The sequence below is a fragment of the Caloenas nicobarica genome, chromosome 5, assembly GCF_036013445.1.
Source record: "Caloenas nicobarica isolate bCalNic1 chromosome 5, bCalNic1.hap1, whole genome shotgun sequence".
Classification (NCBI taxonomy): domain Eukaryota; kingdom Metazoa; phylum Chordata; class Aves; order Columbiformes; family Columbidae; genus Caloenas; species Caloenas nicobarica.
Genome location: NC_088249.1, coordinates 43163929 through 43236017, shown reverse-complemented (window position 1 = coordinate 43236017; position 72089 = coordinate 43163929). Strand labels below are relative to the sequence as shown.

The 72089-nt window shown below is 43.8% G+C and overlaps 1 protein-coding gene and 4 pseudogenes across 1 annotated transcript; all 5 read left to right on the top strand.

The window, feature by feature from the left end:
• The first annotated feature begins 12897 nt into the window (after nucleotides 1-12897).
• LOC135989814 (inositol 1,4,5-trisphosphate receptor-interacting protein-like 1) lies at nucleotides 12898-48495 on the top strand. The gene is made up of 2 exons (XM_065636877.1): nucleotides 12898-13041; nucleotides 47536-48495. Exons 1-2 carry the CDS (start codon nucleotides 12898-12900, stop codon nucleotides 48493-48495), a joined length of 1104 nt encoding a protein of 367 aa, XP_065492949.1.
• An 8702-nt stretch (nucleotides 48496-57197) lies between these two features.
• LOC135988842 (inositol 1,4,5-trisphosphate receptor-interacting protein-like 1) lies at nucleotides 57198-58439 on the top strand (annotated as a pseudogene).
• Nucleotides 58440-60954: 2515 nt separating this feature from the next.
• On the top strand, nucleotides 60955-62196 carry LOC135988845 (inositol 1,4,5-trisphosphate receptor-interacting protein-like 1; annotated as a pseudogene).
• Nucleotides 62197-64711: 2515 nt separating this feature from the next.
• LOC135988844 (inositol 1,4,5-trisphosphate receptor-interacting protein-like 1) lies at nucleotides 64712-65953 on the top strand (annotated as a pseudogene).
• Nucleotides 65954-68468: 2515 nt separating this feature from the next.
• LOC135988843 (inositol 1,4,5-trisphosphate receptor-interacting protein-like 1) lies at nucleotides 68469-69710 on the top strand (annotated as a pseudogene).
• Nucleotides 69711-72089: the final 2379 nt, after the last annotated feature.

The window sequence follows — 72089 nt, the reverse complement described above, 5'->3', positions numbered from 1 at the left end:
ATCAGCTAGTGACTTCACTGCATTTTGTGACATAACAAAATTACACAGTGTCATGTAAAGATGGAGATAAAGAAAAGTGGAGTGCTGCTGCTGCTGATGTGGTGACCAGCAGGAGAAAAATGGATCATGTATGACTCCTCTGGTCTTTATAATATGCAGCCTTTTCCCCACTGAATGGATTTTGAAATCTAAAAGCTAGTTGCAAACTGTTTAATTTTTTGAACATAATGGGTGTTACAGAGATAAATGGATTCGAATAGTTCAGCAAACTTTACAAGAAAGCAGATGAGAAAACAGACTATTAGAAGAAAAGACACCTCCGTTTAAAAAGACAAGCAACTCTGTCTAAAAATAATCTTAAAGCAAAGACTTTTGAAACCTGTCCCTTATGCATAGGACTCCATAATTAAAACTCTGAATTTTTCATTTCAGGTTTGGAGGATTCTGATAACAAGGAAGCGGTAAAGGCGTTGTTAATAAAACAACGTTTTCTCCTTGGCTGAAAGTAGTTTTGTGTGACATGGCACACCCAAATCCTTTTCATTAATTCTTGATATCATCAAACTGCGGATAGTTGAAAAAGCTGAGGGAGACATATTGCTGTAATGGTAACTTTGAGCAGACTGTGGGAGCTAAAGTACTTGAGACAATTATTTACATGAAACTTCAAGCCTTATTTTGTAGTCTCGGGGCATCCTAAGCATTGGGTTGTATTAATTTGTTAGGAATTAACTCCCATATTGCTGTTGACTAGCAGTTTTGTTATAGCTAAGATTGTGGAAGATATCCATTCTGCTCAGTGCTTTACTGTAAGCGTACTGGTGTTGAGCTAAGAGATACTAATGGATCAGAGAGTTTCGAGTGCTTCGCTGCCTGGCAATACATCTGGTAATAATCCAGAATTTCACCTGCATCTATCAGTCAGTGCATGTTTGACCCAGTGGGACAGATTTCTTGTCAGATCCATCATTCAGATGTTGGATCATCACCACATAAATCACCTGGCTAAATCAGATCAAGCCAGAATCAAATTTATTGTGCACATTAAAGACAGATATCGTCTCATAAAATACATAACATGTCAAAGCTGACATAATGTTCACTGAGAAAAGAGTATAGCCCATCCATTTACTAAATGGAATAAACAAAAGAGAGAAAAGAGAATTAAATAGGCATCCCTGCTATCTTTCACATAGCAAAGGTGACTTGAATGTTAGACAGTAGGTATAGAAGAGCTCCACTGCTCTGCCCTCGTGATCCTTTGCTGCCATACAAACCTCTTCTGACAGCTGACACCATCATCAAGTTACAGCGGTCTCAGCATCCTCCAGTCACAGCTCTTGAGCTATGAGTTCAGCTCCAGCTACTGAGCATTTCACAGGTGCAGCCTAACTGCCCAACTAACATTACTGGCATGACTGAGCGCATGACGTAGGCACTTACAGCACAGTGTGTGCACCTACACTTACATTTGCCTAGTCATCACCTCACTCTGGAGACATTTAAGCTCTCCATAACTAAAATCACTGCAAATGAAATTTGCCTCATTTGAAAGACTCTAGCAAATCTAGAGTTTTGTCCAAGAATTGAATGGCAGGCAATAGCAAGGCTTTTGTTGGTTTTGTGTTTTGGTTTTGTGATTTTGTTTGTTCGTTTGTTTGGTTGGTTTTTTTCTCATGTGTGTATAGTTTGAAGTAAATGAACTTCTGGAAAAAGGCTGGACATTGATCTCTCTTCTAAAGCGGTGTCTTAGTAATTAGACTATATTCACATTCTTTCTTCTAGCGCACATGAAGCTATCTCTCTCTGGGCCCTAGCTTTCATTTCTTCAGGGCAATGCAGTTGTAACTAAAGGGACAGAAGAAACCTTTGAGGAGTTTACTCCTCAGCTTTAGCAGCTACCTGCTAGGGTTGCTGTCTGCTTTGGCTCCTTATTGCAAGGGAGCTCCTATTTGCCAAACATGGTTGAGGGAGTGAAGGCTCTAATGCACTGGTTTAGGTTCATTCATAGAGTCCAGTCATGTCAGTGTGGGACACTGTAGCACTCAGCCATTAGAAGCCTATGCTTTTATTTTATTTTGCTGTAAATAATTATTAGCAATTTCTATATCTGACATTACTTCACATTGCCATGTTTGCTAAACGAATGCATTATCCCTACTTCATTTGTTTACCCACAACTAGCCTTTTGTCTCCACTTCACTGGGAGGCACTCTTTTACTGTGTCTTGCCTTTTCTTTCTTCAACATGTCTTTCTCAGTTGCTGTTTCTTCACTTTTCCATGCACTTCCCCTTCTTCATTATTTTGCTTTCCCTTTCTTTTTACCATTGGTATTTCTGCTTCCCTACAACTGATTGCTGTCTGGTCCTAGGAGATAATGATCATCTCTAAGTCTTAGTGTCATGACTGCCCCTTGAAAAAGCTTTCCATGATTGGTTCTTATTTGGTATATAAAATCAATTCAGATTAACAGAGTCCAGATTTTAACTGGTGTCTTTGCCTATCAAAAGAATGTTAATAAATACTAATGAACAGCTTCAACTCTTCAGCTAAGCAGAGATTTTCTGATATATATCTGAGAATCTGGTACATAACTATGTAGATTTCTTTTTACAATATATTTCAAAACGTGTAGTAGGAGTTGACGGAGTCATTTGATACTTTCTATTTATTAATGTGTTCCTTTTCTCCCAGTCATGGCTGCTCATTAGATGCTCCTGATTTCACTAGAATTTTTTAGTTTTCAAATATGTGTGTCCAGCAATCTGCAGAGTCTCTGCTCCTGACAAATGTCAGGGTCCTTGTTTTGTCTGCTAATGGTGTACAATGGATCACTTAAGTCACCTGGAGTGTTGTTTCTTTCCTTTCTAAAGAAGGCAGCCTTATTAGAAAGCTGGAACTTTATAGGCAGGAAAAGAGAGAGGATTAAAATAAGTGACAGATATAACGAATGCCCAAGTTTCTGAATCCCTTGCCCTTCTGCAAACAGACATCCACCAAATAATTATATTGATAATAAACTTTTGCCATCATATTTTGGAGCATAAGGGAACTGTAGCTGTGCTCTGACGTGTTACAGGGAGAAGCAGACACAGCATGGTTTTGTTCTCCACTTTGATTCCAAGCAGATGTATTCTAGAGTCTAGTACGTACAAATTGCACGGCTGGTGCTGGAGCAACAAGAAATCACGGGACGGTTGTCAGGGTATAAGAAACAGCTGCTGCAAAGGCTATAGTTGGAGTGCTGGAAACTCAGGTTTCTGCAGGGAAAACATTTGAGAACACGACATACTGGAACGTATCCAGGAAGGGCCGTAGAGAATAAAATTGTAGAAGGATTTTGGGGAGGATAAGTTTGATTTGTTAAAAGTTGGTTATTATGGCTGCTGAACCACTAGTGTGGAATTCTGCGTTAAAGAAAAAAATGAGATTGGATCTTTGCCAGCCTGTTCTGTGTGGGCGTTACTTGAGAGGAGGGAGAAGTAGGTGCCATGCCTGATCATACAGTAGTGGAATGATAATATTTATTGATTAATAAAATGTCCAGGTAGAATTCATGTGTCTGGAGTGGGAAGAAAATGGTGAATAATTCTTTCCTGTTGAATGATATTTTTGGTTTAGGAATCCAAAGACTCCTTTAAGGACTCTGATCTGATTTCTGGGAGCTAGTGCTTCCTATACTATACAAGTCTCTAGGATTTTGTGTAGGAAGACACAACTGGTAAAGAAAGTTAGGAGGTTCAAAATGCTTTCCTTCTACTGTCCCAGTAAGGTCAACGTAAGTGGATGTCAAATAGCTCAGATGATTACTTATCCTGTGGAGCCATTATAGGCTGTAGCCAGGATTAGACTTTCAGCTGAGACACTGCTTCTGAGAATCAGAAAATGAGAGATTATTTAGGTGAAAAGATAATGGCTGAAAAAGCATTATGAAACCTCAGAGTGGGAGAAAAAAAGCCAGGGCTAGAGAGACAGAATCGAATAGATTAAAGGAGAATTGTTAAGATAAAAATGACATCGTAAAAAATATGTCTGTATGTTACTAAAAACATGTGGGACTATTAAAATGGAATGCCTCTCAGAAATCTAATTTATCCTTCTACTCTCTGGTTTTCAGATAACAGTGTTCTCCTCTATTTCATTTCGAGAACAGAATGCTGTGTAAATAGGCTTTTAACAACCATTTAAATTTAAACTTTCTAATTTAAAAGAAAAAAATATTTCCTTTATGATGCTTTAAAGCATTTAATGATTGAACTTCAAGTAAGGATTGGAACCTAAAGTGAGTATGCCTCCAAATGTGAGTCTTGTTATAAATTATGTATACAAGCTGATTTGAACAGCCAACATTTCCAAGTCTCTTTGGCACTGTGAATGGAAAATGAGGTTGTGATCATCCTATTAGGTGATTTAAGAAGGGGATTTTTAAAGTTATTTATGTGATGGTTTTTAAAAAATAAATAAAATAAAATAATAAAAGTAAAACAAGCTTCCTTACAAACAGAGTATGAGTACAATGATTATTTACTGTAGCTAGCATTGATAAAACAGAAAAACCAACATAGCTGAAACAATGAATAAAATATTCTGCTTATCAAAATGCATGGCAGTGGTCAGTTTCTTCTGCTGTTGTGACTATCCAAAAGAGAAAATCCCTTAATGCTCCAACTTATCTTTCCCTATTGGTAACACCACAGTCCCAAATTCATGTCAGTACTATAGTTTCCAGATCCTGAGAAGCTCAGGGCAGACCTGACTCCAGCCCTCTGGGAATTACAGTTTTGACTCTCCTCTGCCCAATATTTCTGAAGTGACCTCTACCTTATTTAGCAGTGGAGTAGGAAAGACCTTGCATTGGCAGAATACCCAGTCACTTTGTGTTGCACTTGGAAAGGTCATCTCCTTTTCCTTCATTCTCTTCTGATTTGCACTAGTGGCTAAGGAGATCAGAACTATCCCAGATTGATTGTTTTTCATTTTGGGTGAATACTTTACAAGGTTGTCCTGATCCTGCAGGAGAGGATAAAGAACAAAGAAAAAATACATTATCTTGGTGAACATTGAAGAAGCGGCACTTTGCTTTTATTTTCCATGCGGAGTGCTTCTGTATGTCAAAGAATTCATACAGATGGCTGTGAATGTCTGTTCTTGCAGAATCAGTTGTTCATGAATATTTTTTATATGGCCACATTGACAATTACTGTTTACTTGTATTTATGCTCACTACTGAGAGTCAACACTTAATTGCAGTGATATCTAGGAGTGAATTACATGAGAGGCCAAAATTTAGGAAATAAAAAGCATTCATTGTTTTGTGTAATACTTATTGAGTATTAGCATGAAGATTCATGGAAAAAATCACTTTAGCCTTGGATATGGTTTGTGGAGGACAATACAAAAGATTCCACAACAAAATAGGATTTTGTGAGCCATGAGGAATCTTTATAAGCCATAAAGGAGACAGCGAAGAGGCAATTTCATTGAAGTATGTAGACTTAATGGTATCTGTAATGTCAGTGTGAATTATTAGAGCAATTCTGGCCCTGATGGCAATGTGGAAGTTAGAGGGGGGAACATGAAAATAGGAATGTTATATGAATTAAAAAATAAAGAGCTGGTAAGCTTATCACTCACAGTGTAAAAGATGAAATGCTACTCTGTGGATATACTACTCCAGTACAAAAACATCTGTTGGAGTCCTTCAAAAAACATAATTAGACAATTAAAAGCAGGAAAGAAATGGTGCTTTGGGATCAGACAAGCTGCTTTCGGAATAGGAATTTGATTCCTTCCACAAGCAGTGGAGGATTTACCTGTCTAAGATAAATCCAGTCAAATTTTCCTCCTCTGGGAGTCCTGGGAACAGGAACCGTATTTGGGTTCTTTACTGACAGGCTAGTACATTAAGGTCAATACCACTGGTATTGAGGTCCATACTAATTTTTAATTTATCTTTATAATTATATTTAGAAATGAGGCAAAAGATGCAAAGTGAAGTGACTTGCTCAGGATCCCATTGAAATCGATGGCAATGCTGAGATTAAATACTGTATTAGGGAATTAGCAGTTGTCTAACTTTGGATATGGGTTTGAATCTGAAGTTATTATTACTATGTGGAATTAAAAAATAGCCTTCCAGCATTTGTTCTTGGTTTTATGATCCTTAAAAAAGGACCTGAAATAGGAGGGTGAAGAAAAGTAGTCTGGCAATCTGTGTAACCAGCATTGTTAAGATATGCATACTGCAGATTTTTCCTTCTTCAGACTTGGGAGAAATTTCACAATGACGGTGAGCAGCTAAGACTTTTTTCATCACTTTCAGAAGAATAAGCTTTGAGAAGTTCTTGTACTGTCATTATATGAGTCTTGGTTCTAGATCACAGGCAATATCCAGTTTACTTAGAGCTGCATAGTCAGTTTGTCCCATCTTTATTATGCATGAACCAACATGCTAGGAAACGTTCATTATGTGATACAAATATGCTATAAAAATGCATCAAGAAGAATGACATTGTTTTACTTCCTAACTTACTGGAGGCTCCAGCCTTGAGATCAAGCTCTTTTTAGGGAAGGAACTATTTGGCCACATCTATATTTTACGCCTTTAACATTATCCAAAGTTTTGTTCAATCAAGAAAAAAAGAAGGCCCACAAAGTGATTCCTCAAGCTTTAAATAAAGTATTAGAATGAGCAGAGAATTGCCAGGTTGATCAAAGTGATGGGAAGACAACCACGTCAGGCAACCTAATTTGAAAGCAACAGTTGGCAGGAATGTTCCACTTGGGGTTGGAGAACTGGGACAGCAAAGGATTGTGCACTCTTTTGAAGTCTGGGTGGCATGGCAGCAAAAAAATCTGTCAAAAATTTGTATGTGGCTTATTGGTTTTATTATTTTTTTCCCTTGTGAGTCAGTAAGACACTTTTGCTGCACATTGTGTCTGGTTTTGGCCTTGCATGCCCAAAATCTGACTCAACGTAATGGCAGATGTCGTGGAATCTAAGACTTTCTGTGGAAGGCATGTTCTGTAATACCTGTGTGAGCAGGCATTACAGGAGCAGCTTCCTGATACATGCATTTTTAGAATGAAAAGAATCGCACATTTGAAATTGTCAAGGAGAACTTTGATCTGGTAAAAAGATTACTTAAGCTTACAGAAGAACTATTTACTTAGCTGTATTAGGAAGAAATCCATTGTAATATTCATGATTTAAGGTCTGTACTAAACCCGTAAGTAATTATGGTCTTGTCCAGCAGAGGATAGTAGTATGCCTATACTTTGGACACTTAGGTATGTGGAAGTGAGTGGTAATATGGAGTTAGAGGCCAAAAACAAAGGGATATCTGGTAGGAGGATGGCATAGGGAGAAGCATAGGTTTTGAGCTGATGTGTGCATGTAGGAGAAGATGTATGATGGAGAGGTGTTTCCTTCCACATGTGTAAGTTTGCAGACAGTTGTAACCTGCTGTGGCTGCTATATACATTATTTTAGGAGTTCTCTGATATGTTTCATAACAGGAAAATAGAGCAGAAATTAAGAAAAGAGAATTTGAGGACTAGACAAACTATGTGAACACTATTAATTACTGGAAATTTTCAACATAATTTCTAAGGTGAAAAAGACTCCAGACTTAAAGCACATCTTTTAATAAAAATATTACTTAGCTTGAAAGAGTTGTTGTTGATTTGGGGTTTTTGTTGCTTCTTCCTTACACCCTGAGGGAAATAAATTAAACTCCCCATATTTTTTTGGCAAAACTATTTAGTTTCATTCTTCAATTTGATTGTTGGCTTTTGAAAAGAATGGGTTTGAAAACCAATATTTCTTATGTTTTTATAAAAATACCAGCTAGTTAAAAATAAATTTCCCTGCAGAAAAAAACACACACGCACACACAAAACCCCAAACCACCACCAACAACCAACCAATCAACAAAAAAACCACCCCCACCCCCCCGCCCACACCATAACAACAACAAAAACCAAACACCAAAACAAAACCAAAACAACCATTTTTCAAAGATCTTTGATAATTTCACAGACTATACTTTTGGAGAACATAGAAAATAATACAAACCTAGAAATTTAAAATCTAAGTTATCTAAAGTCAATGGAGATTGACTTGTCTGAATTTTGGGGAGATTGTTTTTGCTGTTTTCCACACCAGCCTTCCGAAAATGAAGCTTCATTATGTTATCAGCTTGGATACCAAAAATGTATAGAACTTGATAAGCAGTCGACAGTTTAACAATTTTAAGGTAAATGTTGATTTTCTTTTATACTTCAGCTTTTTCAATGCCGTTTGATAGCTGGTGGACAGAACATGGTCTCAAATGTATATACATCTTGGTAGGTCTTATATATGCCTATGGAATGTAATTTTTTAGAGTCAGAGAACATAACACCTTGACACTGATAGCAATTACTTTATTTTTAACCTCTGAGTATAGACATAGGATTTTTTGTGGCTGTTTCATATACTTAATACTGTAATTTTTAGTAGTGCTGCAGGAAATTCAGCGGGTGTTTATGCCACATTGCAGTGTTTGATTTTTATTTTTTTAAACAGCCTATATTGCACACTGCACTGTAGTACAGAGATATCCATTTCTGTCTTTAATGAGCTGGTCTAGATATTGGAAACAAACTCTGCAGCACATCAGAACTTAGTAAATTAACTCATGCATAATTTTGTCTTATGTATTTAGACTGTAGTCCAGTACAAATGCAGTAAAAAGAATTAAGATTGAAAGTAATAGATTACAGAAGGCAAAAGCTCTATGGAATGACAATGAATCTCTAAAGTCTATAAGTGTTTGTGGATGTGAAGGAAAGTGATATTAATAACAACAGTACTTGCCAGGATGGTCATGGCAGTGTTGCTGTTAATGGTTTGCAGGAATAATAATTACCTTTGATTACAGTTACAAGCACAATACTGTTTGTGGATGCATTAGAATAGATGGCGCAACAATACCATTTGAGAATGGATATAACCTGAGAAACAAGGAAGCTTTGAAGGAGATTTCAAATTCGAGGTGTGCTGGTTGCACTGGTGCTAGTTTGGGAGAGCTGGACTGACGGCTAGACTAGCATGGTGATGGCAGTGGGAATTTCATGGAGGGTGTTGGCAATGACAGGCATTGCAACAATGCTGGTTGTGGGACTAGTGAGTGCAGGATACCATGCACAGAGATGCCATGACTATTTTTCCATATACTTTTGCTGCACTGTCCTCCACCTGCCCCCTGTATCACTAGAAGAGATTATACATTTCTCATTAATCACCTCTGATGTGCACTTGGCTTCTTATATGTGAGAACAGGTTTCTTAGAGGATACACCGACTCCTGCTTGCCAGAGATTTCAAAGTATATTCACCAAATATCTTTCAGATAAGAGAGAAATTTGACAGCCTGAAACTGTAATCATTTTTCTTTGCCACTTGAGGCCTGTACTCTCAATAGTGGGGGAATATTTAAAGCATTTTAATGATCAGTGTGATCTTTCTTTGATCAGCTTCTGAATTTCTCATCACCGTACTTCTGCTAAAGAATACCATTAAAACAAATGCTTTTCTCACATAGTGTGAGATATACATCTCTGCAGGATATTTGACTTATTTATAAAACCATTTTGGTTGGAAGAGACCCTTAGGATTATCGACTCCAACCATTAACCTAACTCTGGCACTAAACTGTGTCCCTAAGAACCTCATTGATATGTGTTTTAAATATCTCCAGGGATGGTGACTCTGCCACTTCCCTGGGCAGCCTATTCCAGTGCTTCACAATCCTTTCCACGAGGAGATTTTTTCCTAATATCTAATCTGAACCTTCCCTGGTGCAACTTGAGGCCATTTCCTCTTGTCCTATCACTTGCTACTTGGGAGAAGAGACCAACACCCTCCATGCTACAACCTCCTTTCAGGTAGTTGTAGGTAGTTATAAGGTCTCCCCTCAGCCTCCTTTTCTCAGGTTAAACAGCCCCAGTTCCCTCAGCTGCTCCTCATCAGACTTGTGCTCCAGACTCTTCACCCTTCTCTGAATTCTCTCCAGCACCTCAATGTTTTTCCTGTAGTGAGGGGCCCAAAACTGAACACAGAATTCCAGGCGGGGCTTCACCAGCACTGGGTACAGGGGAACGATCACTTCCCCAGTCCTGCTGGCCACCCTGTTTCTGATACAAGCCAGGATGCTGTTGGCCTTCTTGGCCATCCGGGCACACTGCTGGCTCACGTTCAGAGGGTTTTCGACCAACACCCCCAGATGCTTTTCTTCTAGGCAGCTTTCCAGCCACTCTTCCCTGAGTCTGTAGCGCCGCCTGGGGTTGTTGTCACCCAAGTGCAGGACCCAGCACTTGGCCTTGTTGAACCTCATAAAATTGGCCTCAGCCCAATGATCCAGCCAGTCCAGATCTCTCTGTATGGCCTTCCTACCCTCAAGCAGATCAACACTCCCACCCAATTTGGTGTCATCTGCAAACTTACTGAGAGTGCACTCAATCCCCTCATCCAGATCATCGATAAAGAGATTAAACAGAACTGGCTCCAATACTGAGCCCTGGGGAACACGACCTGTGACCAGACACCAGATTTGACTCAGTTCACCACAACTCTTTGGGCCCAGCCTTCTAGCCAGTTCTTTACGCAGCAAAGAATACAATCGTCCAAGCCATGAGCAGCCAGCTTCTCCAGGATAATGCTGTCTTATTGCCTTCCTGTGTATTCTAGAATACCAAAATAACCACTCCTGAAAACATGAACAGCCTTGCCGAATACTTATTTTATTAGACAAATGTATCTCAATGTTTATTGTCAAAGGTTTTTATTGTGTGATTTGAAACTAAGTAGGTTAACTGAAATAAAGTCAACAAGTACGTTCCACACTAAAAGACCAATTGTTTGACAATATTGAACTGAAAATATTTTAAAGTTATCTTTCTGCCAATGTGTTTTAAGTAAGCTTGGTTAAAGTTAAAGAAAAAAAGATCAATGCAGTAACTGGAACTGAAACCACCTTATGAAGTCTCTACAGCATTAGTAAGGGAAGAATAAAAAAAACTTCCGTGGCCTATCACAAGCAGTATTGGACACATGCAGTATTTTTTATTATCATAAATTCACAATTCTAAGAATGTTGGTCTTCATTTTCTAAAAGTATGTTTCTAGCCTTATAAAGAAATATTTGAAAATCTGGATCTCAAAAAAAACCCAAAAACAAAACAAAAAACCCCAAATCAAACAAAAAAAGCCAATCAAAACCCCCAAAGTAAATCTATATTTTCATTTATTATGTATTGCAGAACTGTAAAGTTTCAAAACTTCTAAGGCCTCATTCATGATGTTCAATGATAATGACAATAAAAATTATAGTAGTGACTGAGTTATTATTTCTTAGGCAACACTGAGACAATAAACAAGCACATAGAAGCATTTTATTGTGAATGCTCTTTCCATGGAGTTTAAAAATAAAAGTTCCAGTTTTAGCTGCCCAGGAATCCATATAAATAAGTAGATTCTCAGGGCAGAAGGGAATGGGCTATTAGGTTTTTTAGCTATATCTTCAGGATATACAAGCTGTAGAACTTTTCCAAAAGTGGGAATTAAGCCAATTTTTTAGAAAAGCATTGAATCTGACTTTAAACATACCATACAATTGCAAATCCCCCTCCCCTGATAAATTACTCCAGCTTTTATTTACTCTCATTGCTAAAAAAAATGGTATCTATCTAATTTCAGGAATTTATTACTCCAGTTCCCTCATCTTGGATATTATACATTCATCATCAAGCTTAAAAAGCACTGCTCTGCTCAACTATTTAACAGTCCTCGATGCATAAGTGACAAGTTTAAAGCAAAGGCATAAAAACATGCAAAGGTTGTAAGCTGCAGTTAGAAGTCAAAGAAGTTGTCAGATGGAAAGATAACTAGGCAAATGTAGTTTGTTTCACACGTTGCGGGGGTATGGCAATAGCACCCTCTCTAGGCAATATGTTCTCACTGATAGCTCTTAGCTAAACAAACATTAAATTTTTGTGTATGCTATTAAAGGACTCAACCTAATGACCATGGAGCCAGCCATCTTATCATAGCTAGAAAGAAGGTTTTACTTCAAGAATACAGTACAAGAAAAGAAAACATTCCTTGGGTTGAGCATAACACAGAACTTCCCAGAGAACCCTTGCTTTTGGCTAGTTTTCAGGTCCCATCCTCAGCCTTTTATTACTGTGGCTCTTGGCAGCACAGTAAGGATGGAGGATGAAGCTCAGCAGCTATGAGTTAACAGCCATAAGCAATTTTCATTGATTTGTCCTTCTCTTTGAGGGCTTCAACTAGATGCTTCCCCAGGGCATATTACAAATTGTTTGCCCTTTACTTTGGGACCATTGGATTAATGGTATTATATAATTGCCATTTTTTCATCATTAATACAATAAAGGTGTGATGAATTTCACAGTCAAACAGTCCTTGGCTCTCACTATGAGGGTAAAAAAAAATCTTCCCATTTGAAAATGAAATTATCCTCTTTTCTTTCACCAGTCCTGTCAAATGGTTTTGTTTCTGTGCTTTTGCAGCCTAGTTATGAGCCTCAGAGCTAATAACATTTGGGGAAAGAGAGGAAATACAGCAACCCAGTAACATGGCAAGCATTTTTGTGACTGATCCTTGAATGTAACAAGTCCTGTACTGCCCAACCAGCAGACTATGCTCACTTAGTTCAGATCAGAAGGATCCATGCTTTCATATCTAAGACTACATTTATATCACTACTGGCACCAGAGAGCCTAGGTTTGGGTATTGCCTTGTTACCATCCACACACTTAAACTGTTGGCAGGTTAGTATTAACAGTTTGGTGTAGCTGTCTCACTAGTGCTTTCCCAAATCAAGTGTGGACATGGTACCAGAGCTAAAACAGACGAGGGAACATTCCCCGTCCCCCGTCAGCAGCTGGATGATGCAACCTGGTTTTGGAGCACAGGAGAACCTAGCTGTGCGCAGGTGGGCTGAGTCAAGCAATGTTTACAAGTTCGGGGCCAGAGTATGGACCTATAGTATTCTTTATGATAGTGCCTTGGCCTGTAGGTTGGTCCTGGTAGCAGTAAAGTGGGAGAGAATATCAGTCTTATGGTCTTCCTCTGTCTGTGCACATTGGGAAGAGGAGGACAGGACTATGCGGGGTGCAAGACACTGGAGTGCCACCTTTAGTAACTGTGAAGAAGACACCTCTAGAGGGGCAATTTTCAAACTTGTACAAAATAAGGCTTCCTGACCTCATCCAAAAGTGTGAAATGGTACAGTGTGATAAGACAGCAGCAATACCTTCAGCTTCTCCAAATGCATTGCCATTACACTCGGCAGGACGTCTAGTCATTGTGAGGTTGGAAGCAGAACTAGCAGAAGAATAGATATCTATAGGTAGTTCCAATTTACAGAGCAAAATATTCTGTGTGTGTGTTATTGAATCTATTGTAGATGCTTTCTATTTACATGCTTTTTATGGTGATGAAGAGCTTCTAGTAATATGTACAAACACTTGGACTACAGAAAAATCAGGAGAGCTGACTTCAAATTGCGCAGAAGTCTCATCTATCCTTGGGACAGGCAGAGGTGATGTAATATCTTGTCTCCCTCATACTTGTCATGGTTTTAAGGACAGACGGCAAAGTGGAGGTATTTGTGCAAGGTATATGCAGCTAGCTCCATCCAAACAGCAAGTCAGTGAACCTTGGGTAAATTCTAAAGAAAAGCTTGAACCCAGAATATATCACTGAGAATTACCAAGTGGATACTCTTAGAGGCAGCCCAGAGAGTGCTGCAGCGTGTACTGTGTAGCATTAGTGTGTCTGACCAAACTCAAGGCCACTCCTGCCCAGAAATGAAGACCCAACAAATATCTTGTTACTCCCCACTCCTACAACATGGTTGTGAATGGTAGTGGCCAGTTGGTTTTAGAGTAGGAAGAGAGATATAGTAGAAGTTATTCTCCAATTTATTATTGTCTTTTTCTAATGCAGAATAATAGGTCTTGCCGCTGTGCAAGAAGATTTCCTGACCCTTTATTCGACGTTGCGGAATTACAGGAAATAGACGTTGCCCACTATGCAGAGGTGGCAGGATAATTTGTCAATTAGGAATAATCAGTTCTAGAATGACTTTTATGTCTGTGCTATTTCTGAAACCTCTTTAATTAGACCTGAGTTCATCCATATATCAGCTGAGGCAAAATATATTAACTATCCCATGTGTAGATTTTGGAATGAGATGAAACATAGTTTGTATTGGACTGCAAGCAGTGGGGAATCCTGAAATCTACAGTCAAAACATGTCTGGGAAGGTTTTTCTTTTATTTTTAATCTTGTATTTGAAAATTAATTTGGTGCTACACTGCCAGCCTTGGATACAGAAGCTCTCTGTTTATCTCCTGAATGTGTATTACTTAGCTTGACAGTTTCAGCCCTTGCCAATATGCCTCGGTCTCGATGAGAGGAGGGTATCACATCTGGTCATGAGGAGGATGAAGGACATGTTTAAGGCTGCTTAGTCCGTGTCCTCTGGGTTATTTTGTCCAGGTTTGTGAGGTTATCTCCTAGTGAAAGGTCACATAACATGGCCAAAGAACAGGAACGCCTTACATAGTGTCAACATTATAAATGGGGTTTATCCCTGCCAGTATTTAAATACCTTAACTGTGGCCAGCCTACTTTATGTTTCTAAATGGAAAAAAAAATCAAAGCTTTGCTGTCTTCCTTTCCCAAAGCAAGACTGAGTGGGTATTTCTTTAAGTAGAAGTACTGAATCTGCTGCTTTTCCTGACCTAGAGAAAGGATTGAGAAGGGAAATACTTTTCCTTGCATTAAAAAAAAAAAAAAAGTTAAAAATTAACACCTCATGTTTCTTAAAGGTTTATAATTTTTTGCATGTTTTCTATGAATTATCATTTTTTGTTAAATATGTTAAAATTATGTGGCAACTAAAATGAAAACGGATTCAAAGACAGGAATATAGGAATTGAAAGACTTCCTCAGCCAGGAATTTTCTGGGCTAGTTACTTTATTCCTGATTGTTCTGTCATTATAAAGGAGTCTTCCGTCTTTGTCTTAGAGCTGGTTTGTCATGCTTAGTTCCCTGAGCATCTCATTATAAACACTTTTGCCATATTTATCCACATGATGCAAGAAATCCTAAAATGTAAAATAATTTGTAGAAGGATTTTCAGAAGCAGCCTTCTGAGTGAATAGTGCGGTGAAAATGGGACATTTAAAAGAAGATTCAAATGTATCCCAACAAGACATTAGAAATTCTAAAGGTAAATAATCAGTTTACATGTACTGCCACAGTTGTATTCTCGTGGAGGGCATTACCATAAAATTAAAATTAATTCAGGAATTTTCTAAAGTTTTGAAAGCTTCCCCGTTACCTACAAAGATGGAATATCAGTGGAACACCAAGAATGTGGCAGGCTCTGGATGGCAGTTTTAATTTGAATGGTGAGTAGTTCTTAATCTCTATTTACTGGTTCACTGGTGCCAAAGGGAAGAAAGTCAGTCTGCCAAGTTCTGTCCCTTGATTTCTCTAACTCACTGTACAGCCTTCACCAGATTGATTTCTTTTTCTTTGCCACCTATGTAATGGAGATAGTCATTAGCTAGCTTTTGTTTGATTTGCTGAGATTATGATATTTGTGGCAATGAATCTTCATAAACCATACTAAGTTCATTGAGATGAGGTACTATAAAAGGGCATCATGTATTCACAAATCTGATAAATTTATCCATGTGTAAACTGCCTGAATGTACTTCAAAGACTGCAGGATGTTCTCACTCAACTTTGCCCTTTAGTTTGGAAAGGTACAGAGACTGGAGGGGAGTAACTACTGATTTCACCAGCATTACATCCAGTAAAAACTCTTGGGAGAAAAGGGAGACTAAGGCACATGTCTTGCCTATTTCTGCCAGGATATCAGGGGGCATTGCTGTACTTCTGTAGGCTACCGTTCAGACAGATAAGGCTTTAAAATATTTAACTATTAAAATCAATATTTAATATCAGTCTCACACACTCTCTCTTCCTCCAGTTTCTTTTCCTACCCCACTTTGTTTCTTCTTTTATTTTTTTTAAATTTTTTTTTCTCCTCAAGTAAACTGAGGTTTTTTTCATTTAGTGCTTGAAGTACTGCTTCGGGATGATTTTGTGGTCTTTCCTGGCAAAGGATCTGTGACAGTGACACACATTCTGGGAAGACTTTCATGTCACTGATGAAATTCTTGTGAAATTATGTAAGATTATGTGAAAACTGGGATAAGGATGTCAGAGCTCTGCAGTACAACTGAAGCAAGAGGAAAGAGAGCCTTATACATAGAAATGCAATTACACAGCACTGCAGCAAAACCTAAGAAATGCTGATGGGGAGAAACATGTTTAATTGGGCAAGGGAATATGGAATAGCAGATGCTTTTCCATAACTCATACCTACAATCCCATGTGTTTCAGTCTGCCAGCTTATCTTTTTCCAACTCAGCTCTTGTTCAAGAAATCAAAAGTAGTTTTGTCTTAAAATGTTCTGCAGACATTAGATCCTGTCTATAGTGACAGCTGCATGGATTATTAAAACATAATACTTCTCCTACTTGTGGCAGTGGTCTAGAGAAGCAGTGGTAAAGGGAAGTTTCTCCATCTTTTCTCTGATGTAATCCAGTGATATTTTTATTATTATTAATTTTTTTTGCTCACTCTGACCTGCTTGTTCATAATTTGACTGAGACTAAGAATTCAGAAACCATGGCCTGTTTTGTAACCTATGTTGCAACTACACTGATAAACCATTATATCCTTTTTGATTACTCTTTATATCCTTTTTTATTACTTCTGTCTTTTCTTGGAGTAAGAGATTGTGTACAAAATTGATGGGTTTAAATAGCCAGATATAAGAACATGGCTCATCAGTTAATCCAAAACCATTATTGTATGATTCATGTCTCAGAAGGATGTCCTAGCAACCTGTTTAACACTACAAGGTTTGTTTCTTTTATTCACCGTTCACCTCTATGTTTTGCATTTATTAAAGGGGTGGATATATTTCTATGCACTCTGTTTACATATATCAACCTATTGTGTACTTCCACTATTAATGTAGTTTTTCATCTATCTCAGATTCCCACTGTTTTCAGTGTGAGCTTTTCAAAAACATTTACATGAGTTACTCTGTCTTACTATTCTACCGTATTCTACTTAGGAATTCTATTTCCTTATCTGAGAATCCAAATCTACAGTATCTTTTAGAAAAGGAATAAGGATGTGGAGACAAAGTGGGTAATTTTGCATGTAACATTTAATTTACTGACAGCTGAATGTCTTTTACAAAAGATATGAGAACACAACTGCTGAACTTCCTTTTGTGTACCAGGTTATAATGTTCAGCAAAGGGGGTGGTACAAGGGGATGCAACTGTACTTAAACCTGTTATAAAATTACTCTGAACTGGTCGTTTGTGTCCTCTTTAAAAGACCATAAATTCTACTGTGAGGTAGAATTTAGACCATAATGCTATTTTTGATGTTCAGGAGGCATAATTTATGGTATATTACAAATAAGTATTGCCTGGGAAGTTTGCTAAAATTCTGAGAATACTTAACAGGAAATTATGTTTTTAAAGAATGATGAAACATAATGATATATTATGAAAAACATCCTTTTTTTCACTGTCACAAGGAAGACACAGTAAACCACAACCAGATCTGGATACTGATGTTTGTTTAAGAACCAGTGAGTTCAGAGCTTTTACACTACTTGATTAACTCACTTGCTCACTTCCAACCCAGTATTACTTTCCCAAGGGCTTCACTTCCCTGTTCCTAGCAGGGACATCACTGCCAATCCAGGAAGATTGGGCAAAAAGTTGTGTCAGCCTGTGCTGTGCAGCTTCTCATAGTTACCTGTCAGGTGTTACTGGCCAAGGTCCTTCAGCATCTCCCAGCACTTGTCTCAATGCGCTCCCTGATCTGCCAGGGTCTTTCCCACTTCTAGGAACTTTCCTCCAGCCAGACTTTCTCTCCAGGCCCACTTCTTCTTTGAAAGCACCAATCTAAATAGTTTATGTGCAGAAGCACAACATGTGATCAGCCTCCTGAGGGGTGGTCCTCTCGTGTCTCGCTGTTAACTTGAGGATTCAGGATGTGCCATTTCTTTAGTCCAGCTGTTAACGAAATTTACAGCCAGCCTGTAACAGTTGCAGCAAGTGGCATGCTTCTGCTTGAGAGTTCGAAAGTTCATTTTCAGACATTCACCCACACACACACACCCCTAATTGTCTGCTGCCAGTTACTGCTGACGATTCAAGTATTTTTTTGCCTACAACGTTCATCTGCTCATGAAACGTTCCAATGGTGCCACTGTAGTATGTAGTTGTGCATTGTCTGAAATCCTGCAAGTACCATCCAACCAGCAGTTAAAGAGCAGTATGCACCAGCCACAGAGGAGCTTTAGATGCATGCAGGTTAAAACTGTTTCCAGGTAGAGAGGAACTGTATTGTTAAATTTCCTGGATAAGTCCAGGCAGAATATGTTCTACATCTGATCTTTAGGAAGTCATCACTGTGATATAATGTCAGTAGTGACAGCAGCAGACAGACAGATCCTTCCTGGTACAATGCAAATACACCTCAGAGAGACCATGCATAAGGTCAGATCTCACTTTCTTTAAATCTTTCAGATGAGATGACTGAAGTGTAAAGTCAGAGAGGAGGACTGAGCTCGGATAAATGGGAAGATGGATTATGAACATGAAGTTGAATAATAAAATTATTATTTGGGATGAAAAGATAAGTGTCAAAGAGTAAAATGTACCAGCTCTTCACTTGTATAGATACCATTTTCAACAAAGCACGTGATGATTAGTATGTGAAGAGAGAATTGAGATTGCAAAGTGACTTTTCACAGCACAAAATAAACGCTAGTAGTAGACAGTTTTTCTGAGATAGATAGGCTAATGAAATAAGGATGGTGGGCAGTCAAGAAGAAATTACATACTCCCCCAGGAAAGTCTTCTAGGAAAAGAACAAACTCAAAATAGCTGTGACTCCATATGATTCTCCTTTGTTGAAACTTCCACTATCAAGTGCCCTTGAGAACAGCTGGTGGGATTACCCTTTTTACAACATTGCTAAATGGTGCAGCACAAGAGCCCTGAGGATGCCCTCAAATTAAACTATTCCTGCCTTGAAAGTGCAACTTAAGGCAAAATACCCCTCTTCCCCCTAAATAAATAAAGAAAAGGTCTGGTTTTTCATGGTTTTACTTTTTTTTCTTAGATGAGCAAAGCTAGACTTCATTAGTATTGGGGGAGGGATTTTCCCTAAAATTCTGGGGTGTTTTCCCCTTTAGTGTTTTTACTTCCTTTTCTGTCACTCTGATCTCTCTTATCACTGTAGTCTACTTCATTCTCATAATTTCTAATGATCTCTGTCTTCTGTTTCTATAGTTAACTTCCTACTCCTTTTTTTACAGTTGATGTTCCAGTCCTTATTTTTGCTCTCCTGAATGCAACCTTTCTAGATTCCCTCATCTTTCTCTATCTGTCTCATGGTTTTCCAGTTCTTCATCCTCATTACTTCCTTCTCGCTAGCCCCTGGCTTTGACATCACATCTTTTGTCAAAAATACTCCATATTTTTGATAGATCACCACTTACTTCTTTCTTAATCCTATCCTGTCATTTTATTGCTGACTGAGATTGGCTTTCAGCTCACTTACCATCATCATAAAGTGATTTGCCCGAGGGCTTGAGCTCATAGAAAGTGCCATCCTAGGCAGAAAAATGGCTGTGTTGAAATTGCACTGTCTTGCCCAGCAAAGCTGCTTCCTTCCTCTATCAGTTTCATATGTTGATGTTAGCAGTAAGCGTGTGTTCCTGCACGTTATCCTTGCAGAGCCATCACCAGTGATGGTAAGTAGAACCTTCTATAGTGAACTGTTCTGGAAGCACTGGGTTTGGGCTGGTCAGACAGACCTTGGCATATATTCTGATGGGAGAGGGTGATTCTTGTGTTGCTGAAGGACTGTTTTGGCCAGTTATGCCCTTTATTGCTAGTAGTAATGCAGGCAAGGAAGCAAGGACCTTGTCCTGACTCTGATTCACATTGGCTTGGCAAAAGAGGCAAGTTAAGGAAGATAATCTTTTAGTTGCAAACTGAGTACATCTGGAGTCAAACCAGCATGATAAACACAGAAGCCTACCACTTCTCAGCACAGAACTGCAATTTAATTACTACTCTACCCTTTCGACTTAGGGTGGCTGTCTATCTGCAGTGTTGCTTTTGTGCCAGCTAGACCTGGAAAAGCACAGGTTGTCCTTTAGGCCATTACACAGCGGCTGTGATACAGGGCCTGGGACCTGCGGAGAGTGTGTATCTTTCGAAAAGGGTGCACTGGTAAGATATCGTGAGAAGCACAGGAGCATTAAGAGATTCCTGTGGCTCTTCCATTAAAGCCTCCAGGCCATGAAGGAATGTACAGGGAGTTCATGATCAAGATGATTAGTAAAATGATAGAACAGTAGAAAAGAAGCTGAAAAAACTCCAATAGTTTCTAAGAGGAACATAGCTTGTGCTATCTGGGATGCATTTTCTGAATTAACCCAAAAGAGAGGAAAAATCTTTTAACATCTCAGAACTGCAAACGGATCCCTGCAACACTGCATCCTGTTTGTGGCCATCTCTAATGGAACGATACCCTTTTCCATAGTAACACAAAGAGATGCTTTTTTTCAAGGGCTGAAGTTCCAGGCCCTAGACTCTGAAAAAGGTCCTGCAGTCAAAACACAGCAGATCTGATTCTGGACACTTCAGCCTGGTTGCTCATAGTGGCACAACTCAACAGTGACGTGCACATGCACCATGCGTAGCACTGTGCATGGAGGCATAATGTCCACAGTCTCCAACAGCCTTATAATGGGCCTGTGGAAATACCTTCCAAAGGCAGTATAGAAGAAACTGAAAGATCAAACAGAACAAGCAAGCACCTGTCTGGGGTATTGCTGATGTCTATACTGGCAGGTACTGACATTAGACTTTAATTAGCTTCTCTGCTATATATGTAACATGTGAAACTTTCTGAATTTTTAGATCGTCAGGAAAAAAAAACTTATTGGGACTAAATTTTACCTTCCAGTTACAAATATGCTGCAATTCATTTTCCTTTAGAAATACACAAAACTGGGAAGGTTGTACTAGTATTATACTGAAGTAGCTGCAGCTCTCCAAGTATCCTGAAACACCATAAGAAGGAAACAGTGCCAAGTGAATAACTCATAATATTTTAACATATTGTATCTAATACCCGTCCTGCTTTGGATTAGGCTGAGTTGGATCTGCTGTGATTTTGGAGGTTAGCTAAGGATAGCTGATATTCATCTGTTTTGCCTGATTAACATCTTTCTCAGCTGCAAACCTTCAGGTATGAAATTACCTCCAAAATGGGCTTCATGAATGTCTGTTACTGGCTGATTTTAGAATATACAGCAAGTTGGTTCAGGAACAGAGAAATTTTATTCATAATATTTAGAGCTTTTCCATTGCAGGTTTATCTGCTCTTGGTTGTTCTATCCATTCCTTATTTGGAGTACATTAACTGACAGCAACTGGCTGTGCTTGTTTGCAAGATTTGCTTTTTTTTCAAATGTTGTATCTTGTTATCTTTGTTTTTCACATAATGATTTTAGTTTTTATTACTTTGTGCTTAGACACCTCTAAATAAGTCTTTTTAGGAATAGGCTAAATAAATAATCTCCCTACCCCCTATTTCATTTCTGTTGGCAGAAATAACCTTAGCATAGGGTGTTCCAAGGATTATTGATTACCAGAGCTGTGCCTCAGGCCACCAGCTCCTTCAAGCTAATTATTAATGCCCTGTATGTCAGCAATTATTGGAAAAGTGGTGAATGCATTTGCTGTGCTCTCTGAACACTTTTCCAAAACAGTAAGGTGCTGGCAATGGTGGCTAACTAAATTACAAAGTGGAGGGAGAGAGTTCTTGGTGAAAAATCACCCCTCTGGGCCAGGTGAGGAGAGAGGTGGCTTAGGCTTTCACCTGCAAGATTGAGCCACAGTGAAGTGTGGAGTAACAAGTTGTTCCATGTTCCACAGAGCTAATGAAAGTCGATTTCCTGCAGATCTGTGTGCTGCATTCCTTAAACACACCATCACCACACATTCAATTCCTTTTGTGTTCCCTGAACACTCCTACATCCCCTGCCTCCTCACCTGAGAGAGTGGCAGCATGTGCTGTGGGTGCCTTTAATCTATACATACACTGTTAGACTGCTGCCTCGGGATGGAAAAAGCTTTAATTCCGCTTTCCATTACAGGACCCGGTCTGGGTCTTTCTCCAGTGATAAGTTACACTCTGACAAATCTGGCTGAAATTAGCGAATAGGGAAAAAATACAGTATGAGCAAACGAACATCTGAATGGTCAGTGGAACAGACAGCACAAACATGTAAAGTACACTTTCTTAGGAAGGCAGACCAAATAAAAGAATTAAGTTATGTTACATAATTGCCAGAGATATCTATCTATAATCCTATCAAAGCTATAAATAAAAACAATTATGTTCCTATTTTGTAAATAGTGGAAGTCTGCAAATAAACAGCCTGGCGGTGTGAATGAGGGAAAAAGCAATCTCTGAAGGCACTTGTGACAGCTCTGCAGAACTTTAGTGTGGCTGTTATATGGGAGAAGAACCAGCTCTAGAGTAGTATCCATTTTGTGCCTGTTCCACACACAGCCTGCAATTTTACTGTTGGTATTCTCCAGACATTAAAGTCTGAGCATCAGTAATAGGCTCTCCAGGTCAGAGGTTATAATTCTCTGCCAGCTGCTGCTGAAGAGATAAGAGTATGAACTAAGGAGAATGGAAGCGTGGCTGCAAGACCCCCCAGCCTGGTTTCCCTGGAGGAGCTCTTGTCTGAATGGTGTGTTTCTACTGCACAAGTTCTTTGAAAATGAAGATGGCATAAATTATTTAGGCATGGCAGCACTGCCCACAGCCACCACGTGACTTGCATGCAAAATCTAGGTTGAGGCTCGTAATGCTCTTCTGAGCAGAAGTTGTCTTTGAGGTGTCCACAACCACGAAGATAACCGACTTGGAAATACATCTAAGGTTTCAGGTTTTTTTAAATTATTATTATCATGGTAATAAGTGCTGAGGGATCTTCACTATTTCTTAAGAGTTACATCAGAGTGTACTGAAATCCATAGTGTCCTTGGCCCCTACTTTAGCCATTTCATCAATCCAGCCTGTACGGCTTTTTTCAGTCAAGTATTTTCTCTGTCAAGTGGTGGCAGGATCTAGCACTAACTGGCCAGAGTTCTATGGAAGTTAAACCATTCTTATCAGTTTCTATTTATGCACTGTGATACAATAAATATCTGTGTTTGAAGCCCTGCAGTGTGAACCTGCTTCAGCAAACCTGAGGTTGAATTTGTGGTATGGGTATGTGGGCAGATACCTACTGAAGAAACCATAGAAATATTAAAATGGGTGATCTAGCTTATCACTTTGGGAGCATCAGTCACTTGTTCTTTATGACCCTGTTTTACTTGATGTGGGATACAAGTTCATACAGAGTGTGTAAAGAGAACAGATAACGTTCCATATGTAGCTCTGGGAAAACAGATGCTATTCTCTTTGGTAATCTGTGATGGTTTTTAACACATGAAAATGAATTCTTATTTCAGTAACTTCAAGACAAGCCAGAAGGTCCAAGCTCCTCCTCAGTGCTTTCCAGCTTCTGTAGATAGCTTATTTATTAATGTAACCTACACTTCCTCCTATACCTGGCCTTACACAAATGTATGAAGCTGGCAAGGCAGAGGAGCTGTCTCTCGCTCTTTGTACTCGTTGGTGCAATGACCAGTAAGAGCTGCAGTCCCTGCCGCCACTACTCAGCCTGGATGCGAATGGAGAGGAGACAGTGAAAAGCTGGCTATAGTTTCTGTATTTTCTATCAAAGACAAATTGAGAAGACAACAAATGCAGAAATAACTGTACTGCACCTGTGCAGGCAAGATTTAGACTTTCTGGAAAGGGCAGACTTGCTGTTTATGCACTATGTAGCTAGAGTTCTTGCTCCTTCTTTGACTCAGCTGTTGGTTTTTCATCAGTCATGGATGGGCAATGATGTTTTGTTCCATAACCAGCATGTTGTTGCACAGAGTTCAGACAGGGTGTCTCAGGTACAGTGGATCTGGTTCACTGGTGTCCTCTTGGCCCTAACACCACTTAGACATTTAGGAGAAGACTGTAGCGCAGGCACGTAGCTCGCTGATTTGATGCACTACTTGTCTGCACAAACACAATTAACTATTTTAGAGCTAGTTATTTTCTGTGAACTTCCTTCCCTCTCACTAATTAATAGAAATGCAAATGAAAGACTAAATTACAAGCAAGAGAGAGTCTGTTCTTAGTCTATTAAAATAAAAAAGTCTGAGCAGAGCACATTCATTCCAGAAGCAGCTTGAAAGTGTAAAGCATAAGTGAAGACAGAAACAGAAGCATCAGCTGCCTTGAATCATCGCATTCTCAGGTGTAAAAGAAAAACAGTATTCTTGCTTCAGGGACTTTTTCACAGGCTGAGGAAAGTCTGAACAATTTGGTTTTGGAGAAACCTACCATTATACTCATGATGCATATTGAACAGGCACTGTGAATCTCTCTTCTTCAACACTGTGTCACATGGTCTTTCGGAAGTAGTTGACAGTGATTTACAGAAAAATTTGCCCTCTTCTGGAATGGAACAGATGTGCCTATACACTTGACAATTGGTGTGCCTCTATCTTATCTTCCATGGACCTGGTGTTACCAGTTTCTCTGTAGGACTAAGTCACATCTGCTAATGTGGGTACTTGTCATATTTGTTAAAGCTGGAAGGAAAAAGACCTTGCATACCCAAACCTAGCATCAAGAAGAATACAATGAAACTCATTTCAACACCCTTACTTCTGTTTTCCAGAGCCTCTTTGGAAATATTTTCCCTTTATTGTTCTCCACTCTCATTTGCATACTGTTTATCTCATGGCCTGGCACCTGCAACCCCAGTAGTGCTGTTAGAGCAGGTCCTCTCATGGGAAGGAACTACTACTGGCATGACATTCACCCTTGCTTCCCCTCCTTTCCTTACTTCTTGTTTTATAGACTTCAGGTCATGTTAAACATGCATAGCAAAGTAGGTAACTGTAACTCAATAAATATTATCATATGAAGGATCTAAGGACAAAAATTAATACAAGGAGTGGTATCTCAATCCCAGTGAATTTTAAAGGAATTTTGTCTCTACGGATATGCTTTTTCTGTTTTGAAGTCATTAGACTTCAGTGGGTTCCACATCATTTTCATTCAAATTCATGAATTCAGCAGAGGTTATTTATAACTCAGCTTCAGTTTTATGCAAAAACATAGGCCCAGGTTTGCTAAAAATTTGCACTCAGCAGATAAGGAGTCTCTCTGACCACTCCAGGTAGCTTTCATCTTAAAATAACTTTAGATTTAAGCCAAATAATGTCAGATATCTTGATGTAATTTGAAGCACATTAAAATAGCAAATGAGATTAATTTCAGTTTATTATCCTTTTTCTACTTGATGAGCTGATCATCTGCATGCCTTTAACAGTTCCTATCTCATACTTAACCAAGCTTACTCCAAACATAAGACACTTTATCATCTTTAAAACATCTGGAGTTGTTCTCTTGTCAGCTAAAAAGCAAGCTTTCAAAACCTAACTTAGTTTGTACTGAATGTATTGGTGAACTTTATTATTAGAAAAGGTTTTGAAATTGGTGGAAGGGGTACTGGACTACAAGGGAGGCAGGTTGAGGAAAAAAACAAGTGACAACCAAATTACTTCCGAGTTTGCTTTGTGCTACTCTATGAGCTCTAAGCAAAGGTATTTCAAGGACTGGTTTAGGTTTTCTTTAATCAAGATAATGAAACTTCACTTCTGGAATGGGATAGAAATAGCATCCATCCAACTTCTAGGGAAATAAGTCAGATTTTTGAAGCAAGAAAGCAGCATTATGTATAAATAGTTTGTCTTACAGCCATAAAATTTGCTGTTTAGTTTCTGAATTAAACCTCTGAAGCTTCTGGTTTGAGACAGTGAATCTCTCTTGGAAAAACAATAAACTTCAGGTACTGGAAATAAGCACAACATGAATGGAACCACATCAGTACAGAGTTACCATTAAAACAAAATGCTGCCTTCTTTCCAACCTGTCTTTTTCTAGTTTCATTGCCAATGACTGGATTTTAACCATGAAGTATTTCTCTGCTTGATTAAATAATTTGATGATGAGTTCTAATTTTTGCCCAAATTTCTTGTCCATCTGCTCTGAGTCACCTTTATAACCCTCTTCTTTTTTTTTTTTTAGCTAAGTATTTGAGCTCCGTAAGTCATTCATCATAAACATGTTTTCCTGTCTTCAAATCATTCTTTTGAAGAGAAGTGAGGAATGCTTCCTCTGCTTCTTCCAAAACCCTGACCATTGTGTCAGTCCTGGGGTTTTCTAAATAATTCCTGGCCTAGAAATTAATAATTGCCTAGAGGAGAAAATTATCTATAAATAGCCAGTGGCGAATAGTCTGAGTTCAGTATGTCACTAGTCACTTCCCCACCACACATTGCGTATCGTGAGGCTTCACGTAGATTGTATAAGGCATCATCACACATTATGAAAGGGTATAAACAAGAAAAAGCAGGACTCCTTCCACAATACTCCTTGCACTTCTGGACAGAGTCCGTTTTTTTTTCATACTTTTTAGCAAGTTCACTAGGTAGTTGTCAGAAAACAAGTAGTATTCCAAAGAATTTTCAGTGCTCAGAGTGTTTATATGAACAACTAAATTTAAGAAATACAATATACAATTCAAGTGTTGAATAATCACCGACAATGATACATCAGTTATAATTCCATTCTAAGATGTTTGTTACTGTAATGAAAGACAATAACACAAAAACTTTTAAGGTCAAAAAAGCTTGTTCCAACTGGATTCTATAAATGTGACAAATATTAAGATGTACTATACAATATAAAACTTATAGAAATTGAAAAACTCTTTATTTAAATACTAAATCCAGAAAATAATTTTAGCATAATTTTTCAAATCTAAATATTGAAATGGAGCATTTGAAGAAGCAGGTGGAAGAACTGTTGCCCTGAGATACGCATCAAGGAATGAACACAGAATTGTTGGAAGGACTCCGTAAATGCCTACGAATAAAACCTTTAGCAGCTTTGTAGTGGGGAAAAGGAGACTGAGAATCTGAGAATGTAGTTTTTTACTTTTAACTTCTTTGAATATATACCCTTGGAGTAGTTGGGGGTTCAGGTTGTGCTTTAGCTCAGGAAAACAAGGCATTGATTCATTAGTGGCCTGTGTAGTACTGACTCATCCTTGCATCGGCTTTTGCAGCATAAATTGTTGTCACTTCGGTTTTTTTCTTTGTGTTCCAGGTATTTTCTGACCACCCAAATATTCAGACTGAGTGACATTCCTAACTGGGCAGGATTCCCTGTGTTGTACTCGCTAGTTTGTCTACTACTTCCTGTGTAGGCAAAGATGACTACAAGGTTTTTCATACTGCATCTAATAAATTTCAATACTCTCAGTACTCCTAAGAGTTCTCTTTTAACTCACTCACTGTCTTATAGGAGTCTGTCAAAACACAGCATGTGATGTGGTGTTTGTGCTGAAATAAGCTAGTAGGGAAGTATTCTAATTGGTGCTCTGCAGGCACTAGTGATGAAGGATAATCATAATGAAATAGTTGGACTAATGTGATGAACACAATAGGAGAATTACTACTGGCTCTACTAAATGTAAATGAACTCTGGAATCTATATTTACTGACCTGTTTTTAATAAAAATAATGTGATTTGAGATACTTAATTTTATAAGTATTTCCCAGAGAGCAGTTTTCTTCTTAGAGTTATTTGAAGCATCGTTCAATAATCAGAGTTTTCTATTAATCTTTTTACACGAGAAGTTATATTGATAGTAACACTAGTTGCATTTTATGCTATTTCCATATCATAACCTCAAACAGAATTGCCTTCAAGTTTCCTTCTAAGGATCGACTACAAATAATGTGCACAGGCTTTTGCTCTGCCTGAGCTTGATGTGGCTGAGCTGCCAATCACACAAGCACTTGACACAAGCACCATAAAGCCACAATGAAGCACAAGACAATATAACACACAGCAATGAAAGAAATTGTGGATCATGTATATATCTGATTTATATTCTTCATCATCCTCTTCAGGGACCCTCCTGGACATAAACAAATTTTATTTATTTTGTCAGCATCCTCTGTCCTTTAAGGGCATAATACCAGAACCCTACTTGTTCAAATACAATGAAAAAATGCAATTAGAAGTTACACCTAAATTTTCATCAGTTCAGGTACCCATTTCTGATAAGATATTAATACAAGCTCATCAGATATTAAGTATATATCAAAATTGGCATTATGTGTGTGTCTTTCACATTCACAAGCATATTGGCTAAAATCAATAAATAAGTGAGCTCTTCAGATCAAAATCTAACTATATAATCTTCTAGCAACAGAAACCAAGTGTTGCTCTTAAGAAAAGAAAGGCAACTGAATAATACTCCTTTCCTCCAAACATGATTTTCATATGCTGACCTTAATCATGAAATCTGCCCAGAAAAACCCTACAAGTCCAAGATAGGTGTAGAGGAATGTGGGGCAATTTGTAGCTGTACTGACTGCTGTACAGGAAACCTGGTTGGAAATATTTTAACAGAAAAAAATTAACTGAAGAACACATTTGTCAAAATGCATTCTGGAAATTAATTATACTAAAATGATTGAAATACAGGCTTCCCAATTATCCAGATGAAGTGTTTTGATTTTTTCAAACTAAAACCATGTTTTGTAATTTAGCCAAAAACATCCTGGATATCAATTTTTGGTATTGATAGGTAACGGACTTTTGTCCCCTTTTTGTATATATGTGTACATTTCCAATGTGAAGGAATGGACTCTCTGGACTTCAGATTTTGGCATGAAATGTATTTCTAGCCAGACTATAGTACTGAGTATTATTCAATATTTATACATGGAATAGTGTGCTTTGAAGTAAGTTTGAACACACAAAAAGCTATTATATCCTCTTAGTATGTTTTTGTTTGAGTCAGCTCTCACTGGCTTGTGAGTATTCTTTGGAACCAGTGCTTCCATATGGTACACGTCTCTTCTGGAAACATGACAGGCTTTTGGACTGTGTCACCAATAGCAAAGAACGAAAAGACAAAAGGAAGAGAGCTGCATTCCATGATGTCTAATTTGGAATTTTCTGATGTTCTAGACAGAGAACTTAAAATATCACTTCCAATAAAAGCCAAATACCTCTGCTCTCCTATATGACTAACCAAAATAAAGGTGCTCTGGAAGCACAGCAACTGTTTTCCCAAAACTTCATAATTGTCACCATTATTCTGCTGACATGTCACAGCTTCAGAGCACTGATTGTGTATCAAATTTTCCTTGTGGTCAAAGAGTCTGAAAGCAGAGACTGCAGCTTCTGTTGCAAGTCTCTGTACCCTACAGGTAGCTCAGTGGTGGCTTTATTAACCATGAAAAACAAGGAATCATATTAGTGTAATTTTTTTCTTACAGTTGCCTGTTAGGAAACTAGCACTTATCTATACAAGCTAGGTTCAGATTCATGCCATTTATTCTTAACGTTCTTTACATGTTTTTGTTTGCTTGTTTGTTTTCTCCAGAGTTTTAAATTATTACTTTAAATTAATAAGATCTTGGTGATATCCATGTTGTCTCCAAGTGAAATTTGTACTCTATCTCCATTTCTTATGCTTCTCTTTTTCTCCATGCTCAGTTATTAATGCTTTTTGACCAAATAAGTTTAATCAGATTTTTGTCACGGTTATCCCATTTAACATTAGAATAAATGCCAGTCAGTTAAAGTCAATTACTACTGTCTACCAGAGGTTAGATCAGTTTTTGCCTCTCATTGTTGAAGCACAGTCTGAGAAGGCATCTTTCTTTGGATATCATGAAAGAAATATCTCATTGAATATTTTCATTAAAAGCTAATTCAATCTACTATTAAAAATCCACATGGCGGACAATTACAGATATCTTCACAATCCTATGTGCCTTAGACTTAAGATCACTCATAAGTGTTGAAGAAATTATAACTAATTTATCATAGAGTAATTATATAGATGGAGTGTTCATTGGCACCCCAATTTAAGACTCTTAAAACAATTTAATACCTGCATTTCTGTATGATTATGGTCATTATTATGTCATTCATTGACATACAGGACAAATAAAATAGAGCAGAATTTAACATTGTCTTCAGTATCTGTTTTTGTTTAAAAATCGAAGTATAGCTAATCTTTTCAAGATGTACTTGTCTCTTAAAATGGAATTAGAGGTAATAAAAAAGACGTATGAACTTCTGTGTTAACTAAGCTTAATCACTGAAGTTTTACCATCACTAATTATTAAAGGGCAGACTTTTGAGGGTCTGTATTGCTCAGGAAATGGATAATGGCATGCAGAACCTTTCCATCTGAAATTGTTGGGTTTTATCTAGTCTAGGTTCTTGCTTACCAAAATTTTTTCCCTTTTGATAGTTAGTTAATTATTTTTTAAAAAATCCAGTGTAAGGCCCTTCTAGTCCAGTCTAGATGGCCATGTGTAGTTCTAAAGGAAAGCCCTTTTCCAGTATCTACTCTTCAAACAATACATGTACTTTCATTTGCTGCAAGAAGAAAAAAAAGAATTATAAGTGATCAATAGTCATTTTCTAGTTGGTTTTGATACTTGTTTGGAAATGGGTTTTGAAATAGCTAGATAACTTTCCTCTGGATTCCAGCAACAAGTGATGAAAATGGCTCTCCCTTGCTTCGGTGTCTGTAACCATACTAATATGACCAAAATGGGCAAGGGGCTGGCTGAGATTAACCTGTTTAAATGGCGTAGCAGAAACCAAACCAGAGCCAGATACTGTTGAGGAAGGCATTCTGAAGAGTTTGCAGCTAAAATGCGGTCCCCTTTGAGTATTTACGGTTGCTTAGTTACACCTTTCCTTATGAACTTAATCAGCTGTTGCAAAGTGCTCAGCTGTCGATGGAAGTGGTGTGCAGTGTGAGGGAGAGAGATGCCTACTGAAGACATTAAAGCATGGTTCCTTCTGCTTCCCTCTAAGTGAAGCTTCCACAGAGGAAAACTATGGAATATCTCCTAGCACACTGAATGATGTTTGTGCACACTTTTCCAGCGAGACAACATCAGTACTGGGATCTAAAGACTCCTGTTGTTCAGGGAAAGGTTCTGTGTTACAAAGCTGAGAAAAATTTTAGTATGCTGGAACATGAACCAGCAGAAATGTGTTCTCTCACTGATTCTATAAGTATTTATTCAGTCTTAATGTATTTTTTAATAATAGTAATCCTGGTACAACAATGATAAAATTCTCATTTGTATCTGGTGTGGCAGAGGAAAAATTTTGGTGATAGTTTATAAGCCCCATATTTTATGAACTTATAACTGAAATATAAGCATAACACCAACCTAAAATTCATGAAGATTATACATACTATCCTCTAGGACTTAGTGGCCAAGGGAACTTCTTATTTTTGGAATTACCCTGGAGTAAAACATAAGGTAGCACTGTCAAAGAGGCAGTGACCTCTGTCTCTATGCCTTCCCTGCCTCTCCCCCAATGCCCTCAAATTTTCTACTTAGCAAAAGTATTGATAGAATAGATCTGTGAAAGGTTTTGTCTCTCTTTCTGTGAAATGGAAATTGTGAGGTTTTTCCTACTTGACTAAAGATACTCTGGCCAACAATTTCCATGTTTGCAGTCACAACTGAATACCAGTTCCAATAGAAATCGGAAACAGTTCCCTGGTGTTGCAATGCTGTAGTTCAAGTGTGTCAAACTCTTTTTCACCGGGGGCCACATCAGCCTCGCGGTTGCCTTCAAAGGGCCGAATGTAATTCTAGGTCTGTATAAATGCCTAGGAATAGCCATTTCAGATTGAGCCGGAGTTCAGTCTTTATTCTTGGCTCTAGTAGTAGCCAAATCCCAGTGTTTCAGTCAATCCCCACTGAAAATATTCTTGCCTAATTTATGGCACTATACATGGAAGAAAGATTACTTGGGATGAATTTTGATCTCATCAGCATCTGTGGTGATTGGCTTATGCTTAGTGAATATCAACACACCAAGCAGTGAATAAACTGCACATATTCCTAGTTTGTAATTCTCCTCCATTATCTTCCATAGATTTAATTCTTCTAGAATAAGCAAATATATAGATAATATATTACATTAGATAGGAAGTGTATATGATTTAACAAGTGCGCTCCCTTCCCAGCCTCACCTGCACTGTGTTTATAGTTTTTCTGAACTGCCAGTGCTCTGAGGCTTTAATATCTGTGTTGTGGAACACAATTTCTGGTGCTTAACGAATAGAGATGTAACATTGTCTCAGGCCGATATTTAAATATATGATCCTGAGTAATACAGAGTGCTACAGGCCAAAATTAAACTGCATGATGATTTGCTGTTGCTAGTTTTAAGCAGACTCCCTTTTACTTTTTATGAAACACACATAGTTCTCCTGTTATGGGACAGAATGTCAAAAAGAGGTAACACTTCGTAAACCGGTTATTAATTTAGACACATTAACTAACAAGCCTGGATTTTTCCTGAGCATTATGTTTGACATACCCCTAGAAAAAGGCCACATGCCGTGAACTGTTTAGGTAGAGGGGAGGGAAATAATTAAAACACAGCCCACAAATAAATAAATAAATAACAGAAAAATCAAAGCAAACATTCTAATACTTCCAAAATTGTTCTTTCAAATTTTCATGTTGATTAATAAGGGAAATAACGGCTATTAAAAAAAAAAAAAAAAGGTACCTATATGCTAGCTGAAATCATTGCTTTTAGGTTCTTATTTGCCCTGTTTGCCCTCTACAGCTGGAATGAATGAATCATCCAGAAAACTTGTGTAAATCCCAGTATATTTTGTAGTTATACTGCTTTAGTTCACCTTAAGATATAGAAAAGCTGAGTTCAACCATCCTCTTTCTGATTTACAGTAGATATGTCAGCTGTATCCCTGAGTTATTCTGTTTTTCATCTTGTTCAGTCTTTCTGATGAATTAGTTTTGCTTTGGAATAAATTGGGGCAAATTCAAAACTACGAGTCTTTTTTATAACTTAAGTTTGTTTCATGTGTCATATGGTGCTGTCCATCTCTAGATGTCATATTGGTATATTTCCATTACATGGAAGTTGATTTATTCACAGTTTATTGCTTAATTATAGTGTATTCAAGCCCTGTAAATAGTCAAAGTATTCCCAACTTTAGCTTCCGTAGGTGCTTCCCTAGCAGGCTGAGATGCAGCCTTCTCTAAAACAAAATATAAAGATTGTCTTGCATTATTCTGCTGCTACACTTTGGAAATAGCAGGTTCAAAGAACTCTGAAAGACATTGCTGACAATGCTGGCTAACAACAGCTTACATTCCATCAAGAATTCTGCTTCCAATTTGTTTGTTTCCAATTAGAGAAGAAACTCAAGAACGGGCAGGTCTCCCCTCCTAAGGTATGCAGATTAATGCAGACATTACTAACATGCTCATTTTCAATCAGTTGGCCTTAGCCAGCATAACCTGTCGGTAATCTGTGGTGCTGCAAGCTTGCCCTACAGCCTGCACACACTACTGATCATTCCAGTCACCCTGCTGATTCCCTGTACAGACATATTTAACCCTATTGCTAGCAGATCATAGTATAGAATTACATTCTAACTATTCATTCTGACTTCATTTTTGGGTTGCCTAGGCTGAATAGCTAGCAACAAAACCTTAAACAAGCACAAGATTGGGGACACAATATGTTTGTAGAGCAAAATAGAGTTTGGCATGGGTAAGTGTGCATGGTGGGGAAATGGAAGATAACCTGAATGACCATTTTCCAGTATTTCACATGAACTCCTGAAAAGCCAGAACCTGACTCTGCTCTTTCCTCCTGTTTGAAGGATTTTTTAGCTCCCCACTTCTCAAACTGCTTCAGTGCATAGCGATCATTATTCCTCCCTCTCTCTTTCTCTCAACCTGTAATATTTGAAGCTTACCCTTTAGACCTGTCCCTCTCTTTAATAATTCCATTACAAACTGTAGTTGTGACACAAACTGTCAGATTAGCTCTCATTCCAGGCTGCTGAACAGACACCACCATCATTAGTTTCTCTGTGAGAAAATAGTGTAAGCACAGAGACAAGAAAATAATGGGCATAAAGCTATTCAGCTGCTTCATGTGGAATGCACACAATACAGAGGGATGGTGCCGACAGCACATGAGGGCAACACTTCATTTAATGCATCAGTGCCTCAAATGCACGACCCACTGCTTTGCCCACACAAAGATGTTTAAGATTTTTAATAGGGTTGACTTGTGCTATCCAGTTGGTTCTAGGCTATGTTCATCTATTTTTTTAGCAATGTATTCATACCTATGCGCTTCACATCTCCTATCAGCTCACCTAAATAAAGAAGAGCTGGAGGAAACCCCCAGTTTCATAGTCTACTAATACGGGCTCACAGATAACCTGAGAATAGTGATGCACAAACTGCATTTCAATTCCTTGCTTTGAGTGTAACTTTTGCAGGCCCCATGAATGATGGGAAGGGAAACTTCCCCCCACATGACTAGCTGGCAATGGACATGAGCCAGCGATGTGCACTCGCAGCCCAGAAACCCAACCATATCCTGGGCTGCATAAAAAGGAGCGTGTGGCCAGCAGGTCAAGGGAGGTGATTCTGCCCCTCTGGTCTGCTCAGGTGAGACCCCACCTGGATCACTGCATCCAGCTCTGGAGCCCTCAGCACAGGACAGACATGGACCTGTTGGAGAGGGGCCAGAGGAGGTCACAAAAATGATGAGAGGGATGGAACACCTCTGCTGTGAGGACAGGCTGAGACAGCTGGGGTTGTTCAGCTTGGAGAAGGAAAGGCTCTAGGGAGACATTAAAAGGGGTCTATGAGGGAGATCAGAACACCATTTAGTAGGGCCTGTTTGTAAAGTGTAGTATTTTAATGGGGTTTTCTTTGAGAATACAGAGATCCAGACATGACTGACAATTTGGAAAAGCACAGCCCTTTTACAGTAAATACGTATTAGAAGAGGTGTTGGTCTTTATTTTATGGTCTACTGATTTAACTTATGCTGTATGTTGAACTGAAAAATTAACAGATGAATTAATGGCTATAATATACACAGTGTAGTTCATTGCTAAGTCAAAGCAAGCTTGCTGCCAGACAGGGTTTGTCTCTGCAAGCTGTGAGCTGTTGCAAGGTTAGTATGAACTATATTTCCCAAACAGGTGCAGGAACAAGCTGTAAATGACCTAATGTAAGCCACCATGAAAATGCATAGCTAGGCAAGAGTTTGATTCTAAATTTAAGAAGTTAAGGGGTATATATCCATTGACTCAATCCGAAACTGGACTTGTTCCAAAGAAAGGATGCACAATTTAAAAAAAACCAAAACCAAACAACAACAACAAAAACCAGAGAACAAATTTGTCTGCAGTGACTGTGTAAAACGTTGGTAAGGCACACTGAAGAGGAGCCCTGTGCTAGATAATTTAAGAGGGTTTTTCTTTCTTTCCAGCACAATTTCCCTTCCTCTTCTCCTGTCTTTTTCCCATTCTTACACCCAAACAGAGTAATTCTTCTCCATTTTCCAAACTTGCTTTTACACTTGCAAAATGGTCTGGTGAACTCTGCAATGACTGCAAAGGAAAAGCCTATTGTTTCAAGGTTTGGTAAAAATTGCATTATCATCTGTCCATAGAAGCTCATATATGTAAGTACGAATAAGGCACCTAGGCATGTTAGAGCAGGAATGTCCAATCCATGGCCTACCACAAAAATTACTTTGGCCCGTAGCTCAGTTTTAGCAGTGCTTATCCTAGAGTCGCAGGACCCTAAAGAATGGTGGTGCCTGAACATGGGCTGCTCCTATTGGAATGAGCTGTCTGTACTGCCCCTGTGCAGATGTTGTCCTTGGTGGGGAGCACGTGCAGCAGTCCATCCTCCCCTGGCAAGAGGATGAGCTGTGTAGTCTGCCTGGCTAGAACGATGACCCACTGTCCTTGACAGTGTTGACCCTGCATATTCTTGTGGTGTCGGGGGTGTGGTAGAGTCCTGTTCTTGCTTCTGAGTTGCTTAATGGCAGACACAAATATCAACCCAAGCCTTTTTGGCCCATTGTGGTCATTGTGGTTTAACCCCAGCCAGCAGCTAAGCACCACGCAGCTGCTCAGTCACTCCCCACCACAGTGGGGTGGGGGAGAGAATCAAAAGCGTAAAAGTGAGAAAACACGGGGGTTGAGAAAAAAACAGTTTAACAACAACAAAAACAACCAACAATAATAATAATAATATTTTAAGCAAAAGGGGGAAAAAAAACAGCAGAGAGAAAACTAAAACCCAAGAAAGACAAGTGGTGCAAATGAAAACGATGGCTCACCACCAACTGACTGATGCCCGAGCAGCGAACCCCCCCGCCAACCTTCCCCCTAGTTTTATTGCTGGGCATGATGTCATATGGTATGGAATATCCCCTTGCTCAGTTGGAGTCAGCTGTCCAGGCTGTGTCCCCTCCCAACATTTTGTGTACCCCCAACCTATGTGCTGGTGGGGTGTTGTGAGAAGCAGAAAAGACCTTGACTGTGTGTAAGCACTGCTTAGCAGTAACTAAAACATTTCTGTATTATCAACGCTATTTCTAGCACATATCCAAAACACTGCCCCATACTAGCTACTCTGAAGAAAATTAACTCAGTCCCAGCCCAGACCAGCACAATGGCGAACATGGTTTCTGTCATGATCTGAGTTTGATAAGCATACTACTTCTTTTTCACCGTCAGCCACTGAAGTGCTGACAGCATGTAGCCAAAGAATATATTACCCATTGTATTTACTCACATTTTCCACAAAGTAATTTTTCGATGGTCAAAGAGCATGTGCTTTTTTAATCAGAAAGGCTTCTGAAACACACCAGTTATTCAGTACAAGGAAAGTTCCTGAACCTGTTCAGGGCTTTATTTTTGTTTATTATTTGTATGCGAATGGTTTATTTATTAAAAACAGCACATGATATTTACAGGGAATCACCATCATCATGGGCATACAGATCTGAAGTTCTCTCTTTCCATCACTAAAATTGCATGTTCTTTTCTTAGGAGTAAGAACAATATTTACAGTATTTAAGCAGACGAATTCCAGTAGCGAATGACATTTTGTCAAAAGAGCAGCAAGACAAGTTGGGAACAAAGGAAGTGATATTTTTATCACTATATGGCCTAAGTCATTTACATTTTGGCTTGGAGAGCCAATATGAATAATGACAGAATGAAATAAACGTCTCAGTCCTTTGTTAGAGGTGATTCATCTCTTTATGAAGAACGTGTATTGCCATTGTAATACACTGTTAAAGACTGGACTTTTCCAAAGTAGGTTTTGTTGTTTTGCATAGAAGCTAGCTTTGTCTTAATTCATGGTACATCATTTACTTCTCCTCTGACTGAACTCATAGATTTTATTCAGTCAAGTAAAAAACCTGATAATAATGTGTTATTAGTTTTATACAGTCATAATAAAAAAATGAGAATTTACAGAAAGGTCTCAAAAGCAGGGCGAATAGGGTTATTTTGTTCTTTCTGAATATTTTAATATATTTATTTTCTTCAGAAGGTATCCAAGGTGTAAAAAACACTGGAAGGATTCATTGGAAGAGTAACTGTGCATATGGAACAGCATTTAGATCCTGCCATTCCTAGAGTTATCCTTACTTTAGGGGCAAAGTTTAATTTTATATTTTATTGCTAAGTTTATTTGGCTGTTTACAATGAGCATGCTGTCACTACTCAGAGACTGAGCTGGCTCAGCTGTGACTGGTTAGGTATGTCATGTAGCACTCACATTCTCATGACTGCAAGAGATGGGGACGGACCTTTAGTAGGGCCTGTTGCGATACAACAAGGGGTAGTGGTTTTAAAGTAAAAGAGGGGAGATTCAGACTGTATATGAGGAAGAAAGTTTTTATGATGAGGGTGGTGAAACACCAGCACAGGTTGCCCAGAGAGGTGGTAGCTGCCCCATCCCTGGAGACATTCCAGGCCAGGCTGGACGGGGCTCCGAGCAACCCGATCTAGTTGAAGATGTCCCTGCTCATTGCAGGGGGTTGGACTAGATGACCTCTAAAGGTCCCTTCCAACCCGAACTATTCTATGATTTTATGATTCTGTTATCATCTTGCAGGCTCACATTTCGGAGGAGAAGTTGCTAGTCTGGGCCAAAAGGAAACTGCAGCTTTAAATTGAACAGGATGTGTCTTATGCTATGTTCTAATTTTATTCTCTTTTTGTGTCCTGCAGAGCTAGGTCTAGGCCTAGAAACTTTCACCTCCTTTTCATGCACCATTCTCTCATTCTGTAGAAGTCTTTTTTGTCATCTGCCCTTCCTATTTCCACCATGTATGTGAAATCTCTAATTATTTTCTAAAAAACAAAAAAATACTTGAGAGCTTAAAGCTGCTGTTTTAACTGAGAATATTAAATGCACAGTTGGAATTGAAACTGGAAAAGCTCTTTCCAGAGTTCTGGCAACTCTCATTCCAAGTTCTGCCGATTCCCTTGTATTTTAGACTATCTCTAATAAAAGGTGTTTATATGATAAACTCACTAGCATGTAGGAGACAAATTTCCATGAAATAAAGAAAGAGGAATTCAGGGAGTGTTTTCAGTGTGCTTTTCTATCACTGCATTGGTTTCAGATATTCTGAATTCCTATTTTAGAATTTGCATGCATGTAGTGGCCTAATGTTGCATTTACATCCTGACAAGATCTTCCTTCTTGGGCTTTTTCTCCAAAGCAAGGCCTGGGACTAGAAGACTAGAGGTTGAAGCATCCTGACAGAATGTATGTCAGAAAAGGCAACATGTTGTTTTCACTTTTAGCCAGAGGCTTTCCCCCACTTTATGGTAAGGGCACTGCAGATGATTATATACTGATGCTTTTTTTCTTTAAGGGGAAAAAAACCCCTATACTCTTGAATATAGCGTGCAGAATTTAATCCTAGTTTTGGATATTAATGTTCTTTTAATGGGCCCTCCCTCCATATGTGTCTTTTGCTGACGGACTGAGCCTGCTGTATGTACTCTCCTGAGGCACCTCCCTGGAGCGATGGCTCTGCACCCATGGAAGGGCTGCAGCCTTTGACTGCACCAGGTTGTAGCTCACCTGAGTTGTACTTCCCTGAAAGGATGCACTGGCCACTAAACCATTGTCGGTGGGGAGAGAGGAGCAGCCCCCAAGGTGAACAGCTGAAAGTGAGGCATTTAGAGAAAGCACTCTGTGATTGTGGGGAGGAGATGATAATGGGGTGGACTGTAGGCACCCTGTAGAACTCTGCATAATGTTCTCTTCATTTACCAAGCCATTAAACTGGAGCTGATTTTATTATCATAATTTTTTTCCACTGGCATCTGAAGAGGTTTTATGGCCTTCAATAAAGCCTCCTCTCTACTCAGAATTCTGTTTGATTTTTACTATAACATCTTCTAGTGAGATTTATGTTCTTGTTTTGCTTAAGATTCACATTTTAATGTAGCTATAAAAACAAGTTATATTTGCTTGTTTGAGGGAATCTTATTTAGTTAATTATCAGACATCACGTGGCAAATCATTTAATTTGATTTCTATTATATAACGATTGTTATTTATTTTCTTGAGTTACTTCACAATGAGAAGAAGGAACAGATAAACCAGAACGCAGTAGGAATAAGAAAAGACCCTGTCTCAGTAATGGCTCAAAATGACTGCTCAAATTTGGAATTAATACTGCCATGCCAGATCTTTTTAAAGTTAAATTAGCATTCTCTCTATTTTTAGATTTAATTTTGTTCTTCTTGCCAATAGAATAACGTGTGATATTTTCATGGCACGATGGATGTTAAAGCTTTCGTCATCCTAGAGATTTCCTTCCACTATAGTGTTCGATTGTGTGAAGTTTCCTCACAGCCTAACTTTGAGGTTCCTAGCTGTCTAAAAGATTGGACTAAATCTATGATGATTTAAAAAAAAATTATGTGTTCCTTCTAATGGAGAAGAAAATATTGGGTGGGTGTCTTATTGACTCTTATATTCTTTAAGTCCTACATTCACTAAGAAAACCAAAGCGGGAGCTTCATACTACAAAAAAGAATATTTTCTGTTCCGTTCTACCAAAAAGCAAGTGACAAGGTTTATTTTCATCAACAGTAAATATAGCCTGTATCTGCCATTCTCATTGAAATAGTTTTAACAAGCAATATAAGAGGAGATCCAAGCTGATCCACCATATTCCCTCTCGCTTGGTGGTCAGCACTGAGGTATTCTCTGAAATTAGAATCTCCTATTATGAAAGTGCATTGAGATTTTGGCAATCTCCAGCCTCAGACTGCTTCATTTGTTCACTAGAAATGTCACTGGATTCTATTTTTTTATTACTTGGGTGATGTTGGAGGATGCTTTCATAGAATAATACTCTTTTATGTTAACTAAAGAAGTCCCCAGAGATAATTTTTGCATCCAAGATAATAATGAGTCACAAACAAGATGGGAGAAGATCAGGGTTTTTCTCACCAGATAGATGTAGACTGAAGTCAATGAAGAATTTTCTCTCCAGAAGGTGCAATGGCAATGGCTGAAGTCTGTCACCTTTTTATTGTTTTTCCCATGAACATTCAAAGACCTTGTTTATGAATGTTCAATTTATACATATTTTCATTCCTGAAAGAAGCATAACATTTCTGTGGGCATTTAATTCTCTTTCAGTTTGGGGTTTTTTTATAATTAATGACGTTCCAGTCTTTCTCAGCTCCAAATTATTTGCTGTGTTACTGGCAGCAGAGAAGGTCCAAGCTAGAAAACAGACTTCCTTGATCTGAGTTCATTTTCAGCACAGTTGCGAACATGTCTGTGCAGATTTTGTCGTTTGTTTTGGGTTTGTTGGTTTTTTGTTTGGTTGGTTGGTTGGGTTTTTTTAAAATCACAATTGTATTTCATTTATGTTCAGCTTTGAACATATAATTATTTAAAATTACTTTCTAAAAATTAAATTGAACTTAATTTCAAAGCAAAACATTAATTTAAGAATAATTTTGCAATTGCCTGGAATTCCAATTATTAGGATTTTTTTAAGGGCCTCCCCATTCCACTAATTTCAAATTATTTCATAAAATGGACACTAATTTATCGAATACATCCATTGACCCAAATCTACTTGTTTTGGGTATAAAAAATATTTGGTCCAAAAGTTCGCCTTGCTCTATTGTTGAACTGCAGTGACTGTCAGTATGAGTTTTATCTTCCTTAAAAAGTGGTGACAGTAATCTTGTACCCTTGTGAGAAATTACCTCATTAATGCCTTCAAATTATTGAGGTCGCTGAATGGAAAATTCTATAAGTGTAATATCATGCTGAATAGAAGGTGGAATAGTAAACTAGAATTGATCATTGGTCCAATCTGATCTATCATCCTCTCACCTGTGTCATCTTGTCCCCATGGACACCAAATAAACAGTAGAATGTACCAAACTGCAACAGCTAGTGACTGCCAAATGCCCTGATGAATGTGCTTTGGCAACTTGCTGTTAGCACCTTTGTTATAAGCATCGCAATGTCCAACTATAATCCCGATCGTTCCCAGAACAGTGGCCTATATGATTCTCTCTTCAGTATAAAATTTATGGTCCACATATTTCACCCTCCTCAAGATCTCTAGAAATAGCAGGAAGATGTCAAAGAAAATTTCTCCCATGAAGACTAGACAGAATCACAGCTGCAGCTCTTAAGTATTTGTTAAATGAGCACCAAGCTCTCGAAGTGATAATAGTGGGTGATGAAGTTCTGGTCCAGGTATAGTTATAATCCATTAAACAAATTAACAAACTGAGTATATAGAGCGAAGTGATTTACCCAGTTCACTCAAGAAGTCAGAGGGAGGACTCTCATTAAAACATTATGTTCATGATTCTTAATACCCAGCTCATACTGTATTCTGCAGTGTGCTTTGTTAGATATCAGTGCCTAGAGCAGATGAGGGAAATGGCAAATTAGAGAGAGCCTGCACAACTAAGTGGAGTACTCCTAAAGCAGTTACATTAACAGCATCTGCACAAAATTATTCTTTTTTCATTTTGTTAATTTTGTCTAGATTTGTGTGTTCTTGTCATCAACTATAACAATGTATTAAGAATTTAAAATTATTATGTCTAGAGACCTCAGTCATCTAGATGTGCTAGACATTAAGAAATATATTTGTTTTGTTTTGTTTTGTTTTAAATGACTGTGCCTAATTCAGAAAGTTTGAGGCCAAATTCTTAAAAGGAGTGTCTTGCTTCTGTGGAAATCAGAGTTATATGCCTGCAGGCCAGAAGGAGAAGAAGAACTGTAGAGTCCAAAGAATAATGAATAATAAAATAACAGGGCAAGCATTTAAGTGTAGGAAAGGCTTTTTTCCTTCCTTTCTTTCTTGTTCTTGAACTTCCTTTAGAATTTAGCTTAGCTCGTTCGGTGTTACTTTGGTCTCCTGTAGTGGTAACTGCACTGCTGACTTAAGCTGTCCATGTGTGATATTAAGAGTGAGCTTTCATGGCTTTTTGCTGACTTACACAAACTGGCAAAATTTATAACAGCACCACAGCTACTTAGAAAAGTATCAGTCAATGAATATTTACTGGAATTGAAATGTTGACTGCCAGAGAAAAACAATGCCTTCTGGCTTCTGGCTGGTAGTACATCAGAAACCATTGGAGTCAGTTGATTCTGGTTTTTGTCATGTAGCTGAGTATTTGGCTTAGAACTCTGAACTGTGACATGGATTCAATATGTAATGTATTTGCTTTTTCATGGCAGTCCTTTATTTCACACATTTGTTACTTAGCATACAAAGAAAACTGAAATGTTCATAAAAATTCTTCCTGAATCCTTTTCTCCTCAAAAGAGATTTGCAAAGACCTGAAGGAAGACGAGAAATATTTCTAGACGTCCCTCAAAGGCTGTGATATGAAAGAGAACTGTAGAAGAAATCTGCCATGCCTATACACATATTGACAATACCATGAATGTAACAGACTACAAACTATTAGACAAGAAGTAAAATTTCCAAAAGTATATAAGTCCCATTTTAAAATGAGACTTCAACATTTAGATTCCCAAATGCTATGGAAAACCAAAATGCTTTAAGTCACATTGCAAAATAGAACTGAGGCTCCTGATTTACAAGGACACTTCAAAATATTTGTGAAGTGTAGTATTTTAATGGGGTTTTCTTTGAGAATACAGAGATCCAGACATGACTGACAATTTGGAAAAGCACAGCCCTTTTACAGTAAATATGTATTAGAAGAGGTGTTGGTCTTTATTTTATGATCTACTGATTTAACTTATGCTGTATGTTGAACTGAAAAATTAACAGATGAATTAATGGCTATAATATACACAGTGTAGTTCATTGCTAAGTCAAAGCAAGCTTACTGCCAGACAGGGTTTGTCTCTGCAAGCTGTGAGCTGTTGCAAGGTTAGTATGAACTATATTTCCCAAACAGGTGCAGGAACAAGCTGTAAATGACCTAATGTAAGCCACCATGAAAATGCATAGCTAGGCAACAGTTTGATTCTAAATTTAAGAAGTTAAGGGGTATATATCCATTGACTCAATCCAAAACTGGACTTGTTCCAAAGAAAGGATGCACAATTTAAAAAAAACCAAAACCAAACAACAACAACAACAAAAACCAGAGAACAAATTTGTCTGCAGTGACTGTGTAAAACGTTGGTAAGGCACACTGAAGAGGAGCCCTGTGCTAGATAATTTAAGAGGGTTTTTCTTTCTTTCCAGCACAATTTCCCTTCCTCTTCTCCTGTCTTTTTCCCATTCTTACACCCAAACAGAGTAATTCTTCTCCATTTTCCAAACTTGCTTTTACACTTGCAAAATGGTCTGGTGAACTCTGCAATGACTGCAAAGGAAAAGCCTATTGTTTCAAGGTTTGGTAAAAATTGCATTATCATCTGTCCATAGAAGCTCATATATATAAGTACGAATAAGGCACCTAGGCATGTTAGAGCAGGAATGTCCAATCCATGGCCTACCACAAAAATTACTTTGGCCCGTAGCTCAGTTTTAGCAATGCTTATCCTAGAGTCGCAGGACCCTAAAGAATGGTGGTGCCTGAACACAGGCTGCTCCTATTGGAATGAGCTGTCTGTACTGCCCCTGTGCAGATGTTGTCCTTGGTGGGGAGCACGTGCAGCAGTCCATCCTCCCCTGGCAAGAGGATGAGCTGTGTAGTCTGCCTGGCTAGAACGATGACCCACTGTCCTTGACAGTGTTGATCCTGCATATTCTTGTGGTGTCGGGGGTGTGGTAGAGTCCAGTTCTTGCTTCTGAGTTGCTTAATGGCAGACACAAATATCAACCCAAGCCTTTTTGGCCCATTGTGGTCATTGTGGTTTAACCCCAGCCAGCAGCTAAGCACCACGCAGCTGCTCAGTCACTCCCCACCACAGTGGGGTGGGGGAGAGAATCAAAAGCGTAAAAGTGAGAAAACACGGGGGTTGAGAAAAAAACAGTTTAACAACAACAAAAACAACCAACAATAATAATAATAATATTTTAAGCAAAAGGGGAAAAAACCAGCAGAGAGAAAACTAAAACCCAAGAAAGACAAGTGGTGCAAATGAAAACGATGGCTCACCACCAACTGACTGATGCCCGAGCAGCGAACCCCCCCGCCAACCTTCCCCCTAGTTTTATTGCTGGGCATGATGTCATATGGTATGGAATATCCCCTTGCTCAGTTGGAGTCAGCTGTCCAGGCTGTGTCCCCTCCCAACATTTTGTGTACCCCCAACCTACATGCTGGTGGGGTGTTGTGAGAAGCAGAAAAGACCTTGACTGTGTGTAAGCACTGCTTAGCAGTAACTAAAACATTTCTGTATTATCAACGCTGTTTCTAGCACATATCCAAAACACTGCCCCATACTAGCTACTCTGAAGAAAATTAACTCAGCCCCAGCCCAGACCAGCACAATGGCGAACATGGTTTCTGTCATGATCTGAGTTTGATAAGCATACTACTTCTTTTTCACCGTCAGCCACTGAAGTGCTGACAGCATGTAGCCAAAGAATATATTACCCATTGTATTTACTCACATTTTCCACAAAGTAATTTTTCGATGGTCAAAGAGCATGTGCTTTTTTAATCAGAAAGGCTTCTGAAACACACCAGTTATTCAGTACAAGGAAAGTTCCTGAACCTGTTCAGGGCTTTATTTTTGTTTATTATTTGTATGCGAATGGTTTATTTATTAAAAACAGCACATGATATTTACAGGGAATCACCATCATCATGGGCATACAGATCTGAAGTTCTCTCTTTCCATCACTAAAATTGCATGTTCTTTTCTTAGGAGTAAGAACAATATTTACAGTATTTAAGCAGACGAATTCCAGTAGCGAATGACATTTTGTCAAAAGAGCAGCAAGACAAGTTGGGAACAAAGGAAGTGATATTTTTATCACTATATGGCCTAAGTCATTTACATTTTGGCTTGGAGAGCCAATATGAATAATGACAGAATGAAATAAACGTCTCAGTCCTTTGTTAGAGGTGATTCATCTCTTTATGAAGAACGTGTATTGCCATTGTAATACACTGTTAAAGACTGGACTTTTCCAAAGTAGGTTTTGTTGTTTTGCATAGAAGCTAGCTTTGTCTTAATTCATGGTACATCATTTACTTCTCCTCTGACTGAACTCATAGATTTTATTCAGTCAAGTAAAAAACCTGATAATAATGTGTTATTAGTTTTATACAGTCATAATAAAAAAATGAGAATTTACAGAAAGGTCTCAAAAGCAGGGCGAATAGGGTTATTTTGTTCTTTCTGAATATTTTAATATATTTATTTTCTTCAGAAGGTATCCAAGGTGTAAAAAACACTGGAAGGATTCATTGGAAGAGTAACTGTGCATATGGAACAGCATTTAGATCCTGCCATTCCTAGAGTTATCCTTACTTTAGGGGCAAAGTTTAATTTTATATTTTATTGCTAAGTTTATTTGGCTGTTTACAATGAACATGCTGTCACTACTCAGAGACTGAGCTGGCTCAGCTGTGACTGGTTAGGTATGTCATATAGCACTCACATTCTCATGACTGCCATCAGGATGAGCTTTGATCCACAGGAAGTCTTAGATCTGTGTAAAGCAGATGGATTTTAAGTGCCTTAACTTCAATTAAAAGCAATATAAGCTTCTTTTTAGAGGGAGAAAAGTGTAAATAATAAAAGTTTTGGCACAGTACCAAATGACATATGGTCAAAAGCGAAGCAATTTTGCCAGGTATTCTACTATGACAGGATGAGGAGGTTGTTTAATGTGCTGGGACAGGAAGAGTGGAAAAAAGGAAGATGTCAAGCAGGAGAAGTAGCTGTGAGTGTAATTCTTGAGTAGGAGAAGAGAGAAAGAGCTTCTTACAGCAGAGAAATTGTCAGGGGGACAAATCTGGAAACTGATCCATGACCCTGTGATCAGCATGGTGATAGTCATTCCTTTTCCACTCAGAGTTGCAAGATTTTCTCACTTCCTGCCTTTGAAAATAAACAAATGGCATGAGACAAGCACATCTCTCATTTCAGCTTTTCAGTTTACAAGGAATCTGGACACAGAATTTAAGATTTCCTAGAAGTGGGGGTGAGTCTTTAGGATTAGATACTGCAATGGTTTAAAAGATACTAAAGCTACTTCAGCACTGTGAAAAAGCAAATAAAAATTAAACAAACAAACAAACAAACAAAAATTTCTAGGAAATGGAGAACGATAGATAAATAGAATATGAAGAGGATGCCATAGAAACTGCAGGGGAAGAGAATAAATCCTGAAAAAAAAATCCCTAACAATCTTTCTCTCTCTGAACACATACACAGATCTCAACAGAGGCAGATTTAACATAAGGAATTTGTATTAATCTCAGTTGCTGGATTGTGTCCTCGGATGTAAGGGACAAACTCATCACTAATGAGGAAACCAGTAAAGCACCTGATTATGTCTCATCTTGTGTTTAAGTCCCACTGACTTGAGCAAGTTGAAATCACTGGCCAAAGTCAATGGAACTGGACGCTTTCTCACCCTTTGGTTTGGCAAGAGTGCTTCAGGGATGGCATTATGGCCATTGTAGGAATATGGAACTGGTCATCAAATCCGGACTCTCCCAGATGCAGAAATGATGGAACAGATGTTTAAACCAGAGGGATCTTCATGACATCGGTTCTGCATCTCAGTACTTCTCCCCAACCAGAAACCAAATCCATCTTAAGACTCTCTAACGTAGCATACACCTTTTTTTACAGAAGCATGACAGCTGTGGAAGCCTGGAGGAGGAGGAGGAAGAGGAAGAGGGGGAAGACCCCTTCTCTATGGACAGGCAAGAGGAAGAGCAGAGGGAGCAGGAGCAGAGCGTCTCTGCCTGGGCATCCCTGCTCCTCGCTGCCTTGCAGCACTGGCAGATCTGGGCTGTTGCTGGCGGCCTGCTCCTGCTCTTTGGGCTCTGCTGGCGGCTGAAGAAAAGGAGCCATGAGCCGGGAAGCAGCAGCAGGCATGGCAGCTGTGGAAGCCTGGAGGAGGAGGAGGAAGAGGAAGAGGAAGAGGGGGAAGACCCCTTCTCTGTGGACAGGTTTCTGGAGGAGTATACCTCGTGGCCGCTGCCAAACAGGGAACAAATGTGCACAATGGTGGAAGACCTGGTGAATGAGCTTCTCTGTGTCTGCCGAGTCCACTCTGGCAATGACTTCATGCCACGCGTGCAGCCCACTGTTGGGCTGGGCGGCTTCCTAGAAGGCCAGAATGCTCATGGAGAAGACCTTGTCTATCGCCTGCTTGTGCCCCTGAAGCCACCCCCTGGGCACTCCTTCCATCTCGAGCTGGGCACCGAAGGGGAGATGCCGCTGAGGAACTCCCGCCTGCGTGTGGAACTGCAGTGCATGTGCGTAAGGGAGCGGAAGCTGGGAGACATGCGCTGCTTCATCCACCACCCTGAGGACGAGCTGATGGGCCGTCAGGAAGCCAGCCTCCTACAGACCCTCTGCACCGGCCCATATCTCGACGTGCAGAAAACCGCCTTGTGGCTCCAGGAGCTGATGACAGCAGCCAGCGTAGCCGTGCTTCAGTCAGCCGCATGCAAGCTCACGGTGCTGCCATCGCCACGCTTCTGCAAGCTCAAGGTGACCAACGCCTGTGAGGCATCCCTCTCCATTGAGCTGATCTTGGCGGTGGAGCAAGACAACTCAGACACATTCGTGACCATGGAGTAAGCAGAGGTCAGTGTCAACACCAGTGAGGTGGCTGAAGAGGCTGCTGCGGGAGACAGAAAGGAAAGGGAAAACGAGAGCAGCAACGTCATCCCCCAGGCAGTCTCCTCAGCAAAGCAGCAGCTGATGACTGCAGTGGCTGCAGCTCATGACTTTGACCATTCCTTCCTGTCACACTGTTGTGCTTCAGGTTCCACCGGGGCCTAGACACTCCCAAGTGAGAAGCACTACTGATGTGCCTCCGTGTGTTCGCTGCGGCTGTGGTACGGGATGTGACCAGCCCAGACACTCTCCGGGGAGCTGGTGATGAAGAACGGAGCACGCTGGACATGGACAAGACGCTGCTCTGTTGCCAGTGGGAATTGCTCCTGCACGTGTTCTCCAGAGCAAAAGCACACGCTGGGGAGTGGGACGCCATGCAGCTGATGAGGCCATTGCAAGGAGGCTTGAGACAGAGATGGCATTGCCACCTGGACACTGACCGGCAGGCCTCTTCAGGAGATGCCCTTCCCTCTGGTGTGGGTTAGCGAGAGCTGTTGCCTGGGCCTGAGGCCTGTATGCTAATCGAGTGTTGACATGGAACACAACATGCCCGGACAAGGCCCAGGAACAAAGAACTTGTGGTTACCAGCAAACGCCTATGCCCTAGGACAAAGAACAACACGTGACCACAGGTGGCGACTGATAGTCGCGGGAACATCACCTAATCAACAAACTTTGTTTAAGTAGTCTTGCGCATGTGTTAGAGTGATTAGCCAATCACCTTAAGACGCGCTTAACTTAGAACGTATAAATGTATGTGTGTTAGTTCAATAAATCGGACATCTTGCTTGCATCAAGCTGCGTCCCCGTCTCTCAATCGCGACAAATTGGTGACCCCGACGTGATCGCCTACGGTGAGACCGCCGAGGAATGAAGAACCGCCTATCTGGTGGCAGGTCGCGAGTCCCGCAGGACGTTGAATGAGCTGCTGAAAGGAAGCAGGATAAGCCGGCCGGCTACTTAATCCCTCCGTCTGGAACGAGAGGTGAGCTGCGGGAAACTAAAAAAATGGGGAATCAAGCGTCTTCCCCTGAGAGAGACGTTTATGAACTTATGAAACCGTTGGAAACTAAAGAAATGGGGAATCAAGCGTCTTCCCCTGAGAGAGACGTTTATGAGCTTATGAAAGCGTTGCTTAAAAAGCATGGGAAGAAGACCCTCTCAGGGCAGGATCTTAAGTTAATGCTCAAGTGGGTGCAGGTGAAAATCCCCACAGTAACTGCCTCTTCGATTTTTACACGTGAGCTTTGGGACGATGTAGGGGTTAAGTTATGGGATGCGGCTACGGAGGGGGACGAAGAGTCGCAACGTATGCTCCCTAGATGGAGAACTGTTTTTGAGACTGTGAAAGCACAGGAGCAAATGCAACGGGGCTCCTGCGAGGAAGAATCAGCGCCTTCCCAGTTACCCTCTGCCTGTCCCGTAACCTCTCCCGATGCTGCTAATGGGGTGAAGCCTTCTGCGCCACCATTAGCTTGCGCCGCAGGGTATCCCCCTGATGATGATCCCTTTGATCCGGGGCCTATCGACCCCGAGAAGGAGCCTGACTTATTTCCCCCTGACCCTCATGATGTTTGGAGAGAAATTAAGCGCCAGGCGTTGAAGGAAGGAGAGCTGGAAGTAGCGAAAACTATAGTCGCCCCTGTAATATATCGGGGGCGGGGGGGGGGGCCCAATGGGAAGCACTCTCTTTCTCGGTTATCAAAGAGTTATGCCGTACTGTTACCGAGCACGGGCTATCCTCTCCCTATTTTGCGAGTCTTTTGTCTTCGGTATTTGACACATATGTTATGACCCCACACGATCTGAAGTCTCTTGCGCGGTTGTTATTGACTCCGACTCAGTATACGATGTGGGAATCTCAATGGAGAACAGGATTGCAAACAATTTTGCTGGGGTATGCGGGGCATGCTAATGCTGCTTTAGCTGCGTTGACCATAGAACATCTTACAGGGACGGGACGGTTTTCGGACCCTGTCGCTCAAGCTAGGGATATCCCTCGAGAAGCTTTAGAAGCACTCCGAGAGGAAGCGAAAAGGGCTCTGCTGAAAGTTCCTGATTCAGGCAGACCCCAGAAAGCATTTACTACTATAACCCAAGAACCTCGTGAACCGTATATGCAGTTTATAGATAGATTAAAACAAGCCCTAGAAAGACAGATTGATAATACGGAAGCCCGAGAAATTCTACTCCTTAAGTTAGCCGTAGAAAATGCTAACGCTGACTGCAAAAAACTCTTAAGGTCTCTCCCGAATCAGAATCCTACCCTAATCGAGATGGTGGAAGCCTGTAACAGGATCGGCACCATGGACCATAAATTTGAGGTTATGGCTGCCGCGTTCGCGGCCATGCGTGGGCCAGTTAACCCCACTCCACCGCCCCAAAACTGTTATGGCTGTGAGAAGCCGGGCCACCTTAAGAAAGATTGCCTCGCTACGAGTGCTTGGAGGCGTCCCCAAATACCCGGGATCTGCCCTAAATGCCAGAAGGGACGGCATTATGCTAATCAATGCTGGTCTAAGTATGACTCTCAGGGACGACCGATACAGGGAAACCGGTCGCAGAGCGCGGGGCCGCGGCGCGTGCAGACACAAGTTCCGCGGATGGCCCCCCCGCGGGCGCAGGGGGGGGGGCAGTAGCGTTGCCGACCTCTGCCCAGCAACAGCAGGAAGTGCCGGCTTGGACCTGGCAACCTCCTTTGCAGTAACGCTACTTGATTCCTCAGTCCATCTGTTGCCCACGGGTATTGTCGGCCCTTTACCACCCGCAACGCAGGCATTGTTGTTAGGAAGGTCGTCTACGACGCTATCAGGACTTTTTGTATTACCTGGGGTAATAGATGCTGACAGTTCTCAAGAGATTAAAATCATGGCTTGGACTCCGTTTCCTCCTTGTATTATACCGAAGGGAAGTCGGATTGCACAACTAGTTTTAATGCCCAAAGTTGATAATTCTCTGCCTAGTGACCAGTTAATGCCACAGAGGCAAGGAGCTTTTGGCTCCACAGGAGAACCGCAGATTTTATGGGTCCAATCTATCACGCAGAAACGCCCCACATGTCGATGTACTCTTATTCGTGGGAATCAACGGGTTGTACTGTGCGGAATTATTGACACGGGTGCGGATGTTACTGTCATTTCTCAAGCCAAATGGCCTCTCCAATGGCCCCTAGCAGATGTTTCCCAAGCGTTAGCTGGGATAGGGGGATATGGAGCTAGTCGACAGAGCTTAGAACTAATTCAGATACAGGATGCAAGCGGCCAGACAGCATCTGTCAAACCGTTTGTTTTACCTGTCCCCATGGTTTTGTGGGGGCGTGACATGTTATCCCAATGGGGTATGTCTCTTCAAACTACCCAGGCACATTTTTAGGTGGGGCCATTGAGGGGCGTGAGACCCTAAAATTAATCTGGAAAACTGAAACCCCTGTTTGGGTCGATCAATGGTCCCTACCTATAGAAAAACTTCACGCCCTCCAAGAACTAGTTGCAGAACAACTATCGAAGGGACATATTGTGTCTTCTAACAGCCCCTGGAATTCGCCGGTTTTTGTTATCAAAAAACACACTGGCAAGTGGCGCCTGCTCCATGACCTCCGGAAAATTAATGACGCTATGGAAAGCATGGGAGCTCTACAACCAGGACTTCCATCACCTACTATGATTCCTCGTGATTGGCATTTAACGGTCATTGACCTTAGAGATTGCTTTTTCAATATTCCCTTGCATCCAGATGATGCCTCTAAATTTGCCTTTTCTGTACCAAGCGTCAACATGCAAGCCCCATTACAAAGGTACCACTGGGTTGTGCTGCCACAAGGAATGAAAAACAGTCCCACAATATGTCAGTGGTATGTAGCTAAGATACTTAGTCCAATTAGAACCATGATGCGCCATGTCTTACTGTATCATTATATGGACGACATTCTAGTAGCAGCAGAACACCATGAAGTCATGGAGGAAGCCGTAGCCCTTGTGATGGTTGCCATTAAATCGGCAAACCTCTGTATTGCCCCAGAAAAAGTACAACGGACGCCACCATGGAAGTACTTAGGGTGGCGCATACGAACTCAAACTGTTATTCCTCAGCCTTTACAAATAGCCACGGAGGTAAAAAACTTACATGATGTACAAAAACTGCTAGGAACAATCAATTGGGTTAGACCCTTGCTTGGCATTACTAATGCAGACCTAAGCCCATTATTTGAAATGCTCAAAGGAGGCTCAGATCTCTGTGCCCCACGGAACCTTAATCCTGAAGCTGTTAACGCCCTACAGAAAGTTGCCATGGCAATTACCAACAAACAAGCGCATCGATGGGCACCTGAGTTACCTTTTCAACTCATCATTTTGAATCCTGCACGGCAACCTCATGCACTGATCTTTCAGTGGGATAGCCAGAAACCGGACCCTTTGCTGATTATTGAATGGATTTTTTTACCCAACCAAGCCACAAAAACTATTTCGACACAGCATGAAATGTTTGCATCCCTTGTCGTCAAAGCTCGACAAAGACTGTTGACTTTAGCAGGAACAGACTTTACCCTTATCTGTCTACCAGTAACAGCTGTTTATTTGCAATGGCTATTACAACAATCGGACGCATTAGGGACAGCTCTAGTCAGTTATACGGGCCAACTTACTTCGCATCCACCTTCTCATAAACTGTTACACGCTAATTTTCACCTTTTGCCGATGCCAAAAAGAAGCGATCAGCCTCTACAGGCCTTTACTGTTTTCACAGATGGATCGGGTAGAACCCACAAGTCCGTTATCCTTTGGTGGGACGATAAGTCTGGACATTGGGACTCTGATGTAGAAATTGTACAGGGCTCTCCTCAAATAGCAGAATTGTCAGCCGTGGTTCGCGCCTTCCGGAAATGGTCTATCCCTCTCAATGTAATTACTGATTCTGCTTATGTTGCAGGAATTGTTCAACGAGCAGAAGCCTCAGTGCTCCGTGATGTTTCTCATGCAGCCTTGTTTACCTTGCTACAGGAGCTTGTCTTTCTCTTAGATTCTCGCCATCATTCCTATTTTATTATGCATATTAGATCCCATACCTCTTTACCTGGGTTTATGGCCGAGGGAAACCGACAGGCTGATATGCTTACGCTACCCGTACAGGTATTACCCGATCGTGTAGCACAAGCTCGACTTAGCCATTCCTTTTTTCATCAAAATACTGGAGGTTTAAAACGACAATTTAACCTCACCACGCAGCAGGCAAAAAATATTGTTGCTGTGTGTCCTGATTGCCAAAGACATTCTTTTACATCCGTTGCCGGAGGAGTTAACCCAAGAGGGTTACAGAGTCTGCAGCTTTGGCAAACAGACGTTACGCATTTTCCTGAATTTGGTCGTTTGAAGTATATACATTCTTCTATCGACACCTTTTCGGGTGCATTGTTTGCCTCTTGTCATACAGGAGAAAGAGCGCGAGATGTTCAAAGGCACCTGACGCGAGCCTTTGCCACTTTAGGAATACCCTCACAGATTAAAACTGACAATGGTCCTGCCTATGTCTCTTCATCAATAAATTCCTTCTTAAATTCTTGGGGAATCTCACACACCACCGGCATTCCTCACTCCCCCACAGGCCAATCCCTAATAGAGCGCTCGCACCAATCCCTCAAGTGTTTGTTACAAAAACAAAAAGGGGGAGTAGTAGGGACTGCTACCCCAGAAGAGCGATTACAGAAAGCCTTATATGTCTTTAATTTTTTGAATTGTTCTCTGTTGGACAGTAATCCTCCCATAGTTCGACATTTTAGCACAAACACCCTCTTGGAACCCAGAATCAAGCCACCGGTACTAATTCGGGACCCTGAAACAGGTAAAGTAATGGGACCCTATCCCCTCGTTACATGGGGTAGAGGCTATGCTTGTGTCTCCACAGAAAGAGGCCCCCGTTGGATCCCAGCGAAAAATGTGAGGCCCTTTCGAGAGGCACTACAGCAGCAGCCCTCTGACGACATCTTGAATCCAGATTCTACGCCCGGTGAAGAGAACACCGCCCTCGAATGAACTCTGTTTTAGAAGCTACGGAGATGGGCAAGGGAATAGTTGTGGTTGCCCTATGGGTATTTACATATGTCAGCATGGGATTTGAATTGCACCAGGTTGACCCCCGTACTAATGTATGGCTTACATGGGCAAATCGCACTGGGGTTACAGACTTTTGTCTGTCCCTGGCGCAAGTTGGCGATTCGTTTATGGAAATGTTAGTTAGAGAAGATGTTCTTGAGTTAGTTGGTCATCGACCTTGGGATAGCCAAAATGTTTAATTAAAACAGAAAGGGGGAGATGTGGGTTAGCGAGAGCTGTTGCCTGGGCCTGAGGCCTGTATGCTAATCCAGTGTTGACATGGAACACAACATGCCCGGACAAGGCCCAGGAACAAAGAACTTGTGGTTACCAGCAAACGCCTATGCCCTAGGACAAAGAACAACACGTGACCACAGGTGGCGACTGATAGTCGCGGGAACATCACCTAATCAACAAACTTTGTTTAAGTAGTCTTGCGCATGTGTTAGAGTGATTAGCCAATCACCTTAAGACGCGCTTAACTTAGAACGTATAAATGTATGTGTGTTAGTTCAATAAATCGGACATCTTGCTTGCATCAAGCTGCGTCCCCGTCTCTCAATCGCGACACTCTGGGACTTTACCATGTGTAAAAGTTTCCATAAATGTTCTGTTGCCAGCGAGTGTCCTTTCAACAGTTTGTAGATGAACGTGGGCATAGGGTGCTGACAACCTAGCAGCCCCAGAGTTGCGGAGCATTTTGTAGAAGGGCTGATGCGGTGGGCTCTGCTTTCATTGACTTCGTAACCAAAGCTCCCTCACCTGTCTGTCCTCCTCCGTTGGGGCAAGGAGAATAACTACTCACCTCTCTCCACAACTCTGCACATCGCTTGTTGCTCTGTGGTGTGACAGGCTCAGGTGGGAAAGCAGCTTCCCCTGAACAGCACTCCCTTCTTTGTGCCTGGAGCTGGATACACAATCCCTTGCCATGTAGTGGCAGCTGGAGTCCAGCTGCCTTGGACCACAGGGGCCCACAGCTTTCCAGGGTGCAGAGCTGTGTCCCCTGGGGCAGTATCAGCCTGCACGTGTTCGCCACAGCAAAAGAAGACGTCAGAGAATGGAATATGATGCAGCTGAACAGGTCGTTGCAAGGAGGGTTGCAGTAGAGACTGCTTTACCACCTGGTCAGCGAAAGCCCACCCTCTTCGAGAGACTCCAAACCCTCTGGGAGCTTCACCCTGTGCAAAGATATCAACCAATCACTTGTTTAACACACAAACACGGCACCTCCGAGTGTCGGTGTATCAGTTTGATGGAGAACACGGTTATAAGGTGCTGACAGCTCAGCTGCCACCAAGTTGTTGAGCATTTTGCAGAAGAGCTTATGCATAGGGCTCTGGTTTCAGTGATTCTCTGGGCTTCCATGATTCTCAGCTTTCATGGCTTAATCCCAGTAGGCAGCTAGACATCACAGAGCTGCTCAGTCACTTTCCCCCAGTGGCATGGTGGAGAGAATCTGAAAGCTAAAGTGGGAAAACTTGTGGGTAGATTTAAGACAGCTCAGTAGGTAAAGCAAGAGCTACACGCTTAAGCAAAGCAAACTAAAGAGTTCATTCACTACTCCCCCGGTCTGCTGATCAGACCCATCTTTTTGAGAACTGTTCTGCCTCTCTGGGGCTTGGGTTGGCATCAGTGAGGCTGCACCTCCAACATTGTGTTCAGTTTTGGGCCCCTCACTACAAGAAAGACATTGAGGTGCCAGAGTGTGTCCAAAGAAGAGCAGAAAAGCTGGTGAAGAGTCCGGAGCACAAGTCTTCTGAAGGAACTGGGGTTGTTAAAGCTGGAGAACGGGAGGCTGAGCTGAGACCGTATCGTTATCTACATCTACCTGAAAGGACGTTGTGGACAGATGGGCGCTGGTCTCTTTTCCCAGGTTACAAAAGACAGGACAAGAGGAAATGACCTTATGTTGCACCAGGGCAGGTTTAGATTGCATATTAGGAAAACTTTCTCCATTGAAAGGGTTCTCAACCATTGGAACAAGCTACCCAGGGAAGTGGTTGAGGCACCATGCGTGGAGTTATGTAAAAAAACGTGTCAACGCTGCACTAAGAGGCACAGTTTATTGGTGGAGTCGGCAGTGTGAGATTTGTGGTTGGAGACAACGATCTCAAGGGTCTTTTCCAACTTAAATGATTCTGTGAATTTGTGATTTCACTTGAAGCCGGCCTGGTGCAGAGTCAGGGCTTGGCCTAGATGGTCCTCGTGGGCCCCTTCCAACCCAGGATTTTCTATGATTATGAGATCGTCATTGGCAGGCAGAGGATAAGAACCCAACATAAAGGACCACACAAGGTGTTGTGAAGAACATTAACGCTGGCCCAGCCTTCACCAGGATACAGGCGCAGCTGTGCGTGGGGCCGAAGGGCGGGGATGGCCGGCAGGCGTGGCTGTGACGCGCTCTGGCGCCTGTGACATCAGAGGGGACGAGTCCCCACGGGGCGGTTTTCAGGGGCGCCAGCAGCAGCGCTGCCCCAGTTCGGCCTGGGCCTGCGGTGAGTGCGCACGTTGGGGGAGGCCGGGCTGGACGGGGGCCGGGGCAGAAACGTGGCCCCCAGGGATGGGTTCTCACCCTGCATGGAGGGCCCGGCCGCTCGCCGGGGCACCTTGGGCAGGGCACGGAGGCGCCGCCGCTGGAGCTGGGGCAGCCCTTGCTGAATGCCTGCTGCCTCGGCGCCGCTCCTACCTGCCCACCGCTCCCCACGGCACCCGGCCCCGCTCCCCCCGCCGCCAGCCCCCTCCCTCCCGCCCAGCCCCACTGAGCCCATTCTCTCCTTCCTCCTGCAGACCATGGCTTACGCGAAACTATTATTTTGGCTTTTGCAAAACTTCATCTACAACGTGAAGGTAGTCAGCGATGAGCTGGATGAGGAGACGCGCGAGCGCATGCAGCAGCGCGAGGAGATGCTGCAACGGGAGATGACTCGGCTGTGGCAAGAGGAAGAGCAGAGGGAGCAGGAGCAGAGCGTCTCTGCCTGGGCATCCCTGCTCCTCGCTGCCTTGCAGCACTGGCAGATCTGGGCTGTTGCTGGCGGCCTGCTCCTGCTCTTTGGGCTCTGCTGGTGGCTGAAGAAAAGGAGCCGTGAGCCGGGAAGCAGCAGCAGGCATGGCAGCTGTGGAAGCCTGGAGGAGGAGGAGGAAGAGGAAGAGGAAGAGGGGGAAGACCCCTTCTCTGTGGACAGGTTTCTGGAGGAGTATACCTCGTGGCCGCTGCCAAACAGGGAACAAATGTGCACAATGGTGGAAGACCTGGTGAATGAGCTTCTCTGTGTCTGCCGAGTCCACTCTGGCAATGACTTCATGCCACGCGTGCAGCCCACTGTTGGGCTGGGCGGCTTCCTAGAAGGCCAGAATGCTCATGGAGAAGACCTTGTCTATCGCCTGCTTGTGCCCCTGAAGCCACCCCCTGGGCACTCCTTCCATCTCGAGCTGGGCACCGAAGGGGAGATGCCGCTGAGGAACTCCCGCCTGCGTGTGGAACTGCAGTGCATGTGCGTAAGGGAGCGGAAGCTGGGAGACATGCGCTGCTTCATCCACCACCCTGAGGACGAGCTGATGGGCCGTCAGGAAGCCAGCCTCCTACAGACCCTCTGCACCGGCCCATATCTCGACGTGCAGAAAACCGCCTTGTGGCTCCAGGAGCTGATGACAGCAGCCAGCGTAGCCGTGCTTCAGTCAGCCGCATGCAAGCTCACGGTGCTGCCATCGCCACGCTTCTGCAAGCTCAAGGTGACCAACGCCTGTGAGGCATCCCTCTCCATTGAGCTGATCTTGGCGGTGGAGCAAGACAACTCAGACACATTCGTGACCATGGAGTAAGCAGAGGTCAGTGTCAACACCAGTGAGGTGGCTGAAGAGGCTGCTGCGGGAGACAGAAAGGAAAGGGAAAACGAGAGCAGCAACGTCATCCCCCAGGCAGTCTCCTCAGCAAAGCAGCAGCTGATGACTGCAGTGGCTGCAGCTCATGACTTTGACCATTCTTTCCTGTCGCACTGTTGTGTTTCAGGTTCCACCGGGGCCTAGACACTCCCAAGTGAGAAGCACTACTGATGTGCCTCCGTGTGTTCGCTGTGGCTGTGGTACAGGATGTGACCAGCCCAGACACTCTCCGGGGAGCTGCTGCTGAAGAACGGAGCACGCTGGACATGGACAAGACGCTGCTCTGTTGCCAGTGGGAATTGCTCCTGCACGTGTTCTCCAGAGCAAAAGCACACGCTGGGGAGTGCGACCCCATGCAGCTGACGAGGCCGTTGCAAGGAGGCTTGAGACAGAGGTGGCATTGCCACCTGGACACTGATCGGCAGGCCTCTTCAGGAGATGCCCTTCCCTCTGGGACTTTACATTGTGTAAAAGTTTCCATAAATGTTCTGTTGCCAGCGAGTGTCCTTTCAACAGTTTGTAGATGAACGTGGGCATAGGGTGCTGACAACCTAGCAGCCCCAGAGTTGCGGAGCATTTTGTAGAAGAGCTGATGCGGTGGGCTCTGCTTTCATTGACTTCGTAACCAAAGCTCCCTCACCTGTCTGTCCTCCTCCGTTGGGGCAAGGAGAATAACTACTCACCTCTCTCCACAACTCTGCACATCGCTTGTTGCTCTGTGGTGTGACAGGCTCAGGTGGGAAAGCAGCTTCCCCTGAACAGCACTCCCTTCTTTGTGCCTGGAGCTGGATACACAATCCCTTGCCATGTAGTGGCAGCTGGAGTCCAGCTGCCTTGGACCACAGGGGCCCACAGCTTTCCAGGGTGCAGAGCTGTGTCCCCTGGGGCAGTATCAGCCTGCACCTGTTCGCCACAGCAAAAGAAGACGTCAGAGAATGGAATATGATGCAGCTGAACAGGTCGTTGCAAGGAGGGTTGCAGTAGAGACTGCTTTACCACCTGGTCAGCGAAAGCCCACCCTCTTCGAGAGACTCCAAACCCTCTGGGAGCTTCACCCTGTGCAAAGATATCAACCAATCACTTGTTTAACACACAAACACGGCACCTCCGAGTGTCGGTGTATCAGTTTGATGGAGAACACGGTTATAAGGTGCTGACAGCTCAGCTGCCACCAAGTTGTTGAGCATTTTGCAGAAGAGCTTATGCATAGGGCTCTGGTTTCAGTGATTCTCTGGGCTTCCATGATTCTCAGCTTTCATGGCTTAATCCCAGTAGGCAGCTAGACATCACAGAGCTGCTCAGTCACTTTCCCCCAGTGGCATGGTGGAGAGAATCTGAAAGCTAAAGTGGGAAAACTTGTGGGTAGATTTAAGACAGCTCAGTAGGTAAAGCAAGAGCTACACGCTTAAGCAAAGCAAACTAAAGAGTTCATTCACTACTCCCCCGGTCTGCTGATCAGACCCATCTTTTTGAGAACTGTTCTGCCTCTCTGGGGCTTGGGTTGGCATCAGTGAGGCTGCACCTCCAACATTGTGTTCAGTTTTGGGCCCCTCACTACAAGAAAGACATTGAGGTGCCAGAGTGTGTCCAAAGAAGAGCAGAAAAGCTGGTGAAGAGTCCGGAGCACAAGTCTTCTGAAGGAACTGGGGTTGTTAAAGCTGGAGAACGGGAGGCTGAGCTGAGACCGTATCGTTATCTACATCTACCTGAAAGGACGTTGTGGACAGATGGGCGCTGGTCTCTTTTCCCAGGTTACAAAAGACAGGACAAGAGGAAATGACCTTATGTTGCACCAGGGCAGGTTTAGATTGCATATTAGGAAAACTTTCTCCATTGAAAGGGTTCTCAACCATTGGAACAAGCTACCCAGGGAAGTGGTTGAGGCACCATGAGTGGAGTTATGTAAAAAAACGTGTCAACGTTGCACTAAGAGGCACAGTTTATTGGTGGAGTCGGCAGTGTGAGATTTGTGGTTGGAGACAACGATCTCAAGGGTCTTTTCCAACTTAAATGATTCTGTGAATTTGTGATTTCACTTGAAGCCGGCCTGGTGCAGAGTCAGGGCTTGGCCTAGATGGTCCTCGTGGGCCCCTTCCAACCCAGGATTTTCTATGATTATGAGATCGTCATTGGCAGGCAGAGGATAAGAACCCAACATAAAGGACCACACAAGGTGCTGTGAAGAACATTAACGCTGGCCCAGCCTTCACCAGGATACAGGCGCAGCTGTGCGTGGGGCCGAAGGGCGGGGATGGCCGGCAGGCGTGGCTGTGACGCGCTCTGGCGCCTGTGACATCAGAGGGGACGAGTCCCCACGGGGCGGTTTTCAGGGGCGCCAGCAGCAGCGCTGCCCCAGTTCGGCCTGGGCCTGCGGTGAGTGCGCACGTTGGGGGAGGCCGGGCTGGACGGGGGCCGGGGCAGAAACGTGGCCCCCAGGGATGGGTTCTCACCCTGCATGGAGGGCCCGGCCGCTCGCCGGGGCACCTTGGGCAGGGCACGGAGGCGCCGCCGCTGGAGCTGGGGCAGCCCTTGCTGAATGCCTGCTGCCTCGGCGCCGCTCCTACCTGCCCACCGCTCCCCACGGCACCCGGCCCCGCTCCCCCCGCCGCCAGCCCCCTCCCTCCCGCCCAGCCCCACTGAGCCCATTCTCTCCTTCCTCCTGCAGACCATGGCTTACGCGAAACTATTATTTTGGCTTTTGCAAAACTTCATCTACAACGTGAAGGTAGTCAGCGATGAGCTGGATGAGGAGACGCGCGAGCGCATGCAGCAGCGCGAGGAGATGCTGCAACGGGAGATGACTCGGCTGTGGCAAGAGGAAGAGCAGAGGGAGCGGGAGCAGAGCGTCTCTGCCTGGGCATCCCTGCTCCTCGCTGCCTTGCAGCACTGGCAGATCTGGGCTGTTGCTGGCGGCCTGCTCCTGCTCTTTGGGCTCTGCTGGTGGCTGAAGAAAAGGAGCCGTGAGCCGGGAAGCAGCAGCAGGCATGGCAGCTGTGGAAGCCTGGAGGAGGAGGAGGAAGAGGAAGAGGAAGAGGGGGAAGACCCCTTCTCTGTGGACAGGTTTCTGGAGGAGTATACCTCGTGGCCGCTGCCAAACAGGGAACAAATGTGCACAATGGTGGAAGACCTGGTGAATGAGCTTCTCTGTGTCTGCCGAGTCCACTCTGGCAATGACTTCATGCCACGCGTGCAGCCCACTGTTGGGCTGGGCGGCTTCCTAGAAGGCCAGAATGCTCATGGAGAAGACCTTGTCTATCGCCTGCTTGTGCCCCTGAAGCCACCCCCTGGGCACTCCTTCCATCTCGAGCTGGGCACCGAAGGGGAGATGCCGCTGAGGAACTCCCGCCTGCGTGTGGAACTGCAGTGCATGTGCGTAAGGGAGCGGAAGCTGGGAGACATGCGCTGCTTCATCCACCACCCTGAGGACGAGCTGATGGGCCGTCAGGAAGCCAGCCTCCTACAGACCCTCTGCACCGGCCCATATCTCGACGTGCAGAAAACCGCCTTGTGGCTCCAGGAGCTGATGACAGCAGCCAGCGTAGCCGTGCTTCAGTCAGCCGCATGCAAGCTCACGGTGCTGCCATCGCCACGCTTCTGCAAGCTCAAGGTGACCAACGCCTGTGAGGCATCCCTCTCCATTGAGCTGATCTTGGCGGTGGAGCAAGACAACTCAGACACATTCGTGACCATGGAGTAAGCAGAGGTCAGTGTCAACACCAGTGAGGTGGCTGAAGAGGCTGCTGCGGGAGACAGAAAGGAAAGGGAAAACGAGAGCAGCAACGTCATCCCCCAGGCAGTCTCCTCAGCAAAGCAGCAGCTGATGACTGCAGTGGCTGCAGCTCATGACTTTGACCATTCTTTCCTGTCGCACTGTTGTGTTTCAGGTTCCACCGGGGCCTAGACACTCCCAAGTGAGAAGCACTACTGATGTGCCTCCGTGTGTTCGCTGTGGCTGTGGTACGGGATGTGACCAGCCCAGACACTCTCCGGGGAGCTGCTGCTGAAGAACGGAGCACGCTGGACATGGACAAGACGCTGCTCTGTTGCCAGTGGGAATTGCTCCTGCACGTGTTCTCCAGAGCAAAAGCACACGCTGGGGAGTGCGACCCCATGCAGCTGACGAGGCCGTTGCAAGGAGGCTTGAGACAGAGATGGCATTGCCACCTGGACACTGACCGGCAGGCCTCTTCAGGAGATGCCCTTCCCTCTGGGACTTTACATTGTGTAAAAGTTTCCATAAATGTTCTGTTGCCAGCGAGTGTCCTTTCAACAGTTTGTAGATGAACGTGGGCATAGGGTGCTGACAACCTAGCAGCCCCAGAGTTGCGGAGCATTTTGTAGAAGAGCTGATGCGGTGGGCTCTGCTTTCATTGACTTCGTAACCAAAGCTCCCTCACCTGTCTGTCCTCCTCCGTTGGGGCAAGGAGAATAACTACTCACCTCTCTCCACAACTCTGCACATCGCTTGTTGCTCTGTGGTGTGACAGGCTCAGGTGGGAAAGCAGCTTCCCCTGAACAGCACTCCCTTCTTTGTGCCTGGAGCTGGATACACAATCCCTTGCCATGTAGTGGCAGCTGGAGTCCAGCTGCCTTGGACCACAGGGGCCCACAGCTTTCCAGGGTGCAGAGCTGTGTCCCCTGGGGCAGTATCAGCCTGCACGTGTTCGCCACAGCAAAAGAAGACGTCAGAGAATGGAATATGATGCAGCTGAACAGGTCGTTGCAAGGAGGGTTGCAGTAGAGACTGCTTTACCACCTGGTCAGCGAAAGCCCACCCTCTTCAAGAGACTCCAAACCCTCTGGGAGCTTCACCCTGTGCAAAGATATCAACCAATCACTTGTTTAACACACAAACACGGCACCTCCGAGTGTCGGTGTATCAGTTTGATGGAGAACGCAGTTACAAGGTGCTGACAGCTCAGCTGCCACCAAGTTGTTGAGCATTTTGCAGAAGAGCTTATGCATAGGGCTCTGGTTTCAGTGATTCTCTGGGCTTCCATGATTCTCAGCTTTCATGGCTTAATCCCAGTAGGCAGCTAGACATCACAGAGCTGCTCAGTCACTTTCCCCCAGTGGCATGGTGGAGAGAATCTGAAAGCTAAAGTGGGAAAACTTGTGGGTAGATTTAAGACAGCTCAGTAGGTAAAGCAAGAGCTACACGCTTAAGCAAAGCAAACTAAAGAGTTCATTCACTACTCCCCCGGTCTGCTGATCAGACCCATCTTTTTGAGAACTGTTCTGCCTCTCTGGGGCTTGGGTTGGCATCAGTGAGGCTGCACCTCCAACATTGTGTTCAGTTTTGGGCCCCTCACTACAAGAAAGACATTGAGGTGCCAGAGTGTGTCCAAAGAAGAGCAGAAAAGCTGGTGAAGAGTCCGGAGCACAAGTCTTCTGAAGGAACTGGGGTTGTTAAAGCTGGAGAACGGGAGGCTGAGCTGAGACCGTATCGTTATCTACATCTACCTGAAAGGACGTTGTGGACAGATGGGCGCTGGTCTCTTTTCCCAGGTTACAAAAGACAGGACAAGAGGAAATGACCTTATGTTGCACCAGGGCAGGTTTAGATTGCATATTAGGAAAACTTTCTCCATTGAAAGGGTTCTCAACCATTGGAACAAGCTACCCAGGGAAGTGGTTGAGGCACCATGAGTGGAGTTATGTAAAAAAACGTGTCAACGTTGCACTAAGAGGCACAGTTTATTGGTGGAGTCGGCAGTGTGAGATTTGTGGTTGGAGACAACGATCTCAAGGGTCTTTTCCAACTTAAATGATTCTGTGAATTTGTGATTTCACTTGAAGCCGGCCTGGTGCAGAGTCAGGGCTTGGCCTAGATGGTCCTCGTGGGCCCCTTCCAACCCAGGATTTTCTATGATTATGAGATCGTCATTGGCAGGCAGAGGATAAGAACCCAACATAAAGGACCACACAAGGTGCTGTGAAGAACATTAACGCTGGCCCAGCCTTCACCAGGATACAGGCGCAGCTGTGCGTGGGGCCGAAGGGCGGGGATGGCCGGCAGGCGTGGCTGTGACGCGCTCTGGCGCCTGTGACATCAGAGGGGACGAGTCCCCACGGGGCGGTTTTCAGGGGCGCCAGCAGCAGCGCTGCCCCAGTTCGGCCTGGGCCTGCGGTGAGTGCGCACGTTGGGGGAGGCCGGGCTGGACGGGGGCCGGGGCAGAAACGTGGCCCCCAGGGATGGGTTCTCACCCTGCATGGAGGGCCCGGCCGCTCGCCGGGGCACCTTGGGCAGGGCACGGAGGCGCCGCCGCTGGAGCTGGGGCAGCCCTTGCTGAATGCCTGCTGCCTCGGCGCCGCTCCTACCTGCCCACCGCTCCCCACGGCACCCGGCCCCGCTCCCCCCGCCGCCAGCCCCCTCCCTCCCGCCCAGCCCCACTGAGCCCATTCTCTCCTTCCTCCTGCAGACCATGGCTTACGCGAAACTATTATTTTGGCTTTTGCAAAACTTCATCTACAACGTGAAGGTAGTCAGCGATGAGCTGGATGAGGAGACGCGCGAGCGCATGCAGCAGCGCGAGGAGATGCTGCAACGGGAGATGACTCGGCTGTGGCAAGAGGAAGAGCAGAGGGAGCGGGAGCAGAGCGTCTCTGCCTGGGCATCCCTGCTCCTCGCTGCCTTGCAGCACTGGCAGATCTGGGCTGTTGCTGGCGGCCTGCTCCTGCTCTTTGGGCTCTGCTGGTGGCTGAAGAAAAGGAGCCGTGAGCCGGGAAGCAGCAGCAGGCATGGCAGCTGTGGAAGCCTGGAGGAGGAGGAGGAAGAGGAAGAGGAAGAGGGGGAAGACCCCTTCTCTGTGGACAGGTTTCTGGAGGAGTATACCTCGTGGCCGCTGCCAAACAGGGAACAAATGTGCACAATGGTGGAAGACCTGGTGAATGAGCTTCTCTGTGTCTGCCGAGTCCACTCTGGCAATGACTTCATGCCACGCGTGCAGCCCACTGTTGGGCTGGGCGGCTTCCTAGAAGGCCAGAATGCTCATGGAGAAGACCTTGTCTATCGCCTGCTTGTGCCCCTGAAGCCACCCCCTGGGCACTCCTTCCATCTCGAGCTGGGCACCGAAGGGGAGATGCCGCTGAGGAACTCCCGCCTGCGTGTGGAACTGCAGTGCATGTGCGTAAGGGAGCGGAAGCTGGGAGACATGCGCTGCTTCATCCACCACCCTGAGGACGAGCTGATGGGCCGTCAGGAAGCCAGCCTCCTACAGACCCTCTGCACCGGCCCATATCTCGACGTGCAGAAAACCGCCTTGTGGCTCCAGGAGCTGATGACAGCAGCCAGCGTAGCCGTGCTTCAGTCAGCCGCATGCAAGCTCACGGTGCTGCCATCGCCACGCTTCTGCAAGCTCAAGGTGACCAACGCCTGTGAGGCATCCCTCTCCATTGAGCTGATCTTGGCGGTGGAGCAAGACAACTCAGACACATTCGTGACCATGGAGTAAGCAGAGGTCAGTGTCAACACCAGTGAGGTGGCTGAAGAGGCTGCTGCGGGAGACAGAAAGGAAAGGGAAAACGAGAGCAGCAACGTCATCCCCCAGGCAGTCTCCTCAGCAAAGCAGCAGCTGATGACTGCAGTGGCTGCAGCTCATGACTTTGACCATTCTTTCCTGTCGCACTGTTGTGTTTCAGGTTCCACCGGGGCCTAGACACTCCCAAGTGAGAAGCACTACTGATGTGCCTCCGTGTGTTCGCTGCGGCTGTGGTACGGGATGTGACCAGCCCAGACACTCTCCGGGGAGCTGCTGCTGAAGAACGGAGCACGCTGGACATGGACAAGACGCTGCTCTGTTGCCAGTGGGAATTGCTCCTGCACGTGTTCTCCAGAGCAAAAGCACACGCTGGGGAGTGCGACCCCATGCAGCTGACGAGGCCGTTGCAAGGAGGCTTGAGACAGAGGTGGCATTGCCACCTGGACACTGATCGGCAGGCCTCTTCAGGAGATGCCCTTCCCTCTGGGACTTTACATTGTGTAAAAGTTTCCATAAATGTTCTGTTGCCAGCGAGTGTCCTTTCAACAGTTTGTAGATGAACGTGGGCATAGGGTGCTGACAACCTAGCAGCCCCAGAGTTGCGGAGCATTTTGTAGAAGAGCTGATGCGGTGGGCTCTGCTTTCATTGACTTCGTAACCAAAGCTCCCTCACCTGTCTGTCCTCCTCCGTTGGGGCAAGGAGAATAACTACTCACCTCTCTCCACAACTCTGCACATCGCTTGTTGCTCTGTGGTGTGACAGGCTCAGGTGGGAAAGCAGCTTCCCCTGAACAGCACTCCCTTCTTTGTGCCTGGAGCTGGATACACAATCCCTTGCCATGTAGTGGCAGCTGGAGTCCAGCTGCCTTGGACCACAGGGGCCCACAGCTTTCCAGGGTGCAGAGCTGTGTCCCCTGGGGCAGTATCAGCCTGCACGTGTTCGCCACAGCAAAAGAAGACGTCAGAGAATGGAATATGATGCAGCTGAACAGGTCGTTGCAAGGAGGGTTGCAGTAGAGACTGCTTTACCACCTGGTCAGCGAAAGCCCACCCTCTTCGAGAGACTCCAAACCCTCTGGGAGCTTCACCCTGTGCAAAGATATCAACCAATCACTTGTTTAACACACAAACACGGCACCTCCGAGTGTCGGTGTATCAGTTTGATGGAGAACGCAGTTACAAGGTGCTGACAGCTCAGCTGCCACCAAGTTGTTGAGCATTTTGCAGAAGAGCTTATGCATAGGGCTCTGGTTTCAGTGATTCTCTGGGCTTCCATGATTCTCAGCTTTCATGGCTTAATCCCAGTAGGCAGCTAGACATCACAGAGCTGCTCAGTCACTTTCCCCCAGTGGCATGGTGGAGAGAATCTGAAAGCTAAAGTGGGAAAACTTGTGGGTAGATTTAAGACAGCTCAGTAGGTAAAGCAAGAGCTACACGCTTAAGCAAAGCAAACTAAAGAGTTCATTCACTACTCCCCCGGTCTGCTGATCAGACCCATCTTTTTGAGAACTGTTCTGCCTCTCTGGGGCTTGGGTTGGCATCAGTGAGGCTGCACCTCCAACATTGTGTTCAGTTTTGGGCCCCTCACTACAAGAAAGACATTGAGGTGCCAGAGTGTGTCCAAAGAAGAGCAGAAAAGCTGGTGAAGAGTCCGGAGCACAAGTCTTCTGAAGGAACTGGGGTTGTTAAAGCTGGAGAACGGGAGGCTGAGCTGAGACCGTATCGTTATCTACATCTACCTGAAAGGACGTTGTGGACAGATGGGCGCTGGTCTCTTTTCCCAGGTTACAAAAGACAGGACAAGAGGAAATGACCTTATGTTGCACCAGGGCAGGTTTAGATTGCATATTAGGAAAACTTTCTCCATTGAAAGGGTTCTCAACCATTGGAACAAGCTACCCAGGGAAGTGGTTGAGGCACCATGAGTGGAGTTATGTAAAAAAACGTGTCAACGTTGCACTAAGAGGCACAGTTTATTGGTGGAGTCGGCAGTGTGAGATTTGTGGTTGGAGACAACGATCTCAAGGGTCTTTTCCAACTTAAATGATTCTGTGAATTTGTGATTTCACTTGAAGCCGGCCTGGTGCAGAGTCAGGGCTTGGCCTAGATGGTCCTCGTGGGCCCCTTCCAACCCAGGATTTTCTATGATTATGAGATCGTCATTGGCAGGCAGAGGATAAGAACCCAACATAAAGGACCACACAAGGTGCTGTGAAGAACATTAACGCTGGCCCAGCCTTCACCAGGATACAGGCGCAGCTGTGCGTGGGGCCGAAGGGCGGGGATGGCCGGCAGGCGTGGCTGTGACGCGCTCTGGCGCCTGTGACATCAGAGGGGACGAGTCCCCACGGGGCGGTTTTCAGGGGCGCCAGCAGCAGCGCTGCCCCAGTTCGGCCTGGGCCTGCGGTGAGTGCGCACGTTGGGGGAGGCCGGGCTGGACGGGGGCCGGGGCAGAAACGTGGCCCCCAGGGATGGGTTCTCACCCTGCATGGAGGGCCCGGCCGCTCGCCGGGGCACCTTGGGCAGGGCACGGAGGCGCCGCCGCTGGAGCTGGGGCAGCCCTTGCTGAATGCCTGCTGCCTCGGCGCCGCTCCTACCTGCCCACCGCTCCCCACGGCACCCGGCCCCGCTCCCCCCGCCGCCAGCCCCCTCCCTCCCGCCCAGCCCCACTGAGCCCATTCTCTCCTTCCTCCTGCAGACCATGGCTTACGCGAAACTATTATTTTGGCTTTTGCAAAACTTCATCTACAACGTGAAGGTAGTCAGCGATGAGCTGGATGAGGAGACGCGCGAGCGCATGCAGCAGCGCGAGGAGATGCTGCAACGGGAGATGACTCGGCTGTGGCAAGAGGAAGAGCAGAGGGAGCGGGAGCAGAGCGTCTCTGCCTGGGCATCCCTGCTCCTCGCTGCCTTGCAGCACTGGCAGATCTGGGCTGTTGCTGGCGGCCTGCTCCTGCTCTTTGGGCTCTGCTGGTGGCTGAAGAAAAGGAGCCGTGAGCCGGGAAGCAGCAGCAGGCATGGCAGCTGTGGAAGCCTGGAGGAGGAGGAGGAAGAGGAAGAGGAAGAGGGGGAAGACCCCTTCTCTGTGGACAGGTTTCTGGAGGAGTATACCTCGTGGCCGCTGCCAAACAGGGAACAAATGTGCACAATGGTGGAAGACCTGGTGAATGAGCTTCTCTGTGTCTGCCGAGTCCACTCTGGCAATGACTTCATGCCACGCGTGCAGCCCACTGTTGGGCTGGGCGGCTTCCTAGAAGGCCAGAATGCTCATGGAGAAGACCTTGTCTATCGCCTGCTTGTGCCCCTGAAGCCACCCCCTGGGCACTCCTTCCATCTCGAGCTGGGCACCGAAGGGGAGATGCCGCTGAGGAACTCCCGCCTGCGTGTGGAACTGCAGTGCATGTGCGTAAGGGAGCGGAAGCTGGGAGACATGCGCTGCTTCATCCACCACCCTGAGGACGAGCTGATGGGCCGTCAGGAAGCCAGCCTCCTACAGACCCCCTGCACCGGCCCATATCTCGACGTGCAGAAAACCGCCTTGTGGCTCCAGGAGCTGATGACAGCAGCCAGCGTAGCCGTGCTTCAGTCAGCCGCATGCAAGCTCACGGTGCTGCCATCGCCACGCTTCTGCAAGCTCAAGGTGACCAACGCCTGTGAGGCATCCCTCTCCATTGAGCTGATCTTGGCGGTGGAGCAAGACAACTCAGACACATTCGTGACCATGGAGTAAGCAGAGGTCAGTGTCAACACCAGTGAGGTGGCTGAAGAGGCTGCTGCGGGAGACAGAAAGGAAAGGGAAAACGAGAGCAGCAACGTCATCCCCCAGGCAGTCTCCTCAGCAAAGCAGCAGCTGATGACTGCAGTGGCTGCAGCTCATGACTTTGACCATTCTTTCCTGTCGCACTGTTGTGTTTCAGGTTCCACCGGGGCCTAGACACTCCCAAGTGAGAAGCACTACTGATGTGCCTCCGTGTGTTCGCTGCGGCTGTGGTACGGGATGTGACCAGCCCAGACACTCTCCGGGGAGCTGCTGCTGAAGAACGGAGCACGCTGGACATGGACAAGACGCTGCTCTGTTGCCAGTGGGAATTGCTCCTGCACGTGTTCTCCAGAGCAAAAGCACACGCTGGGGAGTGCGACCCCATGCAGCTGACGAGGCCGTTGCAAGGAGGCTTGAGACAGAGGTGGCATTGCCACCTGGACACTGATCGGCAGGCCTCTTCAGGAGATGCCCTTCCCTCTGGGACTTTACATTGTGTAAAAGTTTCCATAAATGTTCTGTTGCCAGCGAGTGTCCTTTCAACAGTTTGTAGATGAACGTGGGCATAGGGTGCTGACAACCTAGCAGCCCCAGAGTTGCGGAGCATTTTGTAGAAGAGCTGATGCGGTGGGCTCTGCTTTCATTGACTTCGTAACCAAAGCTCCCTCACCTGTCTGTCCTCCTCCGTTGGGGCAAGGAGAATAACTACTCACCTCTCTCCACAACTCTGCACATCGCTTGTTGCTCTGTGGTGTGACAGGCTCAGGTGGGAAAGCAGCTTCCCCTGAACAGCATTCCCTTCTTTGTGCCTGGAGCTGGATACACAATCCCTTGCCATGTAGTGGCAGCTGGAGTCCAGCTGCCTTGGACCACAGGGGCCCACAGCTTTCCAGGGTGCAGAGCTGTGTCCCCTGGGGCAGTATCAGCCTGCACCTGTTCGCCACAGCAAAAGAAGACGTCAGAGAATGGAATATGATGCAGCTGAACAGGTCGTTGCAAGGAGGGTTGCAGTAGAGACTGCTTTACCACCTGGTCAGCGAAAGCCCACCCTCTTCGAGAGACTCCAAACCCTCTGGGAGCTTCACCCTGTGCAAAGATATCAACCAATCACTTGTTTAACACACAAACACGGCACCTCCGAGTGTCGGTGTATCAGTTTGATGGAGAACGCAGTTACAAGGTGCTGACAGCTCAGCTGCCACCAAGTTGTTGAGCATTTTGCAGAAGAGCTTATGCATAGGGCTCTGGTTTCAGTGATTCTCTGGGCTTCCATGATTCTCAGCTTTCATGGCTTAATCCCAGTAGGCAGCTAGACATCACAGAGCTGCTCAGTCACTTTCCCCCAGTGGCATGGTGGAGAGAATCTGAAAGCTAAAGTGGGAAAACTTGTGGGTAGATTTAAGACAGCTCAGTAGGTAAAGCAAGAGCTACACGCTTAAGCAAAGCAAACTAAAGAGTTCATTCACTACTCCCCCGGTCTGCTGATCAGACCCATCTTTTTGAGAACTGTTCTGCCTCTCTGGGGCTTGGGTTGGCATCAGTGAGGCTGCACCTCCAACATTGTGTTCAGTTTTGGGCCCCTCACTACAAGAAAGACATTGAGGTGCCAGAGTGTGTCCAAAGAAGAGCAGAAAAGCTGGTGAAGAGTCCGGAGCACGAGCCTTCTGAAGGAACTGGGGTTGTTAAAGCTGGAGAACGGGAGGCTGAGCTGAGACCGTATCGTTATCTACATCTACCTGAAAGGACGTTGTGGACAGATGGGCGCTGGTCTCTTTTCCCAGGTTACAAAAGACAGGACAAGAGGAAATGACCTTATGTTGCACCAGGGCAGGTTTAGATTGCATATTAGGAAAACTTTCTCCATTGAAAGGGTTCTCAACCATTGGAACAAGCTACCCAGGGAAGTGGTTGAGGCACCATGCGTGGAGTTATGTAAAAAAACGTGTCAACGTTGCACTAAGAGGCACAGTTTATTGGTGGAGTCGGCAGTGTGAGATTTGTGGTTGGAGACAACGATCTCAAGGGTCTTTTCCAACTTAAATGATTCTGTGAATTTGTGATTTCACTTGAAGCCGGCCTGGTGCAGAGTCAGGGCTTGGCCTAGATGGTCCTCGTGGGCCCCTTCCAACCCAGGATTTTCTATGATTATGAGATCGTCATTGGCAGGCAGAGGATAAGAACCCAACATAAAGGACCACACAAGGTGCTGTGAAGAACATTAACGCTGGCCCAGCCTTCACCAGGATACAGGCGCAGCTGTGCGTGGGGCCGAAGGGCGGGGATGGCCGGCAGGCGTGGCTGTGACGCGCTCTGGCGCCTGTGACATCAGAGGGGACGAGTCCCCACGGG

Excerpts from the sequence above, each read along its gene's own strand:
- LOC135989814 (XM_065636877.1), top strand. The coding sequence starts at position 12,898 with ATGGTACCAGAGCTAAAACAGACGAGGGAACATTCCCCGTCCCCCGTC. Across the intron at positions 13,042-47,535 it reads TTTACAAGTTCGGGGCCAGA|AAGCATGACAGCTGTGGAAG; the intron begins GTATGGACCTAT and ends CTTTTTTTACAG.